Source organism: Momordica charantia (genome assembly GCF_013281855.1).
Source record: "Momordica charantia cultivar OHB3-1 chromosome 5 unlocalized genomic scaffold, Mcharantia_2.0 BLBB01000005.1, whole genome shotgun sequence".
Lineage (NCBI taxonomy): Eukaryota > Viridiplantae > Streptophyta > Magnoliopsida > Cucurbitales > Cucurbitaceae > Momordica > Momordica charantia.
The window spans coordinates 10,679,518-10,751,350 of record NW_028275163.1 but is presented as its reverse complement, the minus strand read 5'-3'; the positions used below and the strand labels follow the sequence as shown (position 1 = coordinate 10,751,350).

Sequence of the window (71,833 nt, the reverse complement as noted above, 5' to 3'; positions counted from 1 at the left end):
ATGTTGCCGACAACAAAGTAGAAACAAATGGGAGCCTCTTTATTGAATGAAGAGCAGAGCCAAGGCTTATAGACCTTGCAGCTCTGCCCTGACACTTACAAACAAGAGAGAAAGAGAAGAGAGACAGAGAAAAGCCTCATGAAGGATGATCGCCTAAGAGTCCGCCTGAGGAGCGCCCTCCTGTGCGGTGCCGACCTGGTCCTCTTCGAGATCAGAGTAGTCAGAGTCCAGATCTCTGACATACTGATCCACCAAAGCCTGGGGGCCAGCGGTGCCGCCAGGCCCAGACGCCCACTTCTCGGCATACCTCTTTTTCAGACCGCTGAGATCGATCTGAAGGTCAGGCATGTCGGAAGCAATGCCCTTCATGAGGAACTTGAAGCCCGCGTCAGAGAAGTCCTTGGCAAATCCATCGAAGTCAGGATGCTGCCTAAACGACTCCTCCAGTAGGACTTCATTGCAGAGACGCTCCTTCGCCGTCTCCAGCTCGGCAGTCGCATGCTCCAGCTCCTTATCCTTCGCTTCAAGCGCCTGGAGCATGTCGTCCTTCTCCTTCAGGAGTTGGAACTTCTCCTTCTCCAAGACCCTGGTGATAGCGTGGGCAGCTCGGAGTTGGGCCTTGCGCCTGTCCTCTTCCTTCTTCAGCAGCTCGGCTTGGGTCTCCACCTCGGCCTTCAAAATCTCCACCTCAGAGTGAGCCTTCAGCAGCTCATCCTTCATGGTGGAAGAAGCAGCCTCCAAGGCAGCAGAGAACTCCTCTTTCTCCCTCGCTGCCAGAACTTCCCTCCCATCCAGCTCGGCCTTTACAGCCAGAGCCGATTGAATGGAAGCAACAAACGCCTGAGAAAAGGTACAAAGAAGAAAGTTAGACCGAGCTACCTGTTAGGTAAATTGAGCCAAAATGGACACCAGTCTTACCTCAGCGGCGTAGTCGATGGTCCTCTGCAGAACGGACCCTGGGTCGCTCACAAATTTGGACGCCCTCCTTAGGCAGCGGTCCAAACTTGCAGCCGAGATGCGGGACACCTGGTCCCTCACCCCGGCACTTGACGGCTAAACTCTGAACCGTGCCGTCACGTCGGACGTCCCGTCCATCCTGGCCGCAGGATCGTCCACCCGATCTGCGAAACTTGCAGGCAAGACCCCGCAAACTCCGACCTCCGAGGGGGAGATCGCCTTCTTTTTCTTCCTCTTTCGCTTCAGAGGGACTTCCTCCCTCACCTCCTCGCCCAACGGCAGGGCGTCCACCGCCTCGGTCTGATCCCTGGGGCGCTTCTCCCTCGAGGGACCCCCAGAAGACTTCAGCTCGATCACTGGGGCTGGATCTTCCGAGGCAGGCCCTGCCACGGCAGGGGTGGCAGGTTTCGAACTCTGGGCGGCCTCAAGAGCATGGGCTCGGCCCTTGGACTTGCGCTTCACGCTGCTTGCAAATCCGCAAACCATGGCTGCAAAATAAAAACAGGGGTCAACACAAGGTTAGAGGAAAAAGGGGGGAGGCAAGCTCGGCATACCAAGTTCGAAGTTCGGCCTTGAGGATTCGATGGGACGAACTGCAGGGTTGTAATCTAGCAGCCCGAACTCAAGCAGCAGCTTGTCGGTCACCAGGGTTCCGACCTTCCTACCCTTCGGAAAGCGCTCCTTGTAATATTTCAACGTGTCGAAGGAGGCTTGCGTAAGCTCGGGGACTGGTCGGATTGAAACTGCACGAAGACAAAATCCGAGTTAGACCTGAATGACAGAAAAGAAAATTACAAAAAAGCAAGAACTACTCCGTACCTAGGTTCCCAAACCTAGTGGGGACGTCGAAGAAGGAACGACCTGACTCGTCCTTTGCGAGTCATTCCCCAGAAGCGTAGAACCACTTCCTCACCCATCCCTTGATGCAGGTCGGCCCCTTAACTATACCGCCTGCGCCTTTCCTTGCGCACATATAGAACCGACCAGGCTTCTTAGCTATCCTTTTCGCTTCGAAGCACGCGAGGAGCTGGTCTACGTCCAACAGCTCGGCCTCCTCACTATCCCGAGCTCTTAGCCAAAAAAGGATGGCCAAAGCGAAAATGACACCCCACCCATTGGGGGCCACTTGAGCCGGAGCCAACCCAGTCCGGAAGAGAAATTCTTGGACAAAAGGGTGAAGGGGAAGTCTGAGGCCGTACTCAAACATTTTGAAGTAGAGAGTGATCCATCCCTCTGGAGGATTGTCACCTCTCTCCCCCTCCTCCGGAAGCCTGAGGAGGATGTTCTCAGGGATAGCGAACCCCCTACGAAGGGATCCGAGGTAGTGCTCGAGTATCCTAGAAGGGTATTCCAAACCCTGACCTGAGGTGGAGGCGTCACTATCCTCCCCGTCATCGGAGAGTCTAAAGTTTTCTATCTCCTCGAGCTCGGACTCTAACCTACGAGCCAAGTCCTCATCGGATCCTAAGTTGCTGCTAAAAGAGGACGACATGGCAACTACGTTCGAAAGAGAAAGGGAAGAGACCGACCTACCAAGGGTTCGAGCTGCCTTCAGATCGAACTCCAAGAATTCAGGGAACGTAAGGTATGACCTGAAGGATTGGGGGCATTTATAGCCCGTCGGAAGAATTTCCCCACCGTACACGTGTAATCAGCGAGCGGCTAGGATCCTCCCTAAGATCCGAAACGTCGGAATATTTGAATATTCCGACGATAAATCTTCCGCGACGGTTATATTCTCCCACGAATAGGAAGTCGTCACGCGTCCAAAGCGAATCGAATGAACTTCTCTGCCAGGTCGAGATCGGACCAGACAGAGAGGGGGCCAATGTTTGGGGAAGAGAATACCCTGGACACGTGGAGGACCCCTATTGGTGCTCCAAGATGACTCATGAGTCATGCCCAGCTCGGATGGTCGAGATCACCACTACTGGCATTGGCAGACGCTAAGTATGAGGGCCGAGGTGAATCTGGCCGAGGTCCGACCTACCGGGAAGCTCGGTGGGGGCCGAGGCGAACTACTGTCAGCGGCATAATTATCGGGCATAATCGTCGGTCCCGAGATTACCGGGTGTAACCGACGATCCCGAGATTACCGGGTGTATCCGTTGCGAGATTAGCGGGACTACCACCCATAAGTAGAGGACTTCACTCCACGATCAGGTACGATGATTTCTGGCCTCGAACTAAACTGGGAATCCGACCTATACTGACTTGATCGTCGGAGTGCTCACCTTTTTGTGCAGGTCCGCCCAAGTGTTCAGATCGGTCCGGAGGCCGAGTTCGAGCTGCAATCTGAAATACGCTGTTGTGCATATCCTTGCATAAACATAGTTGATAACAGTTCATTTGTGAATACCTCAACTCATCAGACTTGGTTGTGGTTTGAGGTTACACTGAGTCAAAAGTTTGATTCATGAGACTTCTAATCTAAAGTATTACACCTCAGAACCTCCAAAATCTCTCTCTTCCCGCCACATCTCTTTATCCCAAGTTTAAAGTTCTTTAGATAAAAAATTGAAAGTTTGTGATCTTTAGATCATTTTTTTTAGTTTATAGACCTATTAAACACAAATCTAAAAATTCAGGACTAAACTTGCAATTTAAAACTCTTAGATGTTTAATACTAAAATATCATCAGAAGATTGGAGGGTAATTAGTATATGACAAAGAATTTTAGCGTATCAAAAAGATTAGTCATAGCGATAAATGTGATTAGTACAAATAAATGGAAAATACTTACATCCCCACTATGATGATCTATCTTGTCTTGCCATCATAAAATGTTTAATAAATAAGAGAAAAAAAAATTTAAATTTACTTCCGATATCTCGATTTTTCAAAATAGGTTTCTATTTTGTCCAAAATAGATAAAAAAAAATCAAACAATTTGATCTCCCACCTCTAGAAAATTGTTGTTCCAGTAGTTAAACATAGGTTTAGGGATTAATTTGCAATATCTACAGAAGTAATTGATTTTCTTTTTTTTTTTCCTTTTTTTTCCTTGGGGGATATTTAGAAGGTATTTGATAGTTCAATGTTGACATGCGAATTCAATAATCTTAATGAATTCTGACATTAAAAATGTTGTTTTGGTATAAAAGAAAGGCTAAATTGACCAAGCAGTCTTTAATCTTTGAGCTTTTTCTCCCTTTGGTCCTTATTCTTTTTAAAATTAAAAATTCTTGATTAAGTCCTTGGCTAAAAAAAATTTAAATTATGCTAACATAAAGCTAACGTGTCGTTAAATTATTATTTAATTAACATATTTAGATATGTAGGCATGTCAGACATACCACTTCGGAAAAGAAAAAAAATTTGTTAATTGTTTGGTTGAATTTTGTTAGTCAGGTTAGTTTTCATGTGTCAAATAACATTGTGTTCATGTATTTTGTTTATGCAAAGATATGCACAACAGTGTATTTCAGATTGCAGCTCGAACTCGGCCTCCAGACCGATCTGAATACTTGGGCGGACCTGCACAAAAAGGTGAGCACTCCGACGATCAAGTCAGTATAGGTCGGATTCCCAGTTTAGTTCGAGGTCAGAAAATCATCGTACCTGATCCCGGAGTGAGGTCCTCTACTTATGGGTGGTAGTCCCGCTAATCTCGCGACGGTTACACCCGGTAATCTCGGGACCGACGGTTACACCCGATAATCACGCCGCTGACAGTAGCTCACCTCGGCCCCCACCGAGCTCCTGGTAGATCGGACCTCGGCCACGTTCACCTCGGCCCTCATACTTAGCATCTGTCAACGCTAGTGGTGGTGATCTCGACGGTCCGAGCTGGGCATGACTCATGAGTCATCTTGGAGCACCAATAGGGGTCCTCCACGTGTCCAGGGTATTCTCTTCCCCAAACATTGGCCCCCTCTCTGTCTGGTCCGATCTCGACCTGGCAGAGAAGTTCATTCGACTTGCTTTGGACGCGTGGCGACTTCCTATTCGTGGGAAAATATAACCGTTCCGGTGGATTTATCGTCGGAATATTCAAATATTCCGACGTTTCGGATCTTCGGGAGGATCCTAGCAGCTCGTTGATTACACATGTACGATGGGGAAATTTTTCCGACGAGCTATAAATACCCCCAATCCTTCAGGTCATACCTTACGTTCCCTGAATTCTTGGAGTTCGATCTGAAGGCAGCTCGAACCCTTGGTAGGTCGGTCTCTTCCCTCACTTTCTCTTTCGAATGTAGTTGCCATGTCGTCCTCTTTTAGCAGCAACTTAGGGTCCGATGAGGATTTAGCTCGTAGGTTAGAGTCCGAGCTCGAGGAGATAGAAAACTTTAGGTTCTCCGATGACGGGGAGGATAGTGATGCCTCCACCTCGGGTCAGGGTTTGGAATAACCTTCTAGGATACCTGAGCACTACCTCGGATCCCTTCGTAGGGGGTTCGCTATCCCTGAGAACATCCTCCTTAGGATTCCGGAGGAGGGGGAGAGAGCTGACAATCCTCCAGAGGGATGGGTCACTCTCTACTTCAAAATGTTTGAGTACGGCCTCAGACTTCCCCTTCACCCTTTCGTCCAAGAGTTTCTTTTCCGAACTGGGCTGGCTCCGGCTCAAGTGGCCCCCAATGGGTGGGGTGTCATTTTCGCTTTGGCCATCCTTTTTTGGCTACGTGCTCGGGATAGTGAAGAGGCTGAGCTGTTGGACGTAGACCAGCTCCTCCCGTGCTTCGAAGCGAAAAGGATAGCTAAGAAGCCTGGTCGGTTCTATATGTGCGCAAGGAAAAGCGCAGACGGTATAGTTAAGGGGCCGACCTCCATCAAGGGATGAGTGAGGAAGTGGTTCTACGCTTCTGGGGAATGGCTTGCAAAGGACGAGTCAGGTCGTTCCTTCTTTGACGTTCCCACTAGGTTTGGGAACCTAGGTACGGAGTAGTTCTTACTTTTTGTGATTTTCTTTCCTGTCATTCAGGTCTAACTCGGATTTTGTCTTCGTGCAGTTTCAATCCGACCAGTCCCCGAGCTTACGCAAGCCTCCTTCGACACGTTGAAATATTACAAGGAGCATTTTCCGAGGGGTAGGAAGGTCGGAACCTTGGTGACCGACAAGCTGCTGCTTGAGTCCAGGCTGCTAGATTACAACCCTGCAGTTCGTCCCATTGAATCCTCAAGGCCGAACTCCGAATTAGGTATGCCGAGCTTGCTACCCCTTCCTTTTCCTCCAACTTTGTGCTGATTTCTTTCCTTTGTTTTTCAGCCATGGTTTGCGGGTTTGCGAGTAACGTGAAACGCAATTCCAAGGGCCGAGCCCATGCTCTTGAGGCCGCCCAGAGTTCGGAACCTGCCACTCCTGCTGTGGTAGGGCCAGCCTCGGAAGATCCAGCCCCAGTGATCGAGCTGGAGTCTTCTGGAGGTCCTTCGAGGGAGAAGCGCCCTATGGATTAGACCGAGGCGGTGGACGTCTCGCCCTTGGGCGAGGAGGTGAGGGAGGAAGTCCCTATGAAGCGAAGGAGGAAGAAGAAGAAGACCACCTCCCCCTTGGAGGTCGGAGCTCGTGGGGTCTTGCCTGCGAGCTTCGCAAATCGGGTGGACGATCCTGAGGCCAGGATGGGCGGGACGCCCGACGTGACAGCACGGTTCAGAATCGAGCCGTCAAGTTCTGGGGTGAGGGACCAGGTGTCCCGCATCTCGGCTGCAAGTTTGGACCGCTGCCTCAGAAGAGCGTCCAAATTTGTAAGTGACCCGGGGTCCGTCGTGCAGAGGACTATCGACTACGCCGCTGAGGTAAGATTGGTGTCTTCATTTTTGCTCAATTTACCTAACAGGTAGCTCGGTCTAACTTTCTTCTTTGTACTTTTTCTCAAGCGTTTGTTGCTTCCATTCAATCGGCTCTGGCCGTGAAGGCCGAGCTGGATGGGAGGGAAGCTCTGGCAGCGAGGGAGAAAGAGGAGTTCTCTGCTGCCTTGGAGGCTGCCTCTTCCACCATGAAGGATGAGCTGCTGAAAGCTCACTCTGAGGTGGAAATTTTGAAGGCTGAGGTGGAAGCCAAGGCCGAGCTGCTGAAGAAAGAAGAGGACAGACGCAAGGCGCAGCTCCGAGCTGCCCATGCTATCACCAAGGGCTTGGAGAAGGAGAAGTTCCAACTCCTCAAGGAGAAGGACGACATGCTCCAGGCGCTTGAAGCGAAGGAGGAGGAGCTGAAGCAGGCGACTGCCGAGCTGGAGACGGTGAAGGAGCGTCTCAGCAATGGAGCCCTATTGGAGGAATCGTTTAGGCAACATCCTGACTTCGATGGATTTGCCAAAGACTTCTCTGACACGGGCTTCAAGTTTCTCATGAAGGGCATTGCTTCCGACATGCCTGACCTTCAGATCGATCTCGGTGGTCTGAAGAAGAGGTATGCTGAGCAGTGGGCGTCTGGGCCTAGCGGCACCCCTGGCCCCCAAGCGTTGGTGGATAAGTACGTCAGAGATCTGGACTCTGATTACTCCGACCTCGAAGAGGATCAGGTCGGCACCACTCAAGAGGGCGCTCCTCAAGCAGGCTCTTAGGCGACCACCCTTCAAGAGGCTTTTCGTTGTCTTTCTTCTCTTCTCTTTTTTTTGTTTGTAAGTGTCAGGGCAGAGCTGCAAGGTCTATAAGTCTTGGCTCTGCTCTCCATTTAATGAAGAAGCTTTGTTCGTTTTTACTTTGGTGTTGGCAACATCTTTCCTTTCTTTGCTTTTTCTTCGAACTGCAGCCAATGTCACCTCGCACCTCTTACTTTTGAGGTCGCGCCTTCAATTAAAATAATTGAAAGTTTGAATTTGAATCTCTGTCTAGTGTTCAATGCATTGCACCAACTCTGGATTTTTTAACATCGCACCCTTAACTTAAAAACGTTAAAAGGCTAAAATCCTAAGTCCGTAGCTGTTCTTCATATCGCACCTCGTACCCTCAAGTTCGAAGGCTTGATCATTTTGAACTTTTCACATCGCCCATTTACCTTGAAGGTTTGAATTTTAAGTTCGTCAGTGGTTTTGGCATCGCACCTCGTACCCTTAGGTTTTGGAGGATTGGATTTTAACTGACTGCTGGAATGTGATCGTGTGGGAGTCCGTGGCCCCTATTTAATTTCTGGTCGAACTCGGAATCATGAAATTAAATCATCACATTTATTCCGATCATTATTCTTTTGAAACAGTTTTTACAGATCCATTGAAAACCCTTTTGGCATTTCAAGGATAATAACGCTTCAGGTGCTCCGCGTTCCACGGGTGCACGAGGACGTCTCCTTTCAGATCGGCCAATATGTACGTCTGAGGTCGGACTATGCCCTTGACCTCAAACGGCCCCTCCCAGGTTGGGTCAAGGGCACCCACATGGGTTTGGACCCTCCTTAAGACCAGATGTCCGACCTGGAAGGTCCGAGGTCGAACGCGGGCGTTGTAATGTCCGGCCATTCTGCCCTGATATTCCGCCAGGCGTAGCTGGGCCATCGCTCTTCTTTCTTCCAACAAGTCGAGGTTGAGGAGCAGCTCTTCCTCATTTGCTGTAGGCTCGTAATGCTCTACTCTGTCAGATGGCATGCCGATCTCAACCGGGACTACAGCTTCGGAGCCGAAGGCCAGAGAGAACGGGGTCTCACCCGTCGATTCTCTTTGGGTGGTCCGGTACGACCATAGAACCTCTGGTAGCTCCTCGGCCCACCTGCCTTTCTTGGAGTCCAGTCTAAGTTTGATGCCTCGCTTGATGATCTTGTTGACTGCCTCCACCTGCCCATTTGCTTGCGGATGTGCGGGGGACGAGCTAAGGTGACTTATGCCAAGCTTGCTGCAAAAGTCTTTGAACTTGGCGTTATCAAACTGCTTCCCATTGTCTGTCACAATGGCCTGCGGTATACCAAAGCGACATATGATATTTGTCCATACGAAGGACGTGACTCTGGATTCCGTTATGTGGGAGAGCGCCTCGGCCTCGGCCCACTTTGTGAAGTAATCCACAGCAACCACAGCGAACTTGGTCTGGCCTTTGCCCAAAGGGAAAGGACCAATGATATCTACCCCCACTGCGCGAATGGCCACGGGGCCGAGATGGGGGTGAGCAGCTCGGGAGGCTGGTGGATTATGTTTCCGTAGCGTTGGCAATTGTCGCAAGTTCTAACGAACTTCTTGGCGTCCTGGCTGAGGGTCGGCCAATAGTATCCTTGTCGGATCACTTTGGTTGACAGCGACCGAGCGCCTGAGTGATTGCCGCACACTCCTTCGTGGATTTCTCTGAGGACGTATAGGCCCTCTTCAGGGGTTAGGCATTTCAATAGAGGCAGGGAAAAGCCGCGTCGGTACAACGCTCCACTTCGGACCACGAACCGAGCTGCTTGTCTTGCCAACCTTCTGCGCTCCTTGGGGTCTTGTGGTGAATTGCCCCTAATAAAGTCCACAATCGGGTCCATCCATGAGGACTCTGGAGCGTCGATCTCCATCAGATCTGGCTCTGAGATCGATGGATTATCTAAGATCTCGACGAGGACCGACCTGGCCAGGTCGGTCTCGTACGCTGATGCTAACTTGGCCAAGGCGTCGGCATTAGAATTTTCTGCTCGGGGAACCCGGCTTACTTCGTAAGTTCGAAATTGGACGAGGTACGATCTGACCTTGCCCAAATACTTCTCCATTCGGGAGTCCCTGGCTTGGTACTCTTCCGTGATCTGGCTCACAACCAGCTGGGAGTCGCTGAAGATCTTAACACAAGAGGCCCCCAATGCTCTAGCGATTCGTAGACCGGCAATAAATGCTTCATACTCAGCCTCGTTATTGGAAGTCCGGAAGCCGAACCTCAAGGCATACTCAAATCGCTCGCCTCCTGGTCCGAGCAAGAGGACCCCGGCCCCGCACCCCTTCTCATTGGAGGATCCGTCGACATAGATTGTCCACGGTAGGTCGGACTCGCCAGGCTCGGAAGGTGGTGTGAGCTCGGCTATGAAGTCTGCCACTGCTTGCCCTTTCAACGCAGCTCTAGGTTCGAACTGGATGTCGTATTCACTTAGCTCCATTGCCCACTTCATCAGGCGTCCAGAAGCTTCTGGCTTATGGAAGATGTTTTTTAGGGGCAAGTTAGTGAGCACCACCACAGTATGGGCTTGGAAGTATGGTCTAAGCCGTCGGGCCGAGGTGACTAAAGCGAGAGCCAACTTTTCCATCTGAGGGTATCTAGTCTCGGCTTCGGTCATAGCCTTGCTTGTGTAGTAGACCGGGTTTTGCCGCGCTTCCTCTTGCCTGATTAGGGCCGAGCTGACGGCACTGTCAGACACTGCTAAGTACAATTGGAGCTTGTCCCCTGGCAGGGGCTTGGCGAGCAAAGGTGCCGAACAGAGGTAGCTCTTCAATTGCTGAAATGCTTGTTCGCACTCTGCTGTCCATTCAAACGGCCCTTTCTTTCGCAGGACTTTGAAGAAAGGGAGGCACTTATCTGTCGATCTTGAAACAAACTGGTTCAGAGCTGCAATCCTGCCATTGAGGCACTGAAGCTGTTTCAGCGTTTTTGGTGCCTCCATCTCGAGCACGGCTTTAATCTTTTCGGGGTTGGCCTCGATCCCCCGGTGGTTCACCATGAAGCCAAGGAATTTTCCCGAAGAGACTCCAAAGGCACATTTAGCTGGGTTGAGCTTCATTTGATATGTCCTTAGAACCTCGAAGGCTTCGGTCAGATCGGAAAGATGCGACTTAGACCGCTTGCTCTTGACGAGCATGTCGTCCACATACACTTCCATATTCCGGCCGATCTGCTCGGCGAACATTTTGTTCACCATTCTCTGGTAGGTCGCTCCTGCGTTCCTTAAACCGAAGGGCATGACCTTGTAACAGTACAGACCTTGGTCTGTTATGAATGTGGTATGATCTTGATCTGGGACATGCATCTTGATTTGGTTGTACCCAGAGTAGGCGTCCATGAAGGTGAGCAGTTCGTGCCCGGCTGTGGCATCCACGAGCTCATCAATCCTCGGCAGTGGGAAGCAATCTTTCGGGCATGCCTTATTTAAGTTCGTAAAATCTACGCACATTCTCCACTTTCCGTTAGATTTTTTAACTAATACAACATTGGAGAGCCACTCGGGATACGAAATTTCTCTTATGTATTTAGCTTTCAAAAGTTTGCTAACTTCCTCAACAATTACATCACTCCTCTCCTTGTTTATAGGTTTTCTTTTTTGTTTTACAGGTCGGAATGATGGATCTATGCTGAGGCGATGCGTCATAATTCGCGGGTCAATGCCAGGCATGTCCTCATGGGACCACGCAAAGACGTCCGAGTTGGATCTGAGGAAGTGGATTAGCTCCTCTCTGTCGGTGGCCCCCAGCTTGGTTCCTATGCTTACTTGCTTCTCGGGACTAAGCAGAGGAACAAGCTCGAGCTCCTTAGTGGGTGCGGCAAACTCCCTCCTCAGCAGGTCGGCCTCGAACTCGAGCGTCCCATCCCTACTGGCGAGAGTTTCAAGGGCGCAGACCGATGAGCCTTTGAGTGCGGAGGCATAGAACTCCCTCGAAGCGGTCTGTTCTCCTCGGACCGTGCCCACGCCATTGGGGGTGGAATACTTCAAAACTTGATGAAGTGTCGAGGGAAGGGCCCGAAATGAGTGGATGATGGGTCTCCCAAAGATGGCGTTATAGGCCGATCTACCGTCAATTACCACGAACTCGGCCATTTGGGTGACCTGAGTTTGGTCCTGCCCAAGCGTGACCGGCAAGTCGATGCAACCCTCTGGGATGACCGATTCTCCAGAGAACCCAACCAGCGGTGTCGGACTTTTCTTCAATTGCGACCTCGTCCATCCCAGGGCGAGGTAGGTCGGTAAGGACAGGATGTTAGCAGATGCGCCTCCGTCTACCAGCACCCTCCTGACCACCACATGATCAATCAAGGGAGCGATCACAAGTGCATCATTGTGGGGCAGGTGGACCTCCTCCAAGTCTGCACCGTCGAAGGTGATTGGGTAGGTCGACCTCTGCTCCCTGATGATGCACACCTCGCGCCTGGCTACACGAGCTAACTCCTTTCTTTTATGTCCGGACTGACCCCCGCTTGGCCCTCCGAAAATGGTATTGATGACCGCAGGTCGGTCAGTGCGCCGGGGCGGCGTCCTCGAACGCTTCCGCTCTTCCTTTTTCTCTGCCGAGCTGGTCCTGGGCTTTCCCACAAATTTCTTGAAGTAGCCATCTTGAATTAGATCCTCAATTTGGCGCTTCAACTCCCAGCAGTCCGACGTGTTATGGCCGTGCTCCCGATGGAAGCGGCAATACTTGTCCTTGCTGCGCCTCTCCGGGGCTCCCCGAAGCTTCTCAGGACGCTTGAGTAGTTTTTCCATTCCAGACTCCTCGATGTTCGTTAGGATCTCAAAAATTGGAATCGTGGTCGGGGTGAAGCGTTCGTAAGGTCGGCTCCTGGTAGGTCCGTTCTCCGCCCTTTGATACTCAGCTCGGCCGCTGGAAAAGGATCCCTTGTCCTTGGACTTGGGATCTGCCTTTTCTATATCTTTTCCACTTTTGCCCCGGCCGATCTTTCGTTCTGGTCGGCCGGTTTTGGTTCGGAGGAGCTCCTGTCCATCGATGACTTTCTTCGCCTTCTGAAGCACCTCGACGAAGGTGGCCGGGGCCTCCTCTCCAAGTTTCACCGTGAGGGCTTCGTCGACTAGACCGGTGAGAAAATAGCACATGGCCGAGTCATCGGAGTAGTGTGCGACCTTCAATTGCTCCTCCTGGAATCTGGTGACATATTCTCGCAGCATCTCACCCTCCTTCTGTCTGATGGTAGCGAGATGGGTCGCTGTCTTTTTGTCATAATGTCGAGAAGAGAACTGGGCGAGGAACTCCCTTCGCAGCTGAGAGTAGGTCGAGATCGACCTGGCTAGCAGTCTCCGATACCACAATTGCGCGCTGCCAGTAAGCGCGATCTGAAAGGCGCGGCATTTGATTGCGTCTGATGCCGCTTGGAAATCCATGAGGCCTTCAAAGACCTCAACATAATCCTTGGGGTCCTTCGACCCATCATAAGGCTTCACGGTAGGAGCTTTGAACTTCGGAGGGATCGGTGCTTCCAAAACATCCGAGGTGAAGGGCGATTCTCCCAAGTCGCCATCGTTCAGTGAACCTTCTTTCTGCTCACATTTGGCTTTTAAGGCCTCCACCTGAGCGTCGAGCTGGCCCCTCAGCTGGTCGAACTCCTCCCTTGTAATCACTCCTGCAGGAGTTGCTGGGTTGCGAGAGGATTCAGCCTGCTGGTTGGAGCTCCTGTGTGAGCGGGATGGTGACTGTCCTTTTCGGAGAGATGAGCCTCTCTTTCTGTTGAGGTGTTCACGGAGGTCTCTTCTCTGGCGAGTGTGTCCCTCGCTCTCGTTGTCTTCGGGATGTTCCTCCTCGACTGGGCCGAGGTGGGAACCCCTTTGCTCGCGTATGCCAACGCGCGTCACTCGGTTCTCAGATCGGGACCCTGCGTCTGCAGCTAATATCATTTCGTTATACATTTCCTCCATGGACCGCATTTTCGTGCGCATTGCCTCCATTTCTCTCTGGAGTGCGTCCAAGTTCTCACTTGTCGGGGCCGGGGCTGGACCCCGGGCGCCCTTCTTAGAGGTTCCACCTCGGCCACGGGTGGCCTTGGATGTCCTTGGGGGGCGCAGGTGGTAGAACAGGCGCGGTGATTCGTGCCGACCTGCAGAGGGGTTCTGTTGCTAGGCCGTCGTGACCTTGCCCCTCTACCACTGCTGCTCCGACCTCCCTCTGGTGGGCATCGCTGGCAGCTAGGGTCCTTCGATCTGCCGTATTGGTCGAGTTTGCGGGTTGAACCATTTTCGCTTGCGTGTTGGTTTAAAAGAATTGGGATGACTTAGATTGTCGTTCCCACAGACGGCGCCAAATGTTTATGCAAGGATATGCACAACAGTGTATTTCAGATTGCAGCTCGAACTCGGCCTCCGGACCGATCTAAATACTTGGGCGGACCTGCACAAAAAGGTGAGCACTCCGACGATCAAGTCAGTATAGGTCGGATTCCCAGTTTAGTTCGAGGTCAGAAAATCATCGTACCTGATCCCGGAGTGAGGTCCTCTACTTATGGGTGGTAGTCCCGCTAATCTCGCGACGGTTACACCCGGTAATCTCGGGACCGACGGTTACACCCGATAATCACGCCGCTGACAGTAGCTCACCTCGGCCCCCACCGAGCTCCTGGTAGATCGGACCTCGGCCACGTTCACCTCGGCCCTCATACTTAGCATCTGTCAACGCTAGTGGTGGTGATCTCGGCGGTCCGAGCTGGGCATGACTCATGAGTCATCTTGGAGCACCAATAGGGGTCCTCCACGTGTCCAGGGTATTCTCTTCCCAAAACATATTTAAATAAGTTAATAAAACAATAATTTAATAGTTTCTCAATTTTTTGTTAATAAATTTTAACAAATTATTTGTGAAATGAGCTAATTTAAAATTTTTAATATACTAAAGGTAAAATTGAGAATTTAAAAAAATTGATGACTAAAATGAGAATTTTTATTTTTTTTAGTACAACATGTTGGGGAAAGGATTCGAATAAAAGAATAGGAGTGATGTTATATATTTAGCCTAAAATAAATTTCAAATATTTCTTAGAAGTAAAATTATAAAAATACCATAAAATAAATATATATTTTTAAGTCTAGCAAAAAGTTTATAATTTTACAAAATTTGAAATTTTCATATGTTGATGAATTCACCATTTACATTTACATAAAGTGATCTCTATCATAGGTCGATCAACAAATACGGAACCAGTTTGTTCCTTATACATTTAAGGAAATATTGTGACTAAATAATATTTACAATACATGTAGGTTAAGTTAGTTAAGAAAATCTTTCGTGGGATCATCATGTCTTCTTCATCCTATATGCCTCCATGTCCTCTGCAGTTACTTGCATAAATCCATTATGTTGAGCCACACAAAGAACAAATCTAATTGCCCGTTTCATCTCACATTGTATTTATGGTTTCTTTCATCCCTCTCCCTTTTTCGTATTCGTAGCAAAAATAGAAGTCGAAACACCCATTTTTATAACAAATTACAAGGCTTTGAGAGAGGCTCCACTTCTTAAATATTTCTTTCTAAACTTTCTCAAACATTTCTTTCTAAGAATACCTCTCATAAGATTTTCTTTCTCAAATTATTTTTGAAATCTTGATTTCATAAAAATTCTAAAACAATTTATGAAATCTCTCGGTCTTAATAACATTTCATAAAAGTTTCTCAAATTCTTTCTGAAATCTTTCATTCTAAAAACTTCGTACAATTCTCTAAAACATAAAACATTTCTAATCCTTATTAAATACAGTTATTCTCGAAACATTTATAAAATCATTCTTTCTAACAACATTAAATAAACTTTAAACATTTCTTTGGAATCATAAAGTATTTAAAAATTCTCATCAACATTTCTAAATTCTCACTTGGACAGATTTTAGTTCGTTCTAATTTGAACATTTCTTAAACTTCAAATATTTTTCTAAATCATAGAACATTTCTCTACCTTCTAAAACATTTCTAAAATCTCAAACAGCGAGAGTTTTTTTCATTCTCAACAAATATATCATATATATAATTTCTCTAAATTCTATAATAGTAAATATCTAAAAACATTGATGAAAATAATCACCCATAAATCGAATAATAATATCCAAAATGTTTAATAAAGTAATCACTCACACATCCTTCAACTGAGGTGCTTGTGGTTTCAATCTCTGTCTAACCTGAAATATCAATTCAATACAAAATTAATTCACTTAATTCCAACATAAACTTTATCCCAACTTAAATCACATTATCTTCAAAATAAAATCAATTACCCATTAAATAAGTCATTCTCTTCCTTCATTAAAAACTCATATTTTCTCTCTCATATTATCTTACGAGTGGGTCCCACAAGCCTTCAATCAATTTCTCTCTCTTCCCAAACCCTCGTAAATACACCATTTCTTTTTTACTTTTATTTATCATTTACTTTTATCCTTGATTTCTTTCTCTCTCTCCCACGTCAACCACCCACAACTCCACCCTCTTTCCTCGTTTCTTGTACAAATTTCAAACCCACAATTTATCTTCACTCCTTCCTTTCTTCTGCCTTTCCTTATTCCATGAAAACTCCTCTTTATCAAAATCCATTACATTTCCATTTTACAGCCATTAACCAATAACTCATAAACCCCAATAAACCCAACAATAAAATCTTAACTTCTATATACTTGGTTTTCCCTCTTCAATCGGGACCAACGACATCAATTTCTACATTTCTTTTTCTTTTTCTTCTTTTTCCTTCTTATTCTATCGTGAAAAATCCTAACAGATTCTTCTTTCACTAAATCCCAAATTTTGGCACACATAATTAATCTTAAAGCATCCATAGATTCAAAAGCAAAACGAAGACACCATGAACTCTATTTTAAATCGAAACCCATTCACGTAAATATTCCATAGGAGCAAGCTTAATTACCAAATTTTCCATCTAATTTCAGTTGTTGAGTTCTTCAATTACAGCTTCAAAACCAAGGTTCTCAGCCACCAATTATGAACAAACTTTGAGCATCTTACCATTTTTCAAACCCATGTTTTCTATGCATTTGCTAACGTCACCTAGATATCGAATTACTTTCACTACCCCTCCACTAATTTTTTAGATTGCTCCCTTATTCCGTCCCTCTATCTCCCTTCCTCTTTTTCCAGAATTTTCTTCTTCTCTCCCACTTCCTTGATTTCTTCTGTTATCATTTTTCCAAAATCCCAGTTGAGAAAAACTATCCAAATTTTTTAAAATATTTAGAAAATCGCCAAGAAGACGGTGACGGGGAGGAGATGCTGCTGGCACAGATGTGAGACCCACCGTCAAAGAAGATTATCACCGGAAAATGCCTGGAAGACAGAGGGAGAGAGCGAGAGATGAGGGAGAGAGGGAAGAGAGAGCGAGAGATGAGGGAGAGAGGGAAGACAGAGTGAGAGATGACGGAGAGAGGGAAGACAGAGTGAGAGAGCGAGAGATGAGGAAGAAAGGGAACGAGAGAGAGAGTGAGAGATGAGGGAGAGAGGGAAGAAACGGAGAGGCGAGAGATGAAGGAGAGGGAAGAACGAGAGAGAGCGAGAGATGAGGGAGAGAGAAGAATGGGAGAGAGCGAGAGGGAAGAACCGGAGAGAGAAGAACGGGAGAGAGGGATGGGGGGAGAAATTGTGATTTCTAATTTAATTTAATTACTTAAGAATCTATGAATAAATTTCTTAAATTATTGAATGAATTTTGAATGAATATTTATCGATTTATAAAGTGAATAATTTCAAATATTTTGAAATATAATGTGGTTTATCTTATTTATCTAAATAATTATTAATAAAATTTGGTTTAATTTAAACGAAATTATAAATAAAATTAAATCAATAGAAAGTAAATAAATATAATGTTTGGTCAAATTCAAAATGATTAACAAATAATTTAAGAGATTAAAATTTTTTAATTAAAATTTTGACCATTAGAATTAAGGGAAACAGATTATCAATCTCCTTAATTTTTGTATATTCATATCCAAATTTGAAATTTAAATCAAATTTGTTTAGTATTTTTTTCTGTCCTTTAAAATCCCTTTTTAATCTCCTAATTTTAATTATGATTGGATTTTAAATTTAAAATTTAATTCACTTCGATTCACGTGAAAGTATCAAATTTAAAATTTAATTAAAAAAATTATTGGGTGTATCTTTTCCGTATCATTACGAAAACAGAAAAAAAGCGAGAGGAGAGAACTAGAGAGAGAGCAAGAGAGCACCGAAGCGACATCGGAAATCGAAGGTTTGAAAGGGGGTGTTTTTTTGGTAAATTCAAGGTTTGAAAGGGGGTGTTTTTTTCGTAAATTCAAGCTGGAAAAGAGAAGTGAAAGTTAGAAAATATAGGAAGAGAAGAAGGGAGGGAGGGATGAGAGAGAGAACGGGGAGCGAAACATAAAAGGCAAAAGACGTCTAGAAAACATGGATTTTAAAGAGGGTGATTAAAAAACAGTACGGGTCTTATTCAACCCAAAATCCCCTTCTTTTCATACTTCTTTTTTTTTCTTTTTCTTCTTAATCACAACCACATGTCACACCATCAAAACCCACACATACGGGTCTCGCTACGAGGTGTAAAAACAGATTGCGTAGGGAAGTGTTAGCACCTTACGACACCCGTTCGAAAAAAGATCAATATCTTACAACTATGTCAACACCCTAAGATGTAAACATTGTACTCTTTTAAAAAAACAAAAAGTTTAATTTATATTTTAAACTAAAAAAAACCAACAAATTTTGTTAAATTAAAACAAAAAAAAAAAAAAATTTTTATGTATTTTGACATTAAAAAGATTTTTTCAAGAAAATCTTTTATTTCTAATTTTCAAAAAATCAATTTTACTTAAAACAAATTGTTAAGATCTTTTCTAAAATGATACTCATGTTACAAGATAATATTTTATTTTAAAACAAATTCCTAGAAAACAATTTTCTTTAAATCCTCTATTTTTTTAAATCTCTGCAACAGAAATTCTCTTTCTAAAAATAAATAAAAAAATAAGAAAACAAAATTAAGAACTTGAATGGAAATTTTAAACAATCCAATTTATTTTTAAACAAGATTTTAGTTTATAAAAACTCTTATTATTTTTTTTTTAACTTACAAAATTTTAATGCAAAATTTTTTATTTAAATGAAATTAACTTTTTGTTTACTTTATTTAAAAAATTATTTTATTTTACTTTAAGTAAAATTATCATTATTTTTCAAAACTTATTTTAAAAAGTTTATTTCCTTTAAAAGGAAAATTTTTTTTTTTTGTTAAAAAAATTTTTTTTATTATTATTAAAAGAAGTGCAGGGGTATACTGTGCAAAGATTTTTACCACGGATGTGTGTTAGAGTGGGTCGCTGGACTTTTCGTCGTCGTCGGTCTATCACCGCAAGATGGTCTCAAGGCAGCAATGGAGGTCATGAGATGTGCACCGGAGTCTTGTTGTGTGTTGGTTCTATTGAACCGCCTTTAGAGACTAAGGGAAAAAATAAAAAAATTTCGTTTCACCCAAATCATTCTTGTGCTCTCTGTTTTTTTTTTCTCTTTCCCTCTGTGTGTTGTGTGCCCTTTAAATATACAAAAAAAAATGTGTGAGTTGAGTAAAACCAGAGAAAAAGGGAAGGGAAAGCGTTCGGTTTTGACAAGGAAAAACGGGAGGAGAAACCAAATGTTTATTTTTAACCAAAATAGAATCTAAATTTTTTAATTCAAAAACCTTTATTTAAAACAAAATTATATAAATAAAATCAAATCTTTTTATTTCTTTTATTTTAATTTTAGATCAAATTCTTTAAAACAAAATCTATTTTTTAAAATTTAATTTAAACTTTAGTTTATAACCAATAATAAAGTAATCCTATAGTATTTAATAAAATAAAAAATAAATAATTAAAAATAAAACTAAAATGAAGCCGGACCAAATACGATGTCTAAAGTGCCCTTCACCATAATTTCCAATTTTCTTCTTAATTTTTTTTTTAATTCCCAAAACCAATAATGTACCAAATGATTAATGTGTCCTTACATTCATCCTATATGCCTCCATGTCCTCTGCAGTTGCGTGCATAAATCCATTATGTTGAGCCACACAAAGAACAAATCTAACTTGCAATTCAAACTTTGCGACCAAACCTATTTGACTAAAGCAAGAAAATATCTCATACCTCGCTCTTCCATCTCACATTGTATTTACGCTTTCTTTCATCCCTCCCCTCCTTTTTTTCCTTTTTTCCTCCTCCGGGAAAAAATTGAAGTCGAAAACACCATTTTTATAACAAATTACAAGGATTTGGAAGAGAAGAGGCTAGGCTAGGCCAGGAGGGGCAATTAATTTTCAATCTAACTAAATCAAATGATAATATTATAACCATTTCATATCATTATTGGGAGAGGCAATTGAATTTCTTACATTCTCGAGAGCTTCAGAAAGTTTCTTCTAGTCGAGGACGAGATCATCTAAAATTTCTCAAGGTTTGAATAGTTGATTACAATTTCTCAGGGTTTGAACACCGGACTTTCTATTATTTAAGACCAAAAGTACTAAATTTTCATTGACATATCGACATTTTCATATGTTCATGAATTCAACATTTACATCAAGACTCTACCACATGTCGATCAAATAATACGGAACCAGTTCGTTCTTTAAACATTTAAGGAAATATTGCGACTAAATAATATTTACAATAGATGTAGGTTAGGTTAGTTAAGAAAATCCTTCGTGGGATCATCATGGTGTGTCTTTTCATCCTATGTGAAAGTCGAAAAACCCAGTTTTATAATAAATTACAAGGCTTTGGAAGAGGCTAGGCTGGGCTAGGAGGCATATTAATTTTCAATCTAACTAAATTAAATGATAATATTATAACCATTTCATATTATTGTTGGGACAGGCAATTGAAATTCTTACAGGACAACTTCACAAAGTTTCCATATTCAATTTTTTAAAAATTATAATGTGGGCTCTATAAATTCCTCACATTTTTTACGTGAGCCACTCTTCTATTTGATATTTAGTTTTTATTTTTCCTCTGTATTTGATATTTAGGTTTTGAAGTGGCATTCATTGATGGAGACAAAAATATGTATAATGACATTAGATCTTGATTTATGGATTGTTAGGACGTATTTCTCATTACTAAATTCTCCAATTTTTACATTTGTTGTTTCAGAAATCTAATCTTTCCGTTCTGATTTCAATTTTCTTTATACATATTTAATACTATATTTTATCTTAAAATTAAAAATTTTCAAAGTCAGGTTTTCTTTTTATTTTTATATTTAATTAAATAATTTTAAAACTTTTTCAAAAAATAATAGTCCAACAATAATTTTGAAGCTTTACCATTGCCTCCTCACATCTTATTTTTTTCCATGGGTGCACGTTAAGAATCCCACGTTGAAAAGAAAAGGGACCTTACATAGTTTATAATAGACATGGATTACTTCTCTCATTGTCATGCTTTTGAGATAGAACCCATGGATATTGATATGGTATCAGAACGAGTATCCGATTAAAAAATGTGAGTTTTAAAACAAATTAATAATTTATATGTTTTCTTTTTACAATAAACCGATAATTATTGATTTCAGTGCAAAAATCAACCCATCACTTTTGTGTTAGATACAAAGAGAAAAAAAAAAAGAGAAAATGTTGATGAGATAAACATAAAAGAGAGAAAATAACCAAATTGCATTTAACATTTTAAATATTTATATAAATATCATGTTTCAAATACGTTAAAATAAAACTACAAAATTTTACGCCGATCTTACTGGTAAGTAAAGACGATAGAAATGGGTATCAACTATCAAAAAAACTGTGGTTTTTGTATTTTTGGGGAAAACAAATTGGGGCCTAAATTATTTAAACTCCACCTTATTTTTCTAATTAGGGTTTAAAATCAACTCTAAACTCAAAAAAAAAAAAATTAGAACTAGAAATTTGAAGAATTGAAGCAACTTTTTTTTCTTTTTTTTTTTAAAAAATGTTAATTTTAATACTTTATACAATGATAACACTTTACCAAATATATATTGAATTTTAGTTAAACAATATTTATTATTAATTATTCAATTGACCATTGTACTAAATTGACAATATAACTAAAATTATAAATTTAAAATTTTTATATAAAATAATTAATAACTTAAAATAATTTAATTTATGTTATTTATTTTAATTAAATTTAATTAGTTATTAATCAATGTTTAGATTGACAAAAAAATCATATATCTAGAGTAATCGGACAGCATAAACATACAGAAACACAGTTATTTTAATATCAGGCATCTCAATCCCAAACAAATATAGAACCAAACACAATTATCAATTATCTTTGACTCGCAGGCAACTTACTAACTTTTTGAAATTCCAACCAAACGGCCCCTTAGAGAAATCCAGAAATAACATTGTTAAAACAAAGTATTATTGGATAGGCCTAATGAATGATAAATTTTAGAGATACATTTATTGTCAAAAACTTCACAATATCATAGACATATTTTTCCAAAAGTGGATCACCGGATCCTAACATAATGGCTAATACAGCCAATCAAACATGCATTTTCAAAATTGTAACAAAATTGTAACAGACATTTTCTTATCCACTTTGACTCACTCCCCCAATCCACATGCACCCATGAACAAACAAAAATAGACAAGTTCAGCTTGTGATGAAGCAGCTTGCACATGGATATCTTCACCTTTGTCAAATGCATGCACATTGAGTTTCTTGAAATCCAGACCTTGCCCACTGATTCTGTTTTGGTTTAACAAAGATGATCGACATATTAGATTCCTTTTTTTAAATTTAGAGCAAATAGAAACTCTGTGATCCCAGGTTCTGATACTTACTCCATAAAATTTCTCGTTTGGATCAGATCTTCACGCATGGACTGAGTTTTCGGGATCATAATCCACAGAATTGACATCAAGATTTAAAACACATTTTGCTGTATCCTCTTGAATACACAAGTTCCTAAAACGTGAGGAAATAATTTTCAAAAGTTCTCGAAAGAGCCAAGCAGGAGAGACATAAATGGATAAATAAACATAAAAATATTACAAGACATACCTTACAGTTCCCGTGCTTCCACCACCCCTCGTACGAACACGCTTCTCAACTTTTGCAAAGTCCATTTGTTTGCTTTCGTCAACCTTTGCCTCGTCAACCTTCAAATCATCTTCATCACTAACTTCAACATCCTCACTCGGCTTGTTATGTTTCAGAAAATCATCTTCGTGATACAGAAAATAAAATACATTCAAAAGACTAATTATTTCCAGGTATAAATATTCAGCAGAAGTAGCAAACATGTGACAGGATGGATACAACGGCAAAACAAAACAAGGTAATAACTCAAGGTCGATTAAATATTCATCCTAACAAATTGACAGTGAAGTAATTCTTTGGGAAGGGACATAAAAAGAATGTGTTCAGATAGATAGATTTAATACCAGGCCTCTAACAATTCTGCCAGCACGGTCATATTCAACTTGCCTCTCACTCTGTCCCAGTAAAAGTTCCTGAGGCAGATTTTCCTCGGCAGCCACATTCCCATACTTCTCCATAATAGCATCCTTTGTATGTAACTTCAACTTCTCTTTAATAACGTTGTAGTTCTTATATAGAAGTTCAGCTTGTGATGGAGCAACTTGCAGATGGATATCTTGACCATTGTCATATGCTACCAAAGCATGCACATTGAGTTGCTTGAAATCCAAAGCCTGCCCACTGATTCTGTTTTGCTTATCACCCTATTATAACAAAGATGATCGATATATTAGATTCATGCTACATTAATAACTATTACTTTGTTGAAATTTAGAGCAAATAGAAACTTTGTGATCCCATGTTCCGATGCTTGCTCCATAAAATTTCTCATTTGGATCAGCATCAGGAAGAGGATCTTCCCGCATGGACCGAGTTTTGGGATCATAATGCGCTGAATTGACATCAAGATTTAAAAGATATTTTGCTGTATGCTCTCGAATACGCAAGTTCCTAAGATGTGAAGAAATAATTAGCAGCATTCAGAAGTTCTAGAAAAGAGCTAAGCAGGGCAGACATAAATGGATAAACAAACATAAAAACATTACAAGACATACCTTACAGTTCCTGTGCTTCCACCACCCATCGTGCGAATACGCTTCTCAACTTTTGCAAAGTCCATTTGTTTACTTTCGTCAACCTTTGCCTCGTCAATCTTCAAATCATCTTCATCCTCATCTTCATCACTAACTTCAGCAGCATCCTCACTCTGCTTATTATTTTTCCCTTCCAATTCTTTAAGTTGTTGTTCTTTCAAAAATTTTCTCCTTGCTTCATCTCTAGCTTCATAACTCTCAATGACACGACCATAGGTTGCTGGTTCATAACCATTCCAACGATCTCTTTTTCCATCATAATCTAGTTCAAACGTCTCGATCTTCTCATCTGGTGCTATGTGCATGTTTGTCCATTTCGCTGCTTTCTTTCGGGGCCTTTCCATGCATGACTTTGCATCATGTGTCATTGCTCCACAACTGGACAAGCAATAGAATATACGCGACATATAAGTCACAAGGAAGCTAAATTAAATAACAGGATATGCTTGAAAAATATTATAAACGATAGGTGAGAAAGATTAATATAAAGGGAATTTCCACTGCATATATCACCACAAAACCCCTAAACCGAGTTAAGATTATAGCTCCAAACCTATTATACTTTAGACCTGTATTATTACTCCATAATGTAAAGAATACTCATCTCCAATATATTCATTCCATTCCATCCAAAAGCAAAAGCGCATATATATCAACCAAAGTTCATAAATTGATATTCATTTAAAGTTTACAAGTTCAGTGACACCATGACCAATTTAAGCTACATCCTCGTGCATAGAAGGAAATCAAACAACAAAATATCTTAAAAATAATTAAATTTAAAGCCTAACATTCTAGCAAGTGGACTACAAGACATAGAGCAGTCTAAATAACTAGCTTTTTTGGACAAAAAAACACGTGCCTAGTACATGATCCATTCTCAAACCTTAAAATTGTAAATGAGTTTCTGGTACAGTCACAATCCCATGATTATGAATGAACTATGCACACGTCCATGCCAAGAGCCATAGGCCGAGGAGTACACATAACGGTGAACAAGGAGAGATTCATCCGACTTACTTTTCACATGCACCCTTCCTGTACTTGTCTGCCTGATGTATTTTTGCGCCTCTATCATACCAAGATTTTGTATAATTCGGATCTGATTTCCATTTCCTTTGATGTTTTAAACTCTGGAATAAAATCAAAACAACTTAAATCATCATGAACCAACATAAAATCTAGAAAGTGGGGAAGAGAGAGAAACTTACTGGTCTCTCAGCATTAAGATACCAAGGTGCAGAGGACATATATTGAGGAATATGAGGGTTGATTTCTTTCCCATCTTCATCAACCTCAGCCGGCGCAAGCCCTGCTTTACGTGCTTCCTCCAATTCAAGTTGCTTGCGATGATCCTCCCTAGATTTGAAAGCACCTGCAAAAAAATATTAAGGACATCCAGAATTGGCTTTGGTTCAATAATGCACAAACCACAAAACACGGGCGAACAAGAAAGGTGAGACTATGTTCATAATCCTACATTCCTACGATACGTAATTTTTTAGGTAAAATTGTCGCATTGGAAATAATACCTGATGCAGTAGCCATCTTCAACAGGAACAGAAGGGATATTGGAGAGAAACGCCGAAGTTATCGTGAACCCTAGCCAACGAAGACGAGAAGACGAAGGTCAGTGATATAGTCGTGGCAACGGTTAGCCGTAGGTTATCGAAGAAGAAGTTCGCCGCCGTCAGTTACCGAAGAAGAAGTTCGCCGCCGTCGCCTCAGTGTGCCGTGGGAGTCGCTTGAATAGCTGTCGGTCAAGGAGGAATTGGGGAGATGTTTGCGATTAGGGTTTCGAAATCCAAGATTCTTTTAAGATTTTACTGAGTTTAGATTAGGGTTTCCCACTTTATGCAATTTTAGATTGGGATTTCGGATTATGCCATTTTAAATTGGGATAATGGCACGATTTTAATTAAATATTTAATCATTCCATTTTGTAATTTGAACAGTTTTTTTTTTTAAGATTTTTTCCATTTTTAAATTAGTACTTGATTTTTCAAATTTCAAAATTTTGTAATTGATTCTTTAAATTAAAAAGGTTAAGATTTTTTCATATTAGATTTAAATAAAAAGAAGATTGTGATGTACCATTTATGGAGGAAATCAAAATTGTACAAAATTTTGCTTTTTCTTTAAGAAACATGACTATTTTAGTAATTTTGCAAAAGGGATCAAAAATAAATTAGGGAGGAGTCACGAACCAATTGCAAATTGCAAATTGTAATCTTCAAATTATTCAATTTTAGATTGGGATCATGGAAATTCGATTTTAATTAAATATTTAATCATTCCCTTTTGTAATTTCAACAAATTTTTTTAGAGATTTTTTCAACATTTTTTTAGATTTTTTCATATTAAAATAGTCCTTACATTTTTCAAATTGATATTTTTTGTAATTTGTAATTGATTCTTTAAATTAAAAGGTTAAGATTTTTTCATATTAGATTTAAATTAAAAAATAATTGTGATGTTTAAGGTGAAAGATTTATTGAGGGAATCTAAATTGTAGAGAATTTTACTTTAAAAAAAATATGGATATTTTAGTAATTTTACCAAGGCAAAAGTAAAAAGGGATAAAAAAGAAAGTTACGGAAGCAAATTACAAATTTTAAATTGTCTTCACACTTATGCGCTTTTAAATTGGGATTATGGAAATTCGATTTTAATTAAATATTTAATCATTCCATTTTGTAATTTCAACCAATTTTTTTAGAGACTTTGTCATTTTTTTGTAGATTTTTTCATATTAAAATAGTACTTAGATTTTTCAAATTGAGATTTTTTTCTAATTTGTAATTGATTCTTTAAATTAAAAGTTAAGATTTTTTATTGTGATGTTTAAGGTAAAAGATTTATGGAGGGAATCAAAATGGTAGTGAATTTTACTTTTAAAGAAAACATGGATATTTTAGTAATTTTATAAAGGCAAAAGTAAAATGGATAAAAAAAAGTTACGGCGGAACTCAAACAAATTGCAAATTATAATCTTCATACTTATGCTATTTTAGATTGGGTTTAGAGATTTTTTCATAATAAATTAGTGTTGGAATTTTTTGAATAAAATTATTTTTGTTAAAATTGAATAATCACAACTTTGAACTGGTACGTTTTTTTGTAAACGTTATGTAAAAAAGACGTAACTTTATATATGACTATTTGAATGGCCACAGTTCGGATTTTTAATTTTGTGTTTCCTTAGGTTTTCTATGCATATTTCTCCAACAATTAAAAGAGATTGTGATATTTAATGCGAAAGATTTTGCTGGTAAATTGTAAGGAATTTTGCTATTTTTTAAAGAAATATGGAAATTTTAGTAATTTTCAAGATCTTGATGCATATTTTCCGCGTTTGGTGCCAACAAGCACCTGAAGTTCAGTGATGATGGCGGCAACAAGATTTTGTAGAAAAGTGAGGAGACTGTGTGGCATCAATGAAAAAAAATAAGGAATGGCGATAAAAGAAGAAGGGGATTCAAAGATCATTCCAGTTCCTTTTTTCTTCTTCTTTTTTTTTTTTGAAAAGTCATTCCAGTTAATTCTTTTATTAATTAAGTAAAGCCTTTGAATAATATTAAATTATAAATTTAATCGTGAAACCAATTAATTCTTTTATAATTTTGTCTAATAATTACATGAGGTTAATTATGTTAGTTTAACGAAATGTAAAAAGATAAATACTTAATTTACAACTAGAGACATATTAGAAAATTTTAAAAATACAGAACTAAGTAAATGTAATTCTAAAATTTCAATGACTTAATTGAGGGAAAAAAAAAAAAGAGGAAGATACTTCCCTATATTCTTCCACAGTGGGAGAATGTGGGAAAATGGTCTTTAAGTTTTTTAATCGAATCTTGACAAATGACCTCCCTCTCCTCCAAAGCCGACGAAACACAAGTTTTCTAATCACTGCTGACATCACCAACTTTGACAAATGACCTCCCTCTCCTCCAAAGCCAACGAAGGAGGTCGTTCGCTGAAGAAAGAAGATCAGTGGAAGAGGAATGGGGGAGCGAGGTTGAGCGAGGAAATCTATTCTCAATCTCATTAAATCTCCCAACCTAGTTTTAATTAAGATTGAATTAAAAACCCCTCATTTTGATTTCATCTCTTTCATTCCTAATTTAAAATTTAATCAAATGAAAATATCAATTTAAAATCTAATTACAAAAAAAGTATTCAAATTTGAAATTTAATTCAAATTTGAAAAATTGGAGGATTTGAAAAGTAAAATTGGGGATTTGAAATTCAATTATAATTAAAACTATGAGAGATTTAAGGAGATTGATGAGAGATTTCGGGAAACAATTTGAATTAATATTGAGATTCCGTTTTTCTCAAAATTAATTTGATTTGATAAACATTAATTCAAAATTAATTTTTAGATACTATAAAAAAAACAATCTCATTAAAAATATTATTTTTAGATTCCCTCAATTCTCTCTCGCTCACCCTCACCATCGATCTCTCTCTCACTCACCCTCGATCTCTCTCTCGCTCACCCTCGATCTCGCTCTCTCGCTCTCCACTGAGCTTCTTTCTTCGGCGAATGACTTCCTTCATCGGCTTTGATGAAGCTGTCGTCAGCGAAGTCACGGGAACCATGGAGGCTGCTAGTTTTTAAAAAAAAAGCTGAAAGATTTAGGGTTTTTTTAAAGTAAATTGCTTTTTGTGGTCAGTAAAGAAGAAATGGAATAATAGTAATTAGAAAAAATACAGAAAAATGGAATAAGAAAAAGAGAAACTCCAAGAAAATTTTAGAAGATAATGAGAAAAAAAAATTTTGCTGAGGAGGAAAAGAGAATAATGAAAAACAATAAGAAAAAAAAAATCTGGAAAAAGAGGGGGACGGAGGTAGAGGGAGGAAATCAGGAGGGAAGTCTAAAATATTAGTGCACGGGTAGTGAGGGTCATTTGGTGTGAAAGTGATATCAGCAAATGCCTATAAAACTTGTGTTTTGAAAAGAATGATTAAAAAACTTAAAAGGGCCCTATAGAATGCTTATTTTGTCCATTTTCCCGAGAATGTGATAAAAAAGGGAGAAACTTTTTCCCCTTTTTCAAAATATAACTGTCAAATCTGTAGGCGGCCGGAAATATCATTCTTCTAAACACTACTCATTGAGAGAAAACATTGTACAATATACTAGTATTAATACCAACAAAAAAAAAAGAGTTAATACAACTTGAATTCAAAGTTTGAGTTCTTTTGTGTCGTAGAGATTATAATCTATATCTATATAAAAGAGTGGAGGTGGAAAAAACTTGTTTTAGACAAAATTATCCTTCATTTTTTAATACAACTTGAATTCAAAGTTGGAGTATTTTTGTGTCGTAGAAGTTCTAATATCATTAAAGGTTATTATCTTCACATGCACTAAGAGTTCTTTAACATTAAAAGGAGAAAAGAAAAAAGTCCTCCCACCTCGTAAACTTCGCTTTTCTAAAAAAATAATAATAATAATAAAAAAATAAAAAATAAAAAAGCTTTTATTCTGCAAGAATACTAACACATAATTTGATTAATACCTCTTTCCAAACATCATGTTTCCACTACTGGTTGAAGATGCAATACAAATACTTAACAAATCCAGCAAAGCATTTAGCCATATTTATCAACTTCATATGCATAAATAGTTCTGATCCAAAGCCAAAAGTAACACAAATACTCACTATTTTATATCTTTGGTTTGGCAAATACTTGCTTGTGAAACAGCAACAATCTGGCTCAGATGGCAGCCTCCCATGCAATATTTCTGGCTGAGGGCAAACCAGCAACAACGTCTTCCTCAATTCCACACTCATTTGTTCCTCTTTTTATCTTGAAGTAGCCATCCTACAAACAAAATTCAAGTGCATATAGTTTAACCATCTTTAGTGCAACAAAATCTTGAGGAACACAAAAAATGTCATCAAAGCTTTTGCTTACATCGCCCCAGCCTCTGTTCCACTGATTTGCCAAAAGCTGCAACGGGAAAATGAACGCGATTAACGTAATATCCTCGCAAACTTGGGGATTAAGATCTTACAAGTTAGAAGATAAGGGTGGGGGGGTGTCAACAGACCCAATAATCCTCTCCATCATCCGTTGTTCCCCATCCAATAAGCTTCACAGCATGCCCTCCCATTACATCACCAGTGATATGTTTGTATACCCCAGATTTATAGTGAGCAAAATCCTGTAAATCAGTATAAGAGGCATTACTTTTACAACTTTATTATTATTTTTTTTGATAGAAGACAAAGTTAATATATTCAAAAGAGGCGCAACACGGTCACAGCCTAGAGGCAGGGTGGAGGTGACTCCTCCTGAGAACTAAACAATTACAGCTTTTCAATCCTTCATAATAATTTGTAGGCTATAACTACAAAAGAACTTTTTGTGGTTGTCTGTGGTCTACCAAGAGGCTCTGTGATGTACATTCAAACAAAAGGCTCTCCAAAACATTTTTTATCTTCAAAAGGCCTGCTATTCATTGCTTTTACAACTAATTGCAAGGTATGGGATATTGATAGCCAATTATATTTACTTATGTAACATTTTAAGATTTCTTTCACAAAACTCTCGAGAAGGAATGTCAAAAATATAAAGGACCAAAGATTTGTAGATTATCGCCCAGCTGAAAACTATTTGCTACTTAAAAGATGCAATCCATTTTGGCCTTCATATTCAGCCTTTTCCGTATAGCCAACTTTGGTAGATTTTTAAGACCATGGATTGGGCCTCTAGCACTAATGACCGCAAGTCAGAAGGCAACATAAAATGTGTTTTCTTGGATTCAATATGAAACCATTTGTGTGAGGTTAGCATACATTGTCTGGTATAGAAAAGATTAGGTGTTTATTAAGCAGTCCTCTTAGATTAGAATATACAGATCTTTGTAAGACACATAAGAACTAGTGTATGTTTCAGTGAGTAAAAGCAATGTTTTAATCCAACTAGAAAAAACACTTCCTATAATAAAAACAAACAAGTCATACGTATAAAATAGTAGATTGACTATCTAACATAATTAACAATAAGTTACATGTAATTTGGAAGTCTTCAATAAAATTATGGCCCTATAACGTTCTTCTAAATTGTTATTATGATCAGCATTGTCGAGCCTTCCAGTTATTATTATGTAAACTTTGGCTCTAAAGCATGTATACTTGTCCTTTAAGTAGGAAGGCAGTAAAGAAATGAACTACAGAAGATTTATCCAAAAGTTTGGGCGCATTCAACCAAGTGGAAAAAGCAAGAGGTTTCGCTTACCTCGTACACTGTGAAGGCAACTTCGACTGGTCCATTCTTATAAACTTCTGCCATGATATCATAGGTATCCTTTGTCACCCTGTAAGCATTGACACCATAGTGCTTTGACCTACTCCAAAGCTGGTTCTTATCTACACACTTCTTGACACATCTGGGAGTAGGATATGAAGGTTCACAACCAGGGTGGGAACAACCAGTATTGTCAAAATATGGATCACACTGCAAGGTCTCAGATGGTTATTTACAGCATTCATCAACAGCAAAAGGACATAATTTAAGAGCCATATGTTAAGACAGGAACAAGAAAATACCACATGAAGAGCTTTAAGTTATACATGGAGTGTCATTCTCCAAGTAGATTCATTTTACCTGCTCAGTAACAACTCCATGGCGAACAAAGTATCTCCATGCAGAAATTGGGTAACCACCATCACAGCCGTCACCACACATGAAGCCGCAGCATGCCAAAAGATCATTAACAGACAGAGAAATGTTCTGAAACAAATATTATATTTAATTACCAAAAAGTACGAAAATAAAATTTGGGTAATTACACATTAATATTGAACAAGAAATCAGTTTAGTTGGCAAACCATGTCAAAATGAATGCAAAAGCGATCTGAAAGTGATTCAACAGCACCAAATGCCCAGCAAGAGCCACAGTGCCCCTAAAACGTAAAGACGCGCTGAGGATTTCCATAAATCATAATACTGAAGAGGAAGATTTTAAAAATCAATGGAAAATAATTACCTGATCTTTGTGAGGAAATTTATCCAGCATTTGACATTCGCAGATGGAAAAGCATCAGCATGTTTTGTTTATGAAAATAATCCGTATTCTAAATCAGTTTAAATGAGATGAAGTAATTAACCTAGAATTGTTCCAATGGAGCTACACTGAGGCCAAGCTTCTCTTGCATCAAAGTTTGTTGGCAACTTTAACGACTTGGGATGGGATACAACATGAGTACTTCTTAAATCCTCTTCAGGAGTTTGTTTGACACCAAGCAGGTACTTGAATTGGCTAACCTGCACGATAAACAATGCAGCATCAAAAAAGGAGTTCTTACGATAATTAAAATAAGAAAATGCTTAGGACGTTCAGGGAAAAAAGCAGTCAAATTCCAGCCATAAACATAGAATTACCGATAACGCAAAGCAAGTTGAAACTTACAGAATAGTTCGAAAAACGTGGATTCATGGTAGCTTTCCAACCAGCCTGTGGGTGTTCGTTGACCTGCTTAACGATTGACTCCTGAAAGACAAGACATCATAAAAATCATTAGGGGTGTTCCAAATTTTAAATTAATATTCACCCTTAGATTTAAGAGTTAGTACAATATTAATGTCATTAATCAGTAAAATTTGAAAAAATGATAAGGTTAAACAAAAACTTGACTAAAATGAAACTTTTAGAGCAACACAAGTATATATAGATGCATTTCAATTCAGATGACACGATTTAAGGTTTTAAAAATAAAGATCCAAAGGGACCCAGGAGCGAAATTGTTATTTAAATGGTTATACATCTTTTCTGCTCAATCAAACTATTTCAGCCATTCAAACCGTCCAAAAGTCATTGTCAATGAATTGGGTTAAGCAGATAAAGGAGTGTGACGAGTGTCACTATCTTTTGACCACTGAAATCCATATTGCTTAATTGTCAATGTTGCGGAAACAGAAAGTAGTACCTGAAGAATATCAGCATTGAGTTTGAACTTTAGAACTTGTTCCTCTGCATAAACCTGATAACAATAGATCACGCAATATGTTTAACAACAACTAAAAGGATTGGGAAGATTTTCTAACCCTTTTTTTCTATAACAAATGAATATATATACAAACAAGAACTTTTACAACTACTGTGTGCGGCCATGAGGAAAGTCCACAAACAGGAGCTAGAAAAGATTATAAATAAAAAGGCCATCATATTAACAACGGTAGAAGACAAAAATCACAACAAAAAAGAAGAAATCTTATACAAATAAGCCCAACCAGAAGATACATAGTAAGAGACTTCTAAGAATTCATTGGCATCTCTATCCAGTCCTTCAAAAGTACTTGTGAAGGATTTCTCTATATTGGATAGAATTTTTTAAAAAAAATAAATAAAATAACAAGAAGTTGATATGAAGGCTTTAAAGTTGTCCTACCGACTCTTGAATCGCTGCTTGTAATCAAACGAATTAACCTGATTAATCAACGACACAAGTGCAATACCTTCACATGAAATGCAATGATATGGCTAAAAATCAACATTTTACGGCAATTATAGCAAATTACTCAAATTCAATAATTAACAAGAGTAAGGAGGAAAAACTTATGTAAGACAGCGTACTCATCATTGAAGTTGCTAGGTGGTGAAAATTTTCAGTTAATTCTCTGGACAGGCAGAGCCAAGTGTTCTTCATTTTTAGTATAGAAGGAAATTGAATAAACGTACGTGTATGAGTGACTAATTTTCATATATTCCCATGGATCTGCAGGATCCTATTTCGTTGAGGTTTGTTGAAAGGTAAAACTCCACATATGTAAAAAATAATTGAAAACAGGAATTGGGTAACAAGCAACCATGTCCGATTCTCGATTAATATTATAACAGCAATTATGACTTGTGAGTCTACGTAAACCCCAAACACAATTAATTACTATCATCGGAATCTAATTGCATATTTCATCCATATCCTTACTCTTTCTTTTTAAAACTAGTTTATGGATCCACTCGAATACGCCAGAACAAGATTGGAAATCAAGAGAACTTCCGTTACAATTTCAACAAGTTCAAGAGCTACGATACAAGAAAAGTGCAGATTCCAGAGCTCGAAACGGATGTTGAGAATTAGGAACGTTACCTGATGATGGAAGGAGGAGACGGCAGCGAAAAATAGCAAGGAGAGGGAAAAATAGAAGCGAGATGACGCCATTTCCTTGCTGGTTTGGACGGCAGAAGCAGAGAGAAAGGCGAAGCGAGAGGGGATGTGGAAAAATGGGAAGAAATCAGTTCCGAGAAAAAAATGGAGAGTTCAGATTTGGAAATTGGGAGGAATCCAAACTTCGGCTTTGCTTCAAGGTCCAACTTGACATCATCTTCCATGATCATACGCAATGCTGCCATTGGTCACCAATCGTCTTTCGAGATAAGCCCTTTCTCGGGCTAATCAATTTTGTCTAGCTCTGCTCTTTATGAAAAACATGTCCATAAAGATATTAACTTTTTCTTTTTTATTTTATTTTTTCTTTGAGAAATATCGTTTTGACTATTTTAGCCATTTGTTTAATAGCTATTTTATTTTTTTGTTTATTACTTTCTATTTTGAAAACTTATGATTTTTTTTTATCGTCGTCAATTTCTCAAGGATTTTTCGCCTTTAAAATATATTTGAATTATGATATCGAAAAAAAATAAATATATATATATGTACATATATTTTTAAATTATCAACTACATTTTAGAAAAAAAAAACTATATTTTTGGAAACTACATTTTTTAAAAAATGAAAAACTGTCTTAGATCTTTTAAATATTTATAAAAACTATATATAAAAAACAAAGTAATGCTTAATTTTTAAAAATAGAAAATGAGAAATGAAATGGTTATTCAGACTTTAAGTTTTAACTTTAAATTATAATGGGAAAAAAATATTATTTTAACCTTAAAAAAATATATCATAATAGATCTATAACTTTTATTTTTCTTTTTAGGAATTTTATATGAAAAATGCTCCATAGGAATTTGGAAAAATAGAAATAGTTTTACCACTTTTTCTAGTACATCAAGCTGGGTGGGGGATTCGTTCGGGCAAAGAGAGGTGCCAATTAATGCATGTGTTCACAGTTGATTAAACTATTTAGTTATACTTGTGTACTTTTAAATTAGATTTTGATTTTAACTCTTATTTTTGCTTTAAAAAAGGAATTATAGTGAGGGATATGTTTTAGAAACTTATTTTCACAAATATCTAATATTTACAAATTTTACCGGTTTAGATCTTTTGATTTAAAACTTTTCTCAAATATCAAATTTGTCCTTATTTATCGGACTTATATTTATTATAATTAATTTTTTTTATTTAAATGTAAAATATTTAATGTTCCAAATTTGATTTTGTAAACATTAAATTGTGTAGGATTCAAATCAATTCTTCACATAATTCCTTAATTTACTCCTTAATAATGAAATTTATTATAAAATATTTTTCATTCATTCAAATTTTTTACTCATTTCAATACATTTTAAATTCAAAATATTTGGCTCAATCTCACTAAGTCGGAGAGCACTATATTTTAGGAGAGTAAACTTGCTGGCTGTTGGCTTTTTAACCCTTAATCTCGGTTAATTAATTTAATTAATTAGTATTTTGATGATAACAAACACACTTAGTATTAATTGTTTTTGGTGTGTAAGAATTATTGTTATAAAGCATAAATTTATTATGAGCTTCAATCATATTATATGATTTATTGATAATATATATTTTATTTATTGATAATTTTAGTGTTTAAATAGTTCACAGCGTAGAGCTAGAAACAAGGATTCCAACGGATTTTGAATTATCAAGATCGAAGCTCAAAAGAAAAAGTTACAACGAAAACAAGTTGAAAGAATGGTATGACATGAACGTGAACCAACAACAAGGTGACATGTGGCAACTGAAATTTCAAAGAAAAAAAGAAATAGATAAAGAAATGAAAAAAAAAAAAATGAAAAAAAAGAAGAAAAAAAGAAAGATGTTACCGTTAGGTAACTTGCAGAAAGAAAGAAAAAATAATTATATATATATATCATGTCAAATCTGACATTTGTTTTAAAAAAAAAAAGAAAAAAAGTGAAGGGAAATGATTTGACATTTGTTTTAAAAAAAAAAAGAAAAAAAAGTGAAGGGAAATGAGGAAATAGCCGTTGAAGTTTATATATATATATATATAATATATAATATTTTATTATTATTATTTTATAATTATTTATTTTCAAAATCAATTATTATTTTATTCAATTAAAATCTCAACGTTTGATTTTCAATCATTAAAGACGTAATGGTCCAAATTCAATTTCGATTTCAAATTTATTTTCAACTTTTCCTCACCTATTTAAACCTCACTCCCTTCAACATTTTATACGACTCATTCTCTCCCAATTTTCTCTCCAAATTTCTACATTGTTAATCTCTCTTCAAAGCTTCAATTTTTGTTCTATATTCTTGAGGGAGATTTTTTATTTGAGAGATATTTGAGCTTCCAATTTTATTTCTTTTAGCCAATTTGAGGGCTTTTATTTGTAAGAATTTTTTCTTACAAATTTGTGAGCAAATATTTGTATACTCACTCTTTGAGAGAGTTTGTAAGTTTATTCTCAAATTTCCATATCCTTTGTAAGGGTTGCTCTTGAGTCCGAAAAAGAGCATTGTAACGGTTTGATCTTGAACCGTGGAAAGGATCGGGTTTCTTCTTGCTCCCGAGAAAAAAGAAGGCTTTATTCCGGTTTGACTACTACCGTGGAAAGAGTCAAAGTTTCTTAATCGAATACCCAAGAAACGCTTGGGGAGTGAAGTAGGCCGGTTGTTGCCGAACCACTATAAAATTTCCGGTGTCATTTTTTCTAACCCTACTCTATTTATTTTTTGCAATTAATTTTCTTTATTACAAATTGCATAAAATTAATTGTTCGAATTTGTTATTCATATTTATCCTCAATGTTTATATTTGAATCATGTGGGTGGTGATATTAATTAGGGTGTTTGTATTTCTAATTTATTGTTTAAATTGTGATAAAATTAATTGTTCCTAAAAAGTTTACTTATTTGTTTAAATTTGGGCCCACCGTAGTAAAAAGTTTATAAACTTTAATTAAACCCTATTCACCCCCTCTATGGTTGTCATACCGATCCAACGATTGATACCAATTGTTGGATCGGTATGACAACCCTAGAGGAAATAAATAAGAGAGAGAGTTAGAGAAATTTGACACCGGGAATTTTTATAGTGGTTTGGCACAACTGTCCTATTCCACTTCCCAAGCACCTCTTGGGTTGTAAATTGAAATTTTGACTCTTTCCACGGTAGGAGTCAAATCGGTACACTGCTCTTCACAAGAGCAAAGACGATCCTCTCCACGGTGAGGATCACACTGTTACAATGAGTTGAAGATTTTGAAATACACACGTACAAACTCTCAAATATAGTAAATAGACAAATTTGAGCTCACAAAAATTTCAATCCTCACAACAATAAATTTCTCTCACAAATAAGATGGAAAGAAAAATTGAGAACTTGGAGAGATTAGTAAAATGAAAATTTTGAAGTTATGGAGGATTGAGAATAAGAGAATTGTTGTATAATTTTGAATGAAAAGTTTAGTTTAAATAGAGGGAAGAAAATGGTAAAAAAAATCAAGTTTAATTTTAAACCATTAGATCTTAATCATTAAGAATGAAGGGTTGAGATAATTTTGAAAAAAATAAATTAAGAATATATAATAATAATAATAATAATAAAATAAAAAATATATATATAAAAAAGTGATGTGACAGGTTATAATAATAATAATAATAATATATATATATATATATGTGTGTGTGAGAAAACGGTAACTTTTCAAAAAATTTTTTTTATTTTTTTTAAACTGACAGCATTTAATGTGAAGTGACATTTTTTTTTTAAATAAAGTTATCAACGGTAACTTTTGACTTTTTCTTTTTGAATTTTTTTATTTATTTTTTTTAATATTTTTCTTTTCTTTTTCAATATATATATATATATATACACTTTAAAAAGAAGCTTGTCACTTGTCAGCTTACGAACTGTCCACATCATCTTCTCGGGTATTTTTCCTTCCAATTTGTCTCGATCGTAACTTCTCCGTTTGAGCTCCGATTTGGATGATCTAACAGTCGTTGGAATCGTTGTAACGAGCTCTACACTGTGGACACTTTAAAATACAAAAATGTCAATAAATAAAATTAAGTTTGTTATCATCAAAACATTAATTAATTAATTAATTAAAATTAATTAATTTGAGATTAAGGCCAAAAAGCCAACACTGGCTTGATGAGGTAAGACAACAATGGAGTATTGCGGCTTCATCCTTTTCATTTTTGTCCTGCACACACACGTGTTTGTATATATATTTTATCGCCTAAATTTTCATTTATATGGAAATATGAACTATATCCGGCTATAAACTATAATCATTATAACATACACTTATATGAGATATAAACTATATCCGATTATATAAACTATAAGTTATATGTGAACTATAAAGTATATACGGCTATATCCCTCTACAATTAACAAACAAACCAAATAACCTACATAATCAAATATATATGACATTATCATCGAATACTTTTTAAATACCACAAAATCAGAAATAAAAAAATAAACCTAAAATATTTAAAATGTAAACGGCAGAAAACGAACTACCGAAAACAATGGTGAAAAGCAAACGAATCGGAAACAGGTTGCCGAAGACGGTAACAATAGAAAACAGAGAAACTAAGAACAACGAGGAGACACCCACTGCACGGGACTCCAAAACCCGAGCCCCTGTTTACAAAGTTGTCCAATGAGTATCTAAACATTCAATTTTATATAAAATAATAGTCTAATTACACTTATATAATTTTAAAAAAAATGGTAAAATGATAAGTTTAATCCATAAGCTTTCTAATGACTTATTAACTTTAAAAAATGTTCAATTTTATATATAATAAATGTTCAAATAAAAAAAATTCAAAAACTGACTTCTTTTTTTCGAAATCTAATTTTTTTTTTAATATTTAATTTTTTTCTTTCTCATATATATCTCTAAAAATTCTTTTTCATTCTAAAATTTTTTTCTTTCTAATTTTATCTGTACAAAATTTATTTTTCTCTCTCTAACATTTTCATATTTTGAATATTCATTATTATTTATCTTTCTCAATTTTTTATCTTTATGTATTTTTATATTTTTTCCAAACAGATCAGTTTCATTTCTCTGTAATAATTTCTTCTGTTTTTCTTTATATTTTTTCCTCTACACTTTACTTTTTTTTTCTTTAAAATTTTTCTTTTTTGTCTTTAACTCTTCTTTTACTAATTTTTTTTCTAAATCTTTTTATTTATCCCTCTAAAATTTATCTTCCAAAAGTTTATTTACATGTCTCTAAACTTGTATTTTATATATTTACTTACATTAGGGATGACAAAAATTTCCGCAAGGTCAGGCGCAAAAAATAGGAAACACATGTCCCGATCCCGACCCCATCCCCAATTCTATTTTGTAAATAATTAATATATATTTATTACACTTTTTTATTTTTAAAATTCTAAAAATAATTAAAAACAATTATAAAACTGATAATTTTTCTCGAGAACATCTCTCAGACCGAAGAACAAGGTGGAGACAGAGATTAAAAATTTTCTCCAGCACGAGAACCTCACGCTTTTTTAAATAGAAAACAAAAAACCAAAAATTAAAAATAGAAAAAACAAAAAATAAAAAACAGAAATGATTATCAAACGACTCTTACCAATATGTTTGACTTTCTTTTTTAAAGTATAGGAATGATATTAGACACGAATTTGAAAGTTAAAGGACAAATTTGTAATCACTCGCATTTTATTATCAAAACATATAAACTAGTATATTTATTTCAATATATTCGAAATTATCTTTGTACAAAGTCAAATCTCCCTTTAAAGTTGTGAATTTGCCACGAGACTAAAATAAATTAAAATTGAAAGTATTAAAATAAAAACTTAGAAGTAAAGCAATTAAAATGAAGGAAAATCGAAAATAAAACCACCAATAATATTTAATGTAATATGACATGAAAGAATATTCCTACTTTTGAAAACCTTTCGTGAGAATCATCCATGATCGGACGCCATCGCCATGCTGCCATCGGTCTCCAATCGTTTTACGAGATAAGCCTTTCCTCGAGCTTCTCAATTAGGACCGTTCTGCTTTCCAAGATAAACATGTTGGTAAAGATATATATATATATATATTCTTTAGTGATATCATTTTGATTATTTTAACTCAATGTTTTTTTAATAGAAAAAATGATTATTTTAACTTTAAACTTTGATTTTTGTTAAATTGAATTTGGTTTTCTTCAAATTTGGTTTTAAATGCAAACGGATTAACTTTTTTTTTTCTCAGAATATTACAAGAAAAATGCGGAAATGGAGATTGGAGAAAGTAGAAATAATTTTACCACTTAACTATAAGTATAGGAACTCAAATGAATTTTGATTTCAATTTTTTTTAAACTAAAGTAGATTTTAAGGTAAATTATTAACTTTAACTTCCTGCATTCTTTTATCTTCATCATCATCCACACACACATATATAATATAATATGTGGGGTGAAAATTCGAACTTACGACTAGGTGCTTTAATCTTTTAAGCTATGTTTAGATTGACAACAATTATAATTCGTTAACAAATAATAATCTGTTAATTAACAATTAACCAAGTGTTATATTTCATTAGAATTTAGAATTAATAAATAAGTTGAGTCGTTCTACTTCTTCCATGTAGCTATAAAATTAGTTTGTTGTCACTGCTATATAGTGGGGGAAAGAAGAGTTGTTCTACTTCTTCCATCATGTTATCAAATATAGACGATGTTAACAATACAACAATAGAAGAGATTGTTATGGGGAAAGGAAAATAGAGCGGTTCCAGCAACGTAAAGGAGATTAGGCCGAAGAGAAGGACATGAACCAGGACAGCGTCGGAGACGATCGACCCAGGTCGGCAAGGGCCGGCCCCGCCTGGCCCGACCAGATCTTGACATCGAGGTGTGGCCGAGAACACTTCATGATTTCTCTCTCGACTTCTGGGTCGTTCGACCCGAACCCATCTTATCTTAAACTGCAATTCGGCATCAGGGCCATGACGAATCACATGGGCCCGAGAGCCCAGATTTCCTGAAAACCCTAGGATCGTCTCATGTAAACCCTAATGGGACTAGGGTTGAAGGACCATAAATAGGAGAGGTAGGCCAAACACCAGGAGGTTCGTTGAATATACTTTACTCTCTATACTCGATAACAAGGATACTAACTTAGGCATCAGAGCCCGTGTGGTAAAGCCACACCGGGTTTAAAGCGGTTTCATTTTGCAACGTTGAATCGGTCCCTTTCATATCTAGAGAATTGGTGCGAGTTTGGGAGAATTCTGTAGAGCCAAATTCCTGCATTAACATTTGGCGCGTCTGTGGGGAGCGATTACGAAATTCGAAGCCAACCTGACCAAGACTTGCTCAGATCCGAGGAGGTTAGAATGGAGCAAGTCGACATGAACTTTGATGGGAGTCAACAGTGCTTTGGGAAAACTAGTCGGCTAGAAAAAAGTCCGGACAAGGTGATCGACCACCAAGAAGAAATTCATCCGAGCCCTAGTTATCATCTAGATTCATCCACTCCTAAAAAAGGAGAACCAGTAGAGGAGGTGGAGTCTATCCCTCTGACATCTGAGGATCGACGAGTCAACATCGGAACCAGGTTAGGAGTTGAAGAAAGAGCAAGCATCGTCAATTTCCTCATAAACAACTCCGACGTGTTCGCATGGTCACATGAAGACATGCTAGGAATTGATTGGGAAGTCATGGTACACCGACTCCACGTCGAAGGGAACTGTAAGCCAGTGAGGCGCCACACCTTCAACCAGGCCAAGAATGAGATCGTGGCGGAGCAGACAGATGAATTATTGAAAGCCGGGTTCATTCGAGAAGTGCATTACCCTCGGTGGAGATCCGATGTGGTACTGGTAAAAAAGCCCAATGATAAGTGGATAATGTGTATCGACTTCACGGATTTGAATAAGGCCTGCCCAAAGGATTCTTTTCCTCTACCTCGGATAGACCAACTTGTCAACGCAACCGCTGGACATGAAAGGCTGAGTTTTATGGACGCCTACTCTGGATACAACCAAATTAAAATACATTTACCCGACCAGGAGAAGACCTCTTTTGTCACGAGCCGAGGTCTGTATTGCTACACAGTGATGTCATTCGGGTTGAAGAACGCAGGTGCTACATACCAACAGATGGTAAACCGGATGTTTGCAGCATTGATCGACAAAAATATGGAAGTCTACGTGGATGACATGTTGGTAAAGAGTCAGCAAGGTAATCAACATGAAGCGGACCTAGCGGAATCATTCGAAGTCTTAAGAAGAGATAAGATGAAGTTGAATTCGAGTAAATCCATTATAAACCAATGACCGCAATGAAAGGACAAGCTGTAGAGGATTTTATAGCAGAATTAACACCGAGAAACACCAAATCTACAACATCAATCCACAACTAGTTCTATGTGATGAGGAAGAGCAACCTTTGACCCTTGGATGGATCCTAGAACTTTGAGGGTTGTGGAGTAGGGCTTCTGCTAGTCTCCCCAAATATGAGAGATTCGAATATGCACTACGGTTTAGTTTTCGTGCATCTAACAACGAGGCCGAATATGAAGTCCTACTAGCAGGATTAAGGGTGGCCAGACATATTGGGGTTACAAATATACTAATCCTCAGTGGTTCGCAGTTGATCGTGAGTCAGGTAAAGAAAGAGTTTAAGCTAAGGAACCACAGATGGTGGAATACCTAGCTCGAGTGAGAGATCAGCTCAACATGTTCTCAAAATATGAGATTAAGCAAATTTGTCGCGCCCAAAATGTTAACGCAGACGAATTAGCTCGACTGGCTGCAGTCTACGAGACCGACTTGGGAAGAATCGTGCCAGTAGGAGTTTTGCCCGAGCCAAGCATAAAGACTTAGGACGCGATGGATATCAGTGAACAGAAGCGACCGGAGGATAACTTGATGGATCCCCTGGTTAAATATTTAAGAGATGGGACTTTACCAACTGAGAGCATAGAAGCGCAACAACTCCAGCGACAGGCGACCAGGTACGTGCTTAGAGATGGAAACCTGTACAAAAGGAGTTACTCCCTACCACTCTTAAAGTGTTTAGCACCAGAGGAGGCAGATTACATCATGAGGGAAATACATGAAGGCGTGTGCGGCAATCATTCAGGAGCACGATCCCTAAGCCATAAAATCGTTCGACAAGGATATTATTGGCCAAACATGCTGAAAGATGCAACACAATTTACTAAAAGGTGCGACAGATGCCAACAGTTCGCAACGATACCTAGGCAACCCCCTAAACCACTGATAAACATAATGAGTCCCTAACCTTTCTCCCAATGGGAATAGACCGCATTGGTCCCCTCCCACAAGGAAAGGGTCAGACCAAGTTCGCAGTGGTAGCAGTTAATTACTTTACCAAGTGGGCCGAAACTGAGACTCTAGCTACAATCACTGAAAAGAAGATTACCAACTTTATCTAGAAAAGTATAATTTGTCGTTTCGAGGTGCCATGCACTATTATTAGTGATAATGAGAAACAATTTGATAATACAACATTTCGAAGTTTTTGTATGGAGCTAGGTATCAAGCACATTTGTTCCTCACCAGCGTACCCATAAGCTAATGGGCAGGTCGAGGTAGTCAATAAACTCATCATAAGGACTCTGAAAACTAGATTGGAAGGACTCAAAGGGTTTTGGGCGGAGAAACTTCCCAGTGCACTGTGGGCTTACAGAACGACCCCATGCACGTCAACCGAAGAGACACCGTTTTCATTATCATTTGGTTCTGAAGTGGTTGTGTAGGTAGAAATTGGTCTCCCCTCTCCAAAAGTAGAACAATTCAACCTTGCTGAAAACGATAATGAGTCCCTAACCTTTCTCCCAATGGGAATAGACCGCATTGGTCCCCTCCCACAAGGAAAGGGTCAGACCAAGTTCGCAGTGGTAGCAGTTAATTACTTTACCAAGTGGGCCGAAACTGAGACTCTAGCTACAATCACTGAAAAGAAGATTACCAACTTTATCTAGAAAAGTATAATTTGTCGTTTCGAGGTGCCATGCACTATTATTAGTGATAATGAGAAACAATTTGATAATACAACATTTCGAAGTTTTTGTATGGAGCTAGGTATCAAGCACATTTGTTCCTCACCAGCGTACCCATAAACTAATGGGCAGGTCGAGGTAGTCAATAAACTCATCATAAGGACTCTGAAAACTAGATTGGAAGGACTCAAAGGGTTTTGGGCGGAGGAACTTCCCAGTGCACTGTGGGCTTACAGAACGACCCCATGCACGTCAACCGAAGAGACACCGTTTTCATTATCATTTGGTTCTGAAGTGGTTGTGTAGGTAGAAATTGGTCTCCCCTCTCCAAAAGTAGAACAATTCAACCTTGCTGAAAACGATGAGTCCGTACAACTCAACCTTGATCTACTGGAAGAACGTTGAGAAGCAGCGCGACTACGGACAGTAGAATATAAAAATTGGATTGCACGATATTACAATACAAGGTTAAAAAACGCAATTTGAAGGATGACGACCTGGTATTGAGAAAAGTCATGCCAAACACAAAAGACTCGACCAGCGGAGTTTGGGACCAACATGGGAAGGCTCGACAAAGTCACTAAAGTAGTTCGAACCGGTATCCACGCCTTGGAAGATCAACAAGGAAAAGCTCTACCCCATCCGTGGCACGCTCAACATCTTAAGATATATTACCACTAGATCGGTAGTATGCTCTACTTGTTTAACGTACGCGCCATGCTCTTACTTTTGCTTGTTTCAGTAGGTTAGGTTGTTTATGGTCCTCATCTGTTTATCCCTTTATTGTATCTAGTTCTTTATTTGAAATAAAGGCCTTCAAAATTCGAATTATAATTAGTCCCTTAGTACTTGAGCATTTATGTTTATTCTAAACCAAACTTCTCAAGTGGGGGCATGCGTCATGCATGAGATAATCTACAGCTAGTCAAGAAACTCGAATTAGGACAGACATAGAAGTAGGACGACAGGTTAAAATCTAGCCAATAAAAGTCCAGCAAGGTCAAATCGTAAAGCAGGTAAGCAAGAAATCGAACCTGGGGTACAAAGTCATTCGGCGGAAGCCAAACAGGTTAGAAATCCAAAGGTATCATCGCTGACCCAACTAAAAGTTAGATCCCAAGGCTAAAAGTCTAGTGTCTAAAAACTAAGCGTAAAGCAAAGCCCAAGAGACTTGATCATAACCAAATAGGTTAAAAGTATGGGAGCTGGAAAGGCCAACCTATGAAACAACAAGCCAACAGTGACAAAGTGGGGTTGACAGAATTCAACCAGTAGCCAAAGTCAAACGAGTTAGAAATCCAAAAGTAAACCTAGATATAAAACTATTGGCTAAAGCTTAGTAGGTTGGAAACCCAAAGCGGAACAACCAGCCTAATTAAAAGAAATACAAACAGTTAGAGTCAACTGTATAACATGAAAATATGGGGGCTATCCCATAGAAAGAGCCACCTACAGGGCAACCAAGCGATATGTACTATCAATATAGAAGCTTTGACATTTTCATACCCCTTATCTTCTATTTTGAGTGTGAGGGCTATTGTTATGGGGAAAGGAAAATGGAGCAGTCCAAGCAACGTAAAGGAGATTAGGTTGAAGAGAATGACACAAACTAGAAAAGCATTGGAGATGATCGACCTGGGCCGACCCAGGTAGGCAAGGGCTGACCCGACCAGGTCTCGGCCCCGAGGCCTCCTTGACGCCGAGGTGTTATCAGCCAATGGCCAAGAACACTTCATGATTTCTCTCTCGACCTCTGGGTCGTCCGACCTGAACCCATCTGGTCTTAAACCCCAATTCAGCATTAGGGCCATGACAAATCACATGGGCCCGAGAGCCCAAATTTTCTTAAAACCCAAGGATCGACTCATGTAAACCCTAATGGGACTAGGGTTGAAGGACCATAAATAAAAGAGGTAGCCAAAGACCAGGAGGTACGTTGAATATACTCTACTCTCTATACTCGATAACAAGGATACTAACTTAGGCATCGGAGCCTGTGTAGTAAAGCCATACAGGATTTTGAGCGGTTTCTTTTTGCAGGTCGAATCGATCCCTTTCATATCTAGAGAATTGGTGCGAGTTTGGGAGAATTCTGTGGAGCCAAACAACTACATCAACAGAGATGATACATTTTCAAAAAAAAAAAAAAGAATCATAAAAATAATAAGAAATTGTTGGGAAATTAGATTCTCCAAAACAATTTCCCATTCCCATGTTCTATCCAGTTCTCTAAGTTAATCACAAAACAACGAGAAATATAGGGAAAGCAATAAACGAAACCACAGATCTATAATGGTTCACCCCAATAGTTTATGAACTACATCTAGTCTTCTGCTCAGATGCGGGTTTCACTATAATGAGATTGGATACAAGCTATTAAGAAACCCTTGAGAGTTGGTGACTGGGTGTTTATGCTGAACGCACGCACTAAGCGTGGTAACAATTATATAGATGCAAGCGCACACCTGTCAGAGTAATATAAAATGGATGGAGTATCCAAGTATCGATCCTCAAGGACTTCTAAATAATTTCCAAACTCTGAAGTTTTAAAGAATAGTGAATGTTGAAATGAGTGATTCTTGTAAAATGGGAAGTGGTCACAAATAATGGTTTTGGATTTGGGATTTGGACTTATAATAATAAAACCTAGCCCGAACTACTTCAAGTTAGCCAACAAAGAATCAAAGACATGCTAAGGACAATATGCTTTTTACTTTAGAAACCAACGACTACGCTTCTCACTTGACTTATGTCTAAGCAAGTTCCAAGTCCTAAGACATTCCCTAATATGTCTATTATGAGATATATCTTAGTTTTAGGATGGAAATAGTCGCAACCTCGGGTTAAGGTCCTATGTCTAGGCTACTTAAGCGGAACCCTTATGTCTAAGGCGCTCCTCTCCTCGGTTTAACCACTCAACAATGCAAATAAGCAACCTTTTCAGTATTGACTTGTTAAGACTTACATTGGCCTTCTCTAAATCCTAACTTTTTGGGAAAACATGTTGAGCAATGAATGGAAAGCAAAAACACTACTTCTTAGCAACCCTTTTTAGACATAAAAGGCTAACTATCCATAACCGGGCTAGAGACGGGAATTTAGAAAGACATATTGAAGAAAATACAGCAAGTAAAACGGTTGAATGTGGAATGCATGTGTGAAAAACAAAAGTTAACTAACGGAGAGTTTTTATCGGGATTGAGAGCTTCGCCCTTCTCTTTCAAGCAAGGGAGAGTGTCACGTGCTCTTTCCTCCAAAAACACAACTCTCTTAACTAAAAATAAAGTAAAGGCAAAGGGAAGATAAGCAAAGTGCTAGATTTTTATATATTTGAATAAGTAGAAAATAACTAAGTACAAATGGAAACAAAACAAAGCACAATAAAAGAATGTAAAGTGCTCGGGATTTAAAAACGAAAAGCAACTAATGAAAGCAACTCAAAAGTACTTAGAAAGCAACAAAGAAACACTAAAAATGATCAAGAGAAGGAAGCAAGGCTTGATGATTTTGGTGGAGAAGTTGCTGGAATTTATAGCTGTGCAGAATTGGTTAGGTAGGTCCTAAAACGATGGTGAATCACCCATTTCCAACTCTTTTGACTGACCAAATCGTGCTCAAACTGATAGTGGAACACTTCTTCTACACGTATGCATCGGTTGGAACCACCAAAACGCATTGGAAGACGCGTTTCATTAAGGGCAAAGTTGGAAGAAAACCAGTTTTTCTGCAGGCACGCAGGCGCCTGGCGCCTCCCATGAAGCTTTTTTCGTCTTTTTGCTTCTTTTGATTAATTTGCACTCCCAAATGGTCCTAAAATGTCATAAATACAATATAAGCCAACCACAAACCATAATATATGAATTTTGCATGAATTGGAACTCAAACGACCGAGAAAAATCCGAAACAAAGCTGAAACATTGTAAAAACAGCATCTAAAACCTTCTTTTTACGCATGTAAACAAGCGTAATCACACCCCCAAACTTAACTTTTTGCTTGTCCTCAAGCAAAACTTAGCAACTTTAATCAGCTTTCTAACACATGGACAAGGAAAAGCAAAAGCAACCGAGATGTTCAATCATAAATTGTCTCAGGGAGAAGATGTCAAAGCCTACCATTCTATTGCCTTTGTAAACTTAGTCACTATAAACCAAGTTTGAAATGATAAAAACTTTTTCTTTCAAAATCTTTTTTCTCTTTCAAAAACAGAAAACGTTTTCAAATACCCCTAAGGAATCTGCACACTCCCTCCTTACACTAAGACTTTTACATCTGACAGACCGGCTACTAGCCCCTGAGGTTTCCACACACTAACATCGGTTTCAACCACAGCTACTCGTAGAAAGACTTTGAACTAACAGCTAGGTCATAAAACGACGACAATGAGAAACACGAAGTCACTTATCACCATCTTTACTGCTATTTTCAAAGTCAACACCTAACCTAAAACTAAATGGGTGTCTACAGTAGGACTCGGGAATCATAAATACATTTTCTTTAACTCTCATTGTTTTTACTGCTCTTTTCTTTCTAACACAAGTCTTTTCCCCACTCTTATTTTCTCTCAACAAGACTCTTTTTACTCTTTTGCAACTTTTTTTTTTCTTTCTTTCTTTCGTTTTTTTTTAGCTAAGTGCTTTTTCAACATTTTCTTTCTTTCCAACTGACTCTTTTTCAAAAGAAAATAGCATGATTTTTTAAATATAACTAACACCTTATCTTTCTGAAACAACGACTGACACAATGACTGTCCCCCCCAAACTTAAGAGAGACAGTGTCCTCACTGGGAAAAGACTTTTGCATCGGATGAAAAAAAGCTTAACAGTAAAAAGGACAAGGACTTCCTATATAGGGGCAAAGAAAAAGCTTAAAGTCTGTAAAGATCAAAAAGACATAAAAGAAAATGAGTTTATCACATAAATAAAGGAAATAGCTCAAAGCTTAGTCAGGCATAGAACAGAAAACTCAACAATCTCTTATAATCATCATCGACATGAAATCACATGCACAGAACAGATGCTTCAAAATAGGCATGTGAAAAGCTAAACTAAGGTTAAGTGAAGCCATACTTTAAGTGATCAGAAGATAAACGATACTAATTTATTCATGCTTCAACTGAGCTCGAAACATAATCAATACAAAAACATGCGTAGTAATGCTAGAATATGCAACTACGTCATTAACCAAAAGAATAAAACACAAAAAATAGCAAAGAAGGAACCTCCCCTTCATGAAGTCGGAGGTTGTGGACTAGGATCAGTGTCGGTACTGGAAGATGGATGACCAAGGATAGCAGCTAGCGCTGGAGGCCATGAAGGTAAAACCGCAAAATCCAATGAAGCCCTTAAGTTGTAGATATGTTGCACGACTTCTCGAACCTGGTCTCGCAGCTGTTGGTTCTCCTCTCGAAGACGACGGATCTCCGATGTAGGAGACATCCCAGTACCTTCCCTTCTTTGTAACGCATGAGCGATAATACGCCGAATATTCTTCTCTTCCACAATTGGGGCATCTCTCTTAATTTGATCCTCAGGGAGCTGTACACCTTGTCGCAAGCATAAAGAAGTGACCAAACGTGGGTGATAAAGCTTACCACGTGTTCGGTGGACACACTCATGGATACTAGTATTGATCAATTCTCCATAATTCACATCTATGCCCTTTAGCATGGCATAAACCAGCAGTGCCCTATCCTGAGTGACATGCTCATCATGCTCCGTTGGCAGAATTCTGTTTTTGACTATGTATAACCATCCTGCAGCAGCTAGGGAAACATCCTCGGGTTTTAGTCGTACGTTGCCATGAGTAGTCAAATCCCAAGTAGCCGAGGGCTTCCCAACACATGCTAAAGCCTCATCAAGCTGTGCTAGAGTCGGAGTCACTAACATCTTATTGCCCACAGCATCTCTGATATTCTCAATGTTGAAGGTGTAGTTGATCTGAGTGGCATCAAACCGTACTTCCTTCCCACGCACTATGGCTATATGTGACTGAGGATGGACAGCAGCATAGAACTCTCTAACTAACTCCAAAGCCTCACATTGTATGGGCTGAATGAGTGGTCTCCACTCTTTGTCTCTAGCGGTCTCCCTCCAATCATCAGGCACATCTCCTAGAGTGAGATCGAATCCCAATTCTGTCATAATCTTACGGGATTTCATTAATGAAGTTTGAGTGGCTAAATTTGCCGCGTTCCATTTCGTCTCGACCTCCTCTCCCTCAGACAAGTCTAGTTCAATTGTATCAACTGGCCCAGGTGCCACTACCTTCTTCTTAGCTTCAGCTGCTTTAGCTTTCGCAGCTCTCGTTTTAGGTTCATTCACGGGCACTGTTGGCTTCTTAGCCTGAACTGCACGACGTTTTGAACTCTTTCTCGCCCGCCTCTTGTATTGGAACATTTCCCTTATCGTCTGCGTGTCCTCAAGATCTTCTTCGCTGGTAGGTTCTTGAGTACTATTCTCCCCAACCTTGGATCTACCTGTATCACACCCAAGCGGGTTAACTGTATTAGAAGGAATAGTGTGAGCATCCCTTACCCCTGGTAGAGTGGCCATCGGTGTGACATACTCATCCGTTGCCAACGGAGTAGATCCAGTTGCCCCAGTAGGCAACTCTTGGTGACTACAAAACGCTCCTTCTGTAGGTGTATCCAATGGGGAAGGTTCCTGAGTATCTATTCTCACCACTTCGTTCTCGGTATCCTCTGTTTCCGGCATATTTGAACAATGTCCTCATGAAACCAGTAGAAAATCATCATTACCATCTTCCGGTGTAATAATCAATGGAGATGAATAAAACTGCTCTTCGTCCCTGTTCTCCATAGATGAATCCTTAGGCGTCAGACGCCTACTACTCCCATCTTCCTCAATTTCTGGGTCTATCATCACCTCCTTGCCCTTCCTCTTTTGCCCTATCGAAACCCCGGGCTCTAGCCTATGGCTATGGCTCTTCTCTTGCTCTCCTCCATGCTCATCTCCTGCATCCATTGACATATTGGTTGGGGTTGGCATCCTAGGAGGCTCTAAGGGTTTTAGTTGTCCCATGTTGAAGGTACTCGATATGTTAGGGTTCAATTGGGGTGCTTGAGGTCCTCTTTCTAGGAATGGAAGTTGAGGTGGTGGGGAAACTCTAGGTGAAATCATACCATAATTATGTGGAGGTACCCAATGACCCATTCCATAATAAGGTGGAAGGCTAGGAAATAGAGTAGATGGGTTTGGCATTCCATAAGGATGAACACTAGCTGGAATTTGCATTTGGGACAAGGGAAAATGATAGGAAGGAACCGGGTTAAACATAAACGGTTGGTACATACCCGAATTGATCATTGGAGGAAGTTGTTGAGGATTTTCAGCCCTAAACTCACTGTTTTGAGGTATATTAAGGGTGGGTAGTTGCTGAAAATTAACATAACCATGTGGGCTCATTATAGGACGTTGTGTAGGAGCTTGGGATGGAGGACATTCAAATGTTTGAAGCGGGTTTCCTCCCCTAACAGCAGCTAGCCTAGAATCTGAACCTATGTGGTGTTGGAAGTTCTCCAATGGTGGAAAAGGAATGCTTGTGGCATTTGGAGCTTGAGTAGAAGAGGTAGGAAGTGAAGTATGTTGAGAAGAAGAAGCCATAGATGTAAGCAAATGCTGGAAATTTCTTCTTCTTTTTGGTGATGGCTGAAAATCGAAAACAAGGGTGATGAAGGGAGTGGGTTTTGCCGAAAAAACAAGGGGAAGAAGAGAGTTGTGTGGGTTTTGGTGGAGTTGTAAAGCTTAGGCAATGAGTCTATTTAAAGCTTTCCCCAAACTAAATTCTAAATGGAAAGGGATTGAGATTTAAGTTCAACTAGGTTTCCTAAACCTAAAAGGAAAAAAATAAATTTGAATACAAAATAGGATTAGGGAAACAAAATTTGAAGAGAAGTTTTTAAAGCTAAATCATAGAAGATTAATGTTTGACCCAAGATAAAGCCCATATTATCGAAAATTAAAAACCCAAACCGTGAAGGAAAATATTTTCGAATTGCTGGAAAAACAGGGCAGGCGCCAGGCGCCTGCGTGATTTATTTTCGCAAAGGGCAGGCGCCAGGCGCCTGCGTAATTCTTTTTTTTTTTTCAACGTTTTTTTTTCTTTCTTTTTTTCTTTTTTCTTTTTTTTCAACGTTTTTAAAAACATTCTCTTAATAAGAAAAACTTTATAATGAAACAAAGAGAAAATACAAGATACAAAGACTTCCTTCCTTTACTTTTGTTCTTTCAAAAATGGATAAGAAGGAAAAAACATTTTTCGCAAAAATTTATTGACCTGAAAGTTGAATAGAGGTTTTTCCTCTATCCACTGGTTCTCCAAAATACGGCTTAAGTCTCTGCCCATTTACTTTAAAAACATTTCCCTTAGAGTCAACTAGATCCACTGCCCCATATGGGTAGACTTTAAAAATTTGAAAGGGACCAGACCATCTAGACTTAAGTTTTCCAGGGAAAAGTTTCAACCTAGAGTTGAATAACAGAACCAGATCACCTTCTTGAAGATTGTTCGGCCGAAGACGCCTATCATGCCACTGTTTAGTTTTTTCCTTAAACAACTTAGCATTCTCATAAGAAAAGTGCCTGTGTTCTTCTAATTCCAACAATTGTAACTTCCTCGCTTCACCTGCAGCCAACAAATCAAAATTTAATTTCTTAGTAGCCCAAAATGCTTTATATTCTAACTCAAGAGGCAAATGACATGCTTTTCCAAAAACTAGCCTATAGGGGGACATGCCGAGGGGAGTCTTAAATGCTGTCCTATATGCCCAAAGTGAATCATCAAGCTTAAAAGACCAATCCCTACGGTTAAGATTTACAGTTTTTTCTAAAATGTTTTTTATCTCCCTATTAGATATTTCGGCTAACCCATTCGACTGAGGATGATATGCTGTTGCAACCCTATGACGCACATTGTATTTAGTCAGCAACTTTTGCATAGACCTATTCACAAAATGAGCCCCCCCATCGCTTATCAGACAACGCGGGGTTCCATAACGCGTAAAAATGTGCTTTTGCAGAAAACGAATGACAACTTTGGAATCATTGGTAGCAGTTGCAATGGCTTCTATCCATTTCGAAACATAATCTACTGCTAACAATATATAAAGCTTACCATTAGAAGATGGAAATGGACCCATAAAATCTATACCCCACACATCAAATATTTCAATCTCCAGGATCGGGGTTTGAGGCATTTCGTGGCGTTTAGATATATTACCTGTCCGTTGGCATTTGTCACAAACCTGGGCAAACTTATGTGCATCTTTGAACAGAGTGGGCCAAAAGAACCCACTTCGCAAACTTTGGCTGCGGTTTTGTGTCCTGCAAAATGTCCTCCATATGGAGACATATGACAAGCGTCTAATATCGCCTCGTGCTCTTCTTCTGCGACACACCTGCGTAAGATATTGTCAGGTCCTAGCTTATATAAAAAAGGCTCATCCCAACGATAACATCGAACTTCATTTAGAAATTTCTTTACCTGTTGCTTGTTGAACTCATAAGGAACTATTCGACTTACCAAATAATTTGCTATATCGGCATACCACGGAACTGAATCAACTCGCAAGAGTTGCTCGTCAATAAACTGTTCACGTATAACAGTTCCATCATCACAGAGCGGGGATTCCAATCTAGACAGGTGATCAGCAACTTGGTTTTCAGTACCCTTCCTGTCCCTAACTTCAATATCAAACTCTTGAAGTAACAAAATCCACCGTATCAAACGTGGTTTAGCATCTTTTTTAGCAAATAAATATTTTAAAGCAGAATGGTCAGTAAAAACAATGACTTTTGTGCCTATCAAGTAAGACCTAAACTTATCAAAGGCGAACACAACTGCTAACAGTTCCTTTTCAGTAGTAGTGTAATTGAGTTGTGCACCGGTCAGAGTCTTACTAGCATAATACACAGGATGCAAGATCTTGTTTTTACGTTGTCCTAACATAGCTCCTATTGCATAATCACTGGCATCACACATGAGCTCAAAAGGTAAATCCCAATTAGGTTCGATAATTATAGGAGCTGAACTTAGAGCAACTTTCAACATTTCAAATGATTTTAAACAGTCATCATCAAAAACAAATGGTCTATCATGTTCTAACAATTGACACAAGGGTTTAGAAATTTTAGCAAAGTCTTTTATAAAGCGGCGGTAAAATCCCCCATGCCCTAAAAAACTTCTAATCCCTTTGACATTTGTAGGAGGAGGTAGCTTTGAAATGATGTCTATCTTAGCGTGGTCTACCTCTATTCCTTGCTTGGAAATTTTGTGACCCAAAACAATACCCTCTTGTACCATGAAATGACACTTCTCCCAATTTAGGACTAGGTTTGTTTGTTCACATCTCTCCAATACTCTCTCCAAATTAACTAAACAAGCGTCGAAAGAATTTCCAAAAACAGAAAAGTCATCCATAAAAACTTCTAGAATATTTTCTACCATGTCAGAGAAGATGGCCATCATACACCTCTGAAAAGTCGCAGGTGCATTGCATAGTCCAAAGGGCATTCGCCTAAAAGCGAACGTACCATACGGACACGTAAATGTTGTCTTCTCTTGGTCTTCTGGAGCAATAGTAATTTGATTATAACCCGAATATCCATCTAAAAAACAATAGAAATCCTTACCTGCCAGACGGTCGAGCATCTGGTCAATAAACGGGAGAGGAAAATGGTCTTTCTTTGTTACCTTGTTGAGTTTGCGATAATCAATGCAAACTCTCCACCCGCTCACAGTTCGGGTTGAGATGAGCTCATTCTCCTCGTTGGCCACCACGGTTATACCCCCTTTCTTTGGTACACACTGTACTGGGCTAAGAACCTTGCTAACGAACAAGACCCTTAGAACTCAATCCCAAAAACCCCGAAAACAAGTATGGAATCAACCCAAGGAAATGTTTAAGAACAGATTACCTTGATGATCAATATCAAGAGTAGAGAAAACTCGTTTCTAAACTCGTGATTCGAATCACTCCACAAGAGGTATGATCAACACCGCTTGAATGATCCTAACATGCAAATTCTAAAGACACAAGAAATTGTACAAGAAATGGGAGATAAAGCTCTCAGCCAAGCTAATGAGAAAACTCACTTTTCATTAAAATTCAAATTGTGTTTACAACAAGACATCTCAAGGCTATATATAGCCATCCTAACAAGCCATATGAAAAGTCTTAAGCAAATGAAAAGACTTGTAACTTATAAGAAATGAAAAGATTTGTAAATGAAAAGACATAACTTCAATAAATGGAAAGACAAGCAAATGAAAAGGTTAAGAACATGGAAAGCCAACCAAAATAAGTGCAATCCCGTCCATAATGAGGGATGCGAGTGTTTGACTTGGTTTTTGAATTGAATGAGTTGACTTTGACTTGTTTTGATGGAGTTGACTTTGACCTTGACCAAGTGGACTTTGACTTGCCTTAAAAACACTTAAAAATGCATAACTTGCACCAAATTGAAGTGCATAGTTCCAACTTCTTGCACATCTTCCTTTTTTTCTCTTGTCGAGTTCAAGAACGCTTGGACACGAAGTAGCAAAGCTTGTTGAAGTTTCCTAGCTCTCGATCTTGTAATCCATTCATGAGGCATAACAAAGGTAGCTCCTTGGTTCATATCATCCTCCCCATCTTCAGAAGGATTCGTCCCCATCGAATTCATCACCTACATTAAAAGGAGACAAATTAGAAACATTAAAGGTGGCACTCACCCCATACTTACCTGGCAAATCAATCTTATAAGCATTATCATTGATCCATTCAAGGACTTGAAAAGGACCATCGCCTCGTGGTAGCAACTTAGACCTTCGTTGAGTTGGAAACCGTTCTTTTCAAAAATGTACCCAAACCCAATCCCCTAGTTGAAAACGAGGAGCTGGCGTCCTTTATTGATGCGGGAAGCAACCTTGGTGTTTTGCCTTTCAATCATTTCCTTAACTTCTTTATGTAGCTTATGGACAAGATCAACCTTTGTGCTAGCATCATAACTCACAAATTCATTAGGAGGCATATGCAACAAATCAAGTGGAGTGATAGGATTGAAACCATATACAATTTCAAACGGTGTGCATTTGGTAGTACTATGGACAACCCTATTATATGCAAATTCAATTAATGGCAAACAATCCTCCCAAGTTTTAAGATTTTTATCTATGATTGCTCGAAGCATGGTAACCATTGTCCTATTTACTACCTCAGTTTGTCCATCGGTTTGGGGATGACAAGTAGTAGAATAAACAAGTTTGGTTCCCAACTTTCTCCATAACACACGCCAAAAATGACTTAAAAATTTTACATCTCGATCACTAACAATAGTTCTAAGAATGCCATGCAAACGAACAACTTCCCTAAAGAACAAATCAGCAATCAATTTAGCATCATCAGTTTTATGGCATGGTATGAAATGCGCCATCTTGCTAAACCTATCAACCACTACAAATATACTATCCCTACCCTTCCAAGTTTGTGGTAAACCAAGGACAAAATCCATAGAAATATCAACCCAAGGAGTAGTAGGAACAGGCAAAGGTGAATATAAACCATGTGGTTGTAACCTAGACTTAGCTTGTTTACATGCAATACAATGCTTACACACTTGATGCACATCATGCTTCATCTTAGGCCAATAAAAATGTTCAGCAAGCATATCATAAGTTTTAGAAACACCAAAATGAGCCATTAAACCACCCCCATGAGCTTCCTTGACAAGTAATTCACGAATTGAACAAGATGGAATGCAAAGTTTTCCTTTTCGAAACAAAAATCCTTCAAACAACATGTAATCATCCACAACAAGTCCTTTTTCACACGATTAAACAAAAGGAGCAAAGAACACATCATCTGGATACAAGGACTTAAGATGTTCAAATCCTAAAATCTTAGCATTCAAAGTATTAAAGAGAGCATACCTTCGTGATAAAGCATCTGCAACAATGTTCTCCTTACCTTGTTTATACTTAATCACATATGGAAATGTCTCTATAAACTCCAACCACTTGGCATGTCTACGATTCAGTTTGCTTTGCTCTCTCAAGTGCTTTAGGCTCTCATGATCCGTATGAATGACGAACTCCTTTGGCCAAAGATAATGCTGCCAAGTTTACAAAGCTCGTACCAAAGCATAAAGTTCTTTGTCATAAGTTGGGTACCACAAAGAAGCACCACTCAACTTTTCACTAAAGAACATTAGTGGCTTATGGTTTTGCATTAGTACAGCCCCAATTCCAATCTCACTTGGATCACATTCAATTTCAAAAGTCAAATGAAAGTTCGGTAAAGCAAATAGAGGAGCATTGCACAATTTATCCTTCAAAACATTAAAAGCATGCTCTTGGGATGTACCCCAAACAAAAGGAACATTTTTCTTTACCAATTCATTTAAAGGTGAAGCTAGGGTGCTAAAGTCCTTAATAAAATGCCTATAAAAACTAGCTAGCCCATGAAAACTTCGAACCTCCCCAACATTCTTAGGAGTTGGCCATTCGCTAATAGCCTTAACTTTCTCACTATCCACCTCAACTCCTCGACTAGACACTATGAAACCAAGAAAATTAACCCTTGCCATGCAAAAATTACATTTCTTTAGGTTAGCATACAATTTCTCATTTCTAAGTGTAGTCAAAACAGCACGCACATGCATTACATGATCTTCCAAAGACTTCGAATACACTAGGATGTCATCAAAATAAACAACCACAAATTTTCCCAAATATTCACGCAATACATGGTTCATCAACCTCATGAAAGTACTAGGAGCATTAGTTAAACCAAAAGGCATAACAAGCCACTCAAACAATCCATATTTTGTCTTAAATTCAGTTTTTCATTCTTCTCCAACATTCATACGAATTTGATGATACCCAGATTTCAAATCAATCTTAGTAAAGAGACTACAACCATGCAATTCATCTAACATATCATCTAACCTAGGAATAGGATGACGATAGTTAACATTAATCTTATTAATGGCCCTACAGTCTACACACATTCTCCAAGTTCCATCTTTTTTAGGCACTAAAATAATAGGAACATTACAAGGACTAAGGCTTTCGCGTACATACCCATGAGCTAACAATTCATCCACTCGCCTTTGAGTTTCTTTGGCTTCAGTAGGATTAGTCCCATAAGCTGGTCGGTTAGGTATGGTAGCACCTGGAATGAAGTCAATCTTATGCTCGATGCCACTAAGTGGTGGCAATTCCTTGGGCATCTCCTCAGGAAACAAGTCCTCGAATTCTTGTAAAAGAGAAACAAAAATACTAGACAAGGAGGTGTTAAGCTTGTTAGTAAGAAAACAAGACCCTTTGTACAAAAGTACAAGAACAGTCCGTTTCGCCATTAAAACATTCCTAACCTCACTTGAACTAGCATACAAGCTTACTGTTTTGGCTTTTCTCTCATTTTTCCCATTATGCCGATTGCTACTCTCTTGCTTTTAACTCAAACTCTTTTTTTCTCTCAACTCATTTTCTTTTGTTTCTTTTTCACTTTTTGCTTTTGCATCGGCCTCTTGCCTCTTCTTTTCAAGTTTGCATTGATCAATATACACATCTTTTGGTGATAAAGGTACAAGAGTAGTTTTTCTACCATTATGAGTAAAAGAATAGCGATTGGCATACCCATCATACATTACCCGACGGTCAAGTTGCCAAGGTCTACCCAACAATATATCCCCGGCATGCATAGGTACAACATCACACAAAACATCATCAACATATTTTTCAATAGCAAAAGAAACAAGAGCTTGTCTACTCACCTTTACCTCCCCACAGTCATTCAACCATTGAAGCTTATATGGTCTAGGATGTGGTTTTGTCTCTAAGTTAAGCCTCTTGACCAGAATAAAACTTACAACGTTGGTACAACTACCACTATCAATAATCACACTACAAGGCACAGTTTGGACAAGACACCTAGTGTGAAATAATTTCTCTCGTTGGTTTAGGCCATCTTCCTTAATTTGAGTACTTAGAGCTCTCCTAGTGACTAAGGACATATGTGTAGGGTCCTCTTCACTATACTCCTCACTCTCACATTCACCATTGTCGTCTTCTTCTACCTCATCTTCCTTCTCATCCTCTGTTACAAACTCTCCTTGTCTAATTATCATAGTTCTTCTATTAGGGTAGTCTCTACTGTAATGTCATACTCCTTGACATTTCCAGCATTTAATATCCCGATTTTTCACATTAGGTTCATCAACTTTCTCTTTCCCCTTCTTGGAACTCTCTCCTTTCTCAAACTTTTCTTTTGGTTTCTCATACGCCTCTCGATTTCTAAGTTTAGAATCAGCACTCTTACTATCCGTTTTCCATGTAGAAGATGAATGGGAAAAAGGCTTAGTAGAATACCTTTGAGATCGCCTTTGGAGCTGCTTCTCAATTTTGATGGCGAGGTGCAACATCTCTTTGATGTTAAAGTAAGGTTGTAGATCAACCTTATCCGCAATCTCCTTGTTTAAGCCATTAAGAAACCGTGCCATGAGATTCTCCATGTCCTCTTCAAGATCCAGCCGATTCATCAACGTATCCATCTCCTTGTAATAGTCCTCAACAGACTTACTACCTTGTCTCAACACTTGGAGCTTTTGCGCTGTATCCCTGTGGAAATGGCTAGGAACAAATCGCCTCCTCAACAACTCCTTGAACTCATACCATGAATTGATTGGCGCCTCAAGGTTTCGTCTCCTAATTGACATTAATTTGTCCCACCATGTTACTGCATAATCTTTGAATTGAGTAAGACATAGTCGTACCTTCTTTTCTTCACTGAAATTATGGCAATCAAACACGAACTCCACTTCTTTCTCCCATTGAATGTACGCTTCCGGATCAGTCTTATCATAGAACTTCGGAAGTTTTAATTTGATGTTTCCCAAGTTTCGATTAACTTGAGCATTCGCTCGTGGGGCTCTCCTTTGGAAATTATGATAGCCTCTTCCCCGACCTCTCCCTCGATCTAAGCCACGACCAACGTGTCTATCACCCCCTCTTGGAGCCGCTAAAACTGTAGCTTGATCGTCCTCCCAATGATCGGATCTATCACCTTCATACTCATTCTCATCCATAACACGTGGTGGTGGAGGTGGTGGAACTCTCTCCAGAGCTTGGTTTTGAGTCTCCAACCTTCCTATCCGGTCTGTCAATGCCTTCATGCTACGAATCATTCGTTCAACAGTTCCTTCTAGTGCCTCTCTCCTCCGAGCATCAGAAATATTGCCTTCATCTCCAAGATTAGCCATGCTGTAAAACAAAATAAAGTGACAAGAAATGGACCTCACAAGCATTCCCTCACTAATTCACTCGTTAGTGAAGTTCACTCGTGTTTAACACTCAACACTCAAAATAATGTATCGCCCGTTTACAATCTCTCACTCACAACTTAGTACACTTTTATGCACTTCAAACAAATTGGTAAGTGAGTCTAGCAAAGTTAAAAGCTATGTGCATTTCAAGTGGTTTAGACAGCACATAAGAACTCAAACAAGAGTGTGATTTTAGGAGTAACTCGAATAACAACAAAAAAACAAGTTAAGAAAAAAAAAATAATGGACAGAATTATAATGGAAGCTAGAAAGAAACGAAAGTAGAGTTAAAGATAAAGATGGTTGGGAATTAAGCAACAAGGAAGTAGCATGAGATTTCAATGCAAGGCTACACAAAGAAGTAATGACAAATGGGATCTTCTATGCTTTTTCTTCTTCCTTTTTTTTTATCAGATATGGATCAGCAAAAGCACCATAATGTTAACAAGAAATGCTTTCACGTTCATTTTTTTTTATCAATCAACAAATTGCAAGAATTTCACTATCAAGCAAGTCGAGTTAGAAGACTTTAAAAAAGATAAATTTGTAGATAAGACCCAGATCTATAAGAATGCAGAAGACGAAAATTGGAAAAGATGAACAGAATTGATACTTTTTTTTTGTAATTTTTTGATAGTATGCATATGCTTAGATATAATCAAACATAAGGAAGGAACACAGAATTCAAAGAGATAAATGCAAGAAAACATATATCCGATCAAAGAGCCTAATGCTCTGATACCAAAATATTAAAAAACCCTTGAGAGTTGGATCTAAGAACCTTGCTAACGAACAAGACCCATAGAACTCAATCCCAAAAACCCCGAAAACAAGTATGGAATCAACCCAAGGAAATTTTTAAGAACAGATTACCTTGATGATCAATATCAAGAGTAGAGAAAACTCGTTTCTAAACTCGTGATTCAAATCACTCCACAAGAGGTATGATCAACACCGCTTGAATGATCCTAACATGCAAATTCTAAAGACACAAGAAATTGCACAAGAAATGGGAGATAAAGTTCTCAGCCAAGCTAATGAGAAAACTCACTTTTCATTAAAATTCAAATTGTGTTTACAACAAGACATCTCAAGGCTATATATAGCCATCCTAGCAAGCCATATGAAAAGCCTTAAGCAAATGAAAAGACTTGTAACTTAGAAGAAATGAAAAGACTTGTAAATGAAAAGACATAACTTCAATAAATGGAAAGACAAGCAAATGAAAAGGTTAAGAACATGGAAAGCCAACCAAAATAAGTGCAATCCCGTCCATAATGAGGGATGTGAGTGTTTGACTTGGTTTTTGAATTGAATGAGTTGACTTTGACCTTGACCAAGTGGAATTTGACTTGCCTTAAAAACACTTAAAAATGCATAACTTGCACCAAATTGAAGTGCATAGTTCCAACTTCTTGCACATTTTCCTTTTTTTCTCTTGTCGAATTTAAAAACGCTTGGACACGAAGTAGCAAAGCTTGTTGAAGTTTCCTAGCTCTCCATCTTGTAATCGGTCCATGAGGCATAACAAAGGTAGCTCCTTGGTTCATATCACAAGCACTCACAAATATATCTCCCAACAGATATTCACTCTCTAGAGGTCCCAATAAAAACTCCCAGCTTCTAAGTATTTTACACAATAATACTTAGGTACAAGAATGAAAAACACTCACAGAATAATCAAGATCTAAATTACCCCAAAACAATGATCACGATCTGACCCTTTCTGTGCTGCCAATATCTGAGTTGTCGCCTTTGCCACAAAATCTCCCAAAAGGTTGCTGCTAACCGAACCCACAGCTGCTACTTCTTAATTCGACTCAAAGAAAAAACCTAACAAAAAACGTCATTTATAAGGAACCACGTCGTAGCGTTGATATGTTGGGGCTTATCGTCTCAATGTTACGACCACTTCAGTGTTAAACAAGTAAGTGTCGCGCCTATTTTTTTTTTTCTGATTTTTCGTTGCAGCGCTGGGGTGCTGTCCTCTCGGCCAGATGACCTCTGTAGTGCCCGATGCTCATTTTTCATTCCTTTGATCGTCCCGACGCGTCCCCACTCGACCCGACTTGTCCTTAGCTCGTTCTGACGTTGATTTGGCTATGCCAATCCCAGCAAAAATGATATAAAAAAATTAATAAGGTTAACCAAGTTACCAATGATGTATCTATTAATGCAAATTTTGGATACAGGTTCCAATGCTAAACGCTCCAAATACGATCACTTACACACAAAATGTGCATACTGGTGTGCTACTAAGCCCAACACACTCTGGTGCTTAAGTTAGATAATGAGTTAAGTTGAGCGTAGCAAAGAGTAGGATTGTGAAAACGTACTTCATGCACAAGATCTCTCATTCTATCTATAAAGAGAGTATCCTCTATTTCAGCACTGAGTGAATCGTGGGATGTTACATATTAGAGTCAACTCAAGGTGGCCTACCACCTCAGCTCATGGACTGGCTCGATTGGGTCACTTGGCTCAACCTAGTTGGGTATGGTTAGGTCGACTCGGGTAATCTGGCCTAATCTTTTTGACTCACATCACTTCTTTGGCCCACTATCTGGGTAGTGGGTGACGGGACAAGTCAACTCACTCTCGGAGAGTAATCGTTCTATTGGTATGTTCCACGGTCGTCGAAGTTGGAAAATGAGGGCCACTTGAGGTTTTCTCTCTTTCTTCTCCCTTCTTTTTCTAGTCAATGCCTTAGAGATCGACTATGTTAGACCTGCAGCCCGAGGCAAGCCTACATCTCTACAGGCCTCTGGGTGTGTAGGCTAGCTCGACTACACGTTGGGCAGGCGTGCGCATATCGCACGCATGCACGCCTCAACCCTGCCTGAGGCTTCAGCCTCTATGCTACATCGTGGGTTAGACACCTATTTAAGGGAGGCATTCTTTCTCTAGCTTTCCCACCATTTCTCTCCATTTCTTCCTTGTGTTCAACTTCATCATCCTTATTCTCTTCTCTTGCATTTCGTCTTGCCCGTTTAAAGGAGCTCTTCCACAGAGGTAGGCTATCTTTCCCACTTTGTTTCCTTTAATGGTGAACAATTTGCATATGAAGTGGACTACTAGCTCGGATGGTGAAGCGGCCGACTCAGATTACTGATCTTGATGGACGAGTATGAAGGCATGAGGTATTCGTCAAGGTTGATGGTCGCAGTGGTACCAACAATTCTCTTTTTTCCATGAGTATGAAGGCGTGAGGTATTCGCCGAGGTTGATGGTCGCGGTGGTACCAACGATTCTCTTTCTTCCATTATGATTATTGTATTAGGTCGTCTTTGAAGTAAATACCACGTTCTTCAGTCGGTTCACATGAGAGTACATCATTTCGGCAAAAACACTACTAACTCACCCATCGACGAAGTGGCTTTTTACACACTTAAATGTTTAAATTCGGTGTTCATTTTCCATCCATCCTTTCCTTCAAAGTTTCTCACGTATGTTAACATGGCCCCGATTTTGCTCATTCTTAAAGCATGCTACTTGGTTATTATGTGTTATATGGCTCGAATTTGTGGGTGAGGGTGAAATAACGACCTAGGAGTTTATTTCTCTTCAAACCTTGAAGCATAATCCTAAGGGGGAACCCTTCCATTACCTTAGCTCGAGAAAAAGTCCACTGATAAAAAGAGTCTCGATAGTCAAAGGGTGAAAATACCATTAGTTTTTTGTCAATAGACATCGGTTAGCCAAATATGCTAATAGCGAAGTGTTCTCGGTTTCAACTGACTTTAGAGAACTAGGTCGATTCAGCCACGTCACTTCGATTCGTGTTGTTCTTTCTTTTGCCCATATATATATATATATATATATATGTCTCGATGGCCCACGTGTTCGCTCTTGATTGCAAGCAAATCAAAGTTGTGGGAATAAATCTCGACGTGGTTGAGAAGCCCATCTGTGTTGTGCTTACAGTAACTGATTTGATGGAGGACGAACCCGTGGGCCAACAGTGACGCCTTCGCTGGAATACTCCTCTTGAATTTCTACTCAATCTACAAAGAGTGAGACACCTGACTTGGAGGTATTATAGTTTTAGGGACTTTACTCGCTACAACCCTGTGAGACTGAGCTCCTGGAAAAAGCTTTTTCCTTGTGGTAGGGCATGGACAAGGTACTGATCGTCGACTTTGACTATGTGAACGTGATTAGGGGCATCCACTATTGCTTGTCAGAGATGCATAAGGTGAGTGTTTTATGGAGACCAACTTCCAATTTTGCAAACTTAGTTGTAATTACATTTGCTTTATGTCTAGGCCTTTGTACGTCTAAGTATTTGCTCGACATGTTTGGGTGAGGAGATCGCCTACTTTTGTTAGAGCTACACTTCCTACGAAGAGCTGGGTTAAGCCCTACCATCCTTGGCTTAAGCCAACAAACTCATTGATTAGTTTGCCAAAGTTGCAACTGTTAGGTTGCAATATGAGTTTGATGAGTCTCAAAAAGTCTTATGAGGAGTCACGTAGTTCCCACGAGGTCACCCAGAAGTCCCTTGCTAATGCAAAAGTGAAGATTGGCAAGCTTGAGACTCAACTTGCGAAGGTCTAAGAGAGCAGCTAAACAATTTGAAGCCTTCAAGAAAACAATAGCCTAGATCATGTTGGAGAAACAAGGCTATGAGATTTAGTGTGAGTTAGTCTATCCATATTTTTTTAGCTTGCTACCTCGACATTATCTTTGAGTTCCTTCAATAGAAGTATATATCAATCGGAATGTGAAACTCCTAGAAATGATGTAGAGGACATGGTCGCTGACCTTGTCGCACCGATAATGTGTCAGCGAATCTTGACAATTTTCTCAACCTAGGGCTTGATGATGACAACTGATATGATCTTGTTTCCATGTACTTGCCTTATTTATCGTTCACCAAGTTGTTCTTCTTTAACTAGTATTTTCTGTTTTTCATTGAACTTGAAACTCATGTAACATTTTATTTTTTTTAATGAAATTACTCTCGCTTCCACCTTCATTGTAATTTTTGTTTTGTGTAAAGTAACTTTCATTTGTGCCGATTCGGTTGGGGTGGTTGATTTTGTCTTTGCCTCGACCAAGTCCTCAACTAGGTGTACTCATCGTTTAAGCCTAAGTCCTCTATTGGAGGTGATTTCTCACTAACCACGTGGCGACCCCCGATAGGATGATCATGATGACTTTCATTTGTGCCGATTCGGTATGGGTTGCTTTGCTTGAAGAAGAACTTGAAGAAGAAAATGTTGAGAGAGAATGAGATTTGTGCATGGGTGGCTGGTTGTGTTGTGTCGTGCATCTATGAAGTGTTGAGAAGAAAAAGTTAAAACAATGTAAATTTAAAATTAAAATTAGAGTAGGGAGAAAAAGAGAGAGAATTTTGGGCTTGGGCTTTTTACAAAATTAATAAAATGTCTTTAAAAATAAATATATTATTAATATTATTATATATAAAATAATTAATAATTATAAAAAAATATTAAAATATTAATCGGGGCTGGGTCGGGGATGTGGACGGGGCGAGGATACCCTTCCCCGTCCCCGCCCCATCCCTAGATAAAATCTTCGGTTTGACCATGTACTTGGTCAAACTGGGGATTCCCTACCCCAATCGGGTCGAGTACCCTCGGGGTCGGGTTAACAGGTTATTTTGCCAGCAAATATGTGGAAGGATTCTCACCTGAAGTTTCTGCTTTCAGGCTCGACCTATCTCTCACCTTGGTCGCTTGAGATACAAGCCGAGGTGAACTACAATCACTTACTTTGTAGCCTGATGAACAGTCGTGCTGAACAGATGACACTCCTTCCGGAATGGATGTTGACATCTCCCATGACAACACGTCGTGATTCCTAGAACCTTAAAGAGCTGTTGGAGGCTTGTAGAATGTCCTGTTAGAAGCTCTGCCTATAAATGGAGACCTCTCGTCTAACTCCCAGGTATGTGAAACTATATTCTCTATTTGATATAGCTCAGCCACTACTTGGACGTCAGAGTGTTTTCTCTTTTGCAGTTCTCCCACTTGCAAGACTATCAGCTCAACTATTGAGCCAGCTTCCGTTTGAGCCTAGCTTCGCGAACTTGGTCAAATTCTTGATCAAACATCCTCAATGAGGTAGGCTTGACTATATCAGGTCAACCTAGTCGGTTTGGAGCTAAGCCTAACACACTTTGACGTCTAAGTCTAACAATGAGTTAAAGTTGTGCGTAGCAAAGAGTATGGTTGTGAAAGCTTACCTTGCGCACAACAACTCTCCTCCTATTTATAGACGGAGTCTCCTCTATTTTCGGCACTGAGTGAATCATGGGATGTTACATGCCGGAGGTGGCTTAAGGTGGGCTACCACCTCAGCTTGAATAGATTAGTTCGACCATGTCAAGTCTGGTTGGGTCGGTTCTGGTGGCCCGACCCAGTTAGTTTGACTCACATCGCTTCTTAATTAGCCTCACTCTTGGTGAACTAAATAGTGTAATTTCACAAATTAGTGGTAGAAGATAAAGTCGACGGCCTCTAGCTGGAGGAAGTCTCAAGCGATTTAAGGAACATTACAAGGCTGAGCTTTTGCGTTCTCGGCAGTTTGTAGGATTACAAATGTGATTTTCCCTTTATTTTTGGTTGTTTTGCTGTAAAAAAAATATGAGAAAAAAAATGATATGAATTAATAATAATAAAATACATAGTCCTGCTATAAAATAAAATAAAATAAAACTTTCTGACCTGATTTTCTCATTAAAGAATTAAAAATACTTACTTGGAGTTGGATGAAGCATTTGAAAGTTGTCTAATAATGGAAGATTTGAGTTCACCAAAACAAAACAATACTTTAGGGACCTAATCGATTTTTCCCAACTAAAAAGTTGGTTATATATATATATATAATATGTGGAGGTAAATATTCAAACTCATCATTTTTTGGTCGAAAATAGATACCTGAGTTATGTTCACATTTAAAAGAAAATTGGTTACTTACTCACAAAAGATAATAGTTTTGTTTTAATAAATAGTGTAATTAAAAGAAAAAGGAAGTGGATTGTTTTCAAATTAATGAAGGTATGTAAATCACAATAACGGGTTGGGATCCAAATTGTGTATTTGTTGACGAATAAACCACCTGTAGCCATTTCATCTATCATCTCCACCGTGCTCTTGACTCTTGTGAGGAAATCCAATTGATTATCATTGCTAAATGGTATGCATAATTTCTTCCTTTCTTCCCACTCTGTTGTTGTATAACATTGTATTTAAGTGGGGTTTGACATGATTTTGGGAAAAAAAATGTTTTTTTAATCATATGTTATAGATTTGAACTCCCCCATGTTGTATTGAAAAAACATTTTTTTTTCGAAAGTCATCCCAAACACAATTACTTGTTATATAATCAATTTTAGAATAATTACTCATTTAGAGTGTGTTTATGCAAAGGTCTACACAACGACACTTTACGAACCTAGCTCGAACCGGGTCCCCGACTCGACCTGAACACAAGTGTAGACCTGCACAAGAGGGTAAACACTCCGACGCTCAAGTTAGTATAGGTCGGATTCCGTATTTAGTTCGAGGTGAGATTCGATACTGGAGCGTGAAATGAGACACTCTATTTATAGGTGGGAATCTGACAGCACTCACGACCGGTGGTTACATGTTCTTTCCCATATCGGACCTGTCAGGTTCCGAGTAGGTCGGTCCTCCCTCAGATCGGACTTCGGCATGTACACAGCCTTTTCCCCATGGGCGAACCCGACCTCTTCGGCAGGTTCGAGGGGACCTTGGATATTTAATCCTTATAACACCAGTAACCGTCCTCCACGTGTCTCAGGTAGTTTTACCCCCAAACATTGGCCCCCTCTCTATCAGGTTCGATCTCGACCTGACAGAGAAGTTCATCCGACTTGATTTTGGACACGTGGCGACTTCCAATTCGTAGAGAGGATATGACCGTTGCGGAAGACGTTTCGATCTGCCAGGCTGTCGGAGTACTCAAGTATTCCGTCGTTACGGATCTCGAGATGATCCTAGCTGCTCGTTCATTACACGTGTACAGTGCAGAGGTTTTTCCGATTAGCTATAAATAGTTCCGAGACTTCAGGTCAAACCTTACGTTCCCTGAATTTCTGGAGTTCGATCTGAAACCAGCTCGAACTCTTTCGTAGGTCAGTCACTTTTCCTTGTTTTTACTCTTGCTTTCAAATATGGTGGTTTTCTTATCTTCCCCTTCCAGTAGCGATAGCCTAGGTAGCGCAGGTCGGACTATAAGTAGTTCACCCCCCAAACCAAGTGATTCTGGGGAGGACTTAGCTCTTAGGTTAGAGTCCGAGCTGGAGGAGATAGCGAACTTTAGGTTTTCGGACGATGGGGAGGATAGCGATACTTCCACCTCGGGCTAGGGTTTGGAATACCCTTCAAAAATGCCTGAACACTACCTCGGACCCCTCCGTAGGGGGTTTAAAATCCCAAATGACATCCTCCTTAGGATTCTGGAGGAAGGGGAAAGAGCTGACAATCCTCCAGAGGGGTGTGTCACTCTTTACTTAAAAATGTTTGAGTACGGCCTCAGACTTCCCCTTCACCCTTTTGCCCAGGAGTTCCTCAACCGAACCGGACTGGCTCCTACTCAAGTGGCCCCAATGGATGGGGTGTCACTTTTGCGCTGGCCGTCCTTTTCTGGTTGCGAGCTTGAGATGTAGACGAGGCCGAGCTGCTGAACGTTGAGCAGCTTCTGGGATGCTTCGAAGCCAAAAGGATAGCTAAGAAGCCAAGTCGGTACTATATGTGCGCAAGGAAAGGCGCATGCGGTATAGTTAAGGGGCCAACCTCTATCAAAGGATGGGTAGAGAAGTGGTTCTTTGCCTCTGGGGAATGACTGGCAAAGGACGAGTCAGGTCGGACCTTCTTTGACGTTCCCACTAGGTTTGGGAACTTAGGTATGGAGTCGTTCTTGTTTCTTTTCCTTTTATCATATATCTTTAATAATCTTGACTTTTGCTTCTCACATCTAACTCGAACCTTCGTTTGCTTTGTGCAGTATGAATCAAACCAATTCCCGAGCTCACTCAAGCCACATTCGACACCTTCAAGTACAATAAGGATCACTTCCCTAGGGGTTGGAAGATCGGAACCTTGGTGACCGACAAGCTGCTCCTAGAGTCTGGGTTGTTAGATTACAACCCCTTAGTGCGTCCTGTTGAAGCTTCAACGCCAAATTCTGAACTCGGTAAGTCGAGCTCGGCCCTACTTCTATTTTTATTTTAACTTTCATTTCTAAATTTTGCCTTACTTTGCAGCCATGGTGTGTGGATTCACCAGCAGCGTGAAGCGCAAGTCTAAGGGCCGTGCTCATGCCCTTAAGACTGTTCAAAAGTCTGATCCAGCGACCCCCGCTGTGGACCAACCTGCAGCTCAGGACCAGGCTGGGCCATCTTCTGAAGTTCCAACTCCGGTGATCGAGTTGGATTCTGCTGGGGAGCGCTCCAGGGAGAAACGCTCGAGCAGCGAATCTGGGGCGCTAGATGTGTCGCCTCTCTGCGAGGTGAGGGAGGGTTCTCCCCTGAAGAGGAGAAGGAAAAAGAAGAGAACCACCTCCTCCTCGGAGGTTGGACCTCGTGGCCCCCTGCCCACGAGCCATGCCGACCTGGTGGACGACCCTGAAGCTCGGATGGGGTGGACGTCGGACGTGAAGATGCGGTTTAGAATGGAACCGTCAAGCTCCGGGGTGAAGGACCAGGTGTCTCGCATCTCGGTTGCATGCTTGGATCGCTGTCTCAGGAGAGCATCCAAGTTTGTGAGCGATCCAGGGTCCGTGCTGCAACGGATAATTGACCACGCTGTCGAGGTAAGATCCATTCCGAAACTCTATTTTATTTTTCCAACTTATGGCTTGATCTGACCTGTGTTTGCCTTTTGTGCTTTGCAGGCGTTCACTGCCTCCATCCATTCAGCAATCATGATCAAGGCCGAGCTGGATGGAAGGGAGGCCTTGGCAGCGGAGGAGTTCTCGCAGCGAAGGAGATGGAGAATTCCTCCGCTGCCTTAGAGGCTGCCACTACGCTCAACGGTGAGCTGCTGAAAGCCCGGAGCGAGGTGGACATTTTGAGGGCCGAGGTAGAAGCCAAGACCGAGCTGCTGAAGAGGGAGGATGAGAGGCACAAGGCCTACCTCCGAGCTGCCCATGCCATCACTAAAGGGCTGGAGAAGGAGAAGTTTTAACTCTTTAAGGAGAAGGACAACATGCTCCAGGCTCTCGAGGCAAAAGACGCTACAATTGGGCGTCTCACTGCTGAGCTCAAGGTAGAGAAGGAACGCCTCGCTAACGGAGCTCTTCTAGAGGCAGCCTTCAGGCAACACCCAGATTTTGATGGTTTTGCCAAGGACTTCAGCGATGCAGGCTTCAAATTTCTGATGAAAGGCATTGCTGCCTACATGCCCCACCTCCAGGTCGACCTCGGCGATCTGAAGAAGAGGTATGCTGAGAAATGGGCTTCCGGGCCCAATGGCACCCCAAGTCCTGCATCCCTGGTGGAAAAGTACGTCAGAGATCTGGACTCTGACTACTCCGACCTGGAAGAAGACGACGCCCCTAGTCAGGAGCCTAACGAAGTCGGCACTACCCAAGAGGAAGTTCCTTCGCAGCAGGGCGGATCTCAAGAGGTCAACCTCCTGGGTTCCCAAGGCGAGCTATCCTCTCACCTCGGGAGCGGCTGAAACTCCTTGTAGATTTTGTTGTATGTATTTTTTATTGCTTTTTGTAAGTCACAGACCAGAGCTGCAAGGTATATAAACCTTGGCTCTGTCCTTTTTATCAATGAAGTCCTTATTCCTTTTTATCAATGAAGTCCTTATTCCTTTACTTCTGTGCATCTAGCTCTGTCTTTTCCTTTCATTACTTTTTCCTTAAGCTTTGAACTTGCTTTTGCAACTCTGAACTACTATGTGAATAATTTTATCTCGCACCTCTAACTCGTGTGTTTAAAGGATTGACTGTGGGATGAACTCTTTTCACATCACACTTTCACTTGAGGTTTGAATTTTAAGAGTTTCTCTCTCTGATTTTTAATATCTCTCCTCGAACTCGGAAGTTCAAAAGACTATTAAACAATTTTGAATTCTTCACGTCGCACCTTTAACTTAAAAATGATTGAATTTTGATTCGCAATTGATTTTGACATCGCACCTCAGGCCCGTGGGTTTTGAGAATTGAATTTAACCAATTTTTACACCTATAAATCGCAAGTTTTATGGGAGTCCATGACCCCCATTTAATTTCTGATCGAACTCGGAGTCACCAAATTAAATAACTGTTTATTAACAATTCAGTTCCTCCCCTTGAAAATTTTTACAAGTCTGTTCTAGGACCATTTTGACATTTCAAGGGTAATAGTGCTTTAAGTGCTCTGCATTCCATGGATGTGCAAGCACATTTCCTTCCAGATCGACCAGCATGTACGTTCCAGGTCGGACTATGCCTTTAACCTCGAATGGTCCTTCCCAACTTGGGTCAAGAGTACCCACATGACTCTGAATCTTCCTTAAGACCAAATGTCCAACTTGAAAGCTTCGAGGTCGAACTCGGGTGTTGTAATGTCTGGCCATTCTGTTCTGATACTCTGCTAGGCACAGTTGAGCCATTTCCCTTTTTTCTTCTACTAGATCGAGGTTGAGGAGCAGTTCGGCCTCGTTTCTAAGTGGTTCGTACTGCTTTATTCTGTTGGTTGCCATGCCGATCTCAA

At 39.3% G+C, this 71,833-nt stretch overlaps 3 protein-coding genes across 4 annotated transcripts; all 3 read right to left on the bottom strand.

The window, feature by feature from the left end:
* Positions 1 to 21,937: 21,937 nt before the first annotated feature.
* LOC111025674 (pre-mRNA-splicing factor SLU7) lies at positions 21,938 to 25,499 on the bottom strand. 2 transcript variants are annotated; one of them, XM_088123734.1, is made up of 9 exons: positions 25,341 to 25,498; positions 25,175 to 25,244; positions 24,854 to 25,017; positions 24,663 to 24,775; positions 23,604 to 24,020; positions 22,953 to 23,499; positions 22,570 to 22,732; positions 22,350 to 22,473; positions 21,938 to 22,254 (listed from the first exon to the last, which is right to left on the bottom strand). In XM_088123734.1, exons 2-6 carry the CDS (start codon positions 25,188 to 25,190, stop codon positions 23,295 to 23,297), a joined length of 915 nt encoding a protein of 304 aa, XP_087979860.1. In that variant the 5' UTR covers positions 25,191 to 25,244; positions 25,341 to 25,498; the 3' UTR covers positions 21,938 to 22,254; positions 22,350 to 22,473; positions 22,570 to 22,732; positions 22,953 to 23,294. The 2 variants fall into 2 exon arrangements, with proteins under 2 accessions (XP_087979860.1, XP_087979861.1); XM_088123735.1 differs by having other exon boundaries at positions 22,953 to 23,252; positions 25,175 to 25,499.
* A 3,621-nt stretch (positions 25,500 to 29,120) lies between these two features.
* Positions 29,121 to 33,970, bottom strand: LOC111025675 (cathepsin B-like protease 2). Its single transcript, XM_022303575.2, has 11 exons — positions 33,756 to 33,970; positions 32,595 to 32,648; positions 32,078 to 32,158; positions 31,776 to 31,932; positions 31,655 to 31,659; positions 31,497 to 31,571; positions 31,273 to 31,398; positions 30,904 to 31,122; positions 29,714 to 29,827; positions 29,578 to 29,613; positions 29,121 to 29,484 (listed from the first exon to the last, which is right to left on the bottom strand). The coding sequence occupies exons 1-11, from the start codon at positions 33,825 to 33,827 to the stop codon at positions 29,377 to 29,379; spliced, it is 1,047 nt and encodes a 348-aa protein (XP_022159267.1). The 5' UTR covers positions 33,828 to 33,970; the 3' UTR covers positions 29,121 to 29,376.
* A 22,961-nt stretch (positions 33,971 to 56,931) lies between these two features.
* Positions 56,932 to 60,072, bottom strand: LOC148211292 (uncharacterized). Its single transcript, XM_088124364.1, has 5 exons — positions 59,183 to 60,072; positions 58,320 to 58,966; positions 57,893 to 58,067; positions 57,692 to 57,757; positions 56,932 to 57,580 (listed from the first exon to the last, which is right to left on the bottom strand). Exons 1-5 carry the CDS (start codon positions 60,070 to 60,072, stop codon positions 56,932 to 56,934), a joined length of 2,427 nt encoding a protein of 808 aa, XP_087980490.1.
* Positions 60,073 to 71,833: the final 11,761 nt, after the last annotated feature.

What these genes read in the sequence shown, in the direction of transcription:
- LOC148211292 (XM_088124364.1), bottom strand. Translation starts at nt 60,072, where the DNA reads ATGGCTAATCTTGGAGATGAAGGCAATATTTCTGATGCTCGGAGGAGA. An exon ending in GATGAATTGTTAGCTCATGG is followed by an intron (nt 57,758 to 57,892) that starts GTATGTACGCGA and finishes TCCTATTCCTAG; the next exon opens with GTTAGATGATATGTTAGATG. An exon ending in AAGATTGATTTGAAATCTGG is followed by an intron (nt 57,581 to 57,691) that starts GTATCATCAAAT and finishes TAATGCTCCTAG; the next exon opens with TACTTTCATGAGGTTGATGA.
- LOC111025675 (XM_022303575.2), bottom strand. Translation starts at nt 33,827, where the DNA reads ATGGCGTCATCTCGCTTCTATTTTTCCCTCTCCTTGCTATTTTTCGCT. An exon ending in TTTGCATTCATTTTGACATG is followed by an intron (nt 31,399 to 31,496) that starts GTTTGCCAACTA and finishes TATTTGTTTCAG; the next exon opens with AACATTTCTCTGTCTGTTAA. An exon ending in TTGCCTTCACAGTGTACGAG is followed by an intron (nt 29,828 to 30,903) that starts GTAAGCGAAACC and finishes ACTGATTTACAG; the next exon opens with GATTTTGCTCACTATAAATC.
- LOC111025674 (XM_088123734.1), bottom strand. An exon ending in AGGAAGGGTGCATGTGAAAA is followed by an intron (nt 24,021 to 24,662) that starts GTAAGTCGGATG and finishes TTGCTTGTCCAG; the next exon opens with TTGTGGAGCAATGACACATG. An exon ending in GGAAGCACAGGAACTGTAAG is followed by an intron (nt 23,500 to 23,603) that starts GTATGTCTTGTA and finishes TTCACATCTTAG; the next exon opens with GAACTTGCGTATTCGAGAGC.